Consider the following 72,089-nt stretch of genomic DNA (forward strand, 5'->3'; position numbering starts at 1 on the left):
ATTTTAGTTGATGATTGTCCAGGTCTTTCGTGTATGAGCCTGTTCGCTGGTTGATTTCTGGACTGATAAGTCGGGCTGGTGCTGGTTTATTGTGAGAGGAAAACACTCTATTATGGCTGATAAGCTCTGGCTGAAACCAACAAGCAAACGGACTGTGTAATGTTGTTTGTCCAGAATAATTAGGCATTCGCACCTGCAGTAGCATTTATAATGGGATCTTTTTGCTCAAAATAAATTATGCCTGTGTATCATATAATTTATCTATATTTATTATCTGCACTGGTCGTCTTTGGACTTGTTTGGTAGGATTTTTGCTCTAGGTTCACAAAGTTATTTTTTTAACTTATCTTACCAAACAGGTCCTAATGAAACAGCTTCTCCTTTAAAGTTAATTTTCAACTCCTCTCACAGGCACAGTTTCTCGTGTGAAGCTGGGTGAAGTTGAAAATACTAACAGTTCTCTCTATTATCTTCCCTGAGAAGTTGTTTATCAAACGTTTTTTGAAACAGCTTTAGCTTCCCTAGTTTTGTCTACTTTTATGTAACCGAGCTGGAAAAAACTACCCCACTAGTAAATTGAGTTGTACCAAACATGCCCTATGTATTTTGGTCTCTCCCATGGATGTATAGAGATTACTAATAGATAGTGGTAATGCGGAATCAAGGTAGATAGATAATATAGATCTATCTTCTTTTTCACTAATTATTAATGTGATAATATATTGGTCGTCTCAGTATTTCGCATAGACTCATATTTTCCTTCCCGATGCATTCAAAAATCATATTACTTTAAGCCTAAATTTTGATATTGATGAATTGGACTATAAATGTACTGGTTATTTAGATATTTGGCAACCTAATAATTAATTAATATTTGAATGAGACCAAATATTTCACTAATTCTTACTTTTGTATTTAGCTTTTATTAGTTGCACACATGTACTTTATTTTAAAATCTAAACTGGCTATTTATTTAAAATATGGACCTTTTCATTAATCCACATCATAGTTCATTAAAATCAATAGTGCATATTGTTTCAACAAAAAATCAATAGTGCATACTCTTTTTTTTCTGATTGATCTCGTAATATGTGATCCAGTGGTGGCTTCATCTAACACTACCGTAACACTCTCATTTTAAAATATATAAAGCGTATCAAAATTTAAAAACTCAAACTTTGCACATTTTGATTGGCAATTACTAAAAATAGTTTACGTGCTTGGTGCACAAAATTAAAGCATTCAACGATATATTGTAAGAGTATTTGATGTATGCTTCTAAAGACTTTTAAAAATCCATTGTCAGCAAAACATTGTAAAAAAGACTTTTAAAAATTTCAATACACCTTAATAAAAGGACAATAAAAGAAGCACAGAACCACGGAACAGGATCGGACGAACACCATCCGAACAAACTCAACAAATACGTAAACTCCATATTCATTTATACACATCTAAATAAGATGGGGAGAGCATGAGCAATTTAAACATGTAAAAATATCGGAGCCAGATTCGGTGACTTTGCTTAGACCACATTTGGGATAGCTTCTCCGACGGTTTAAGGAGTTGCTTTTGCCAAATGGGTTAAAATAGAACAACTCTTCAAGTGGAGCTCCTTAAACCTTTCACGGCTGGTGGGTGTCGATGGGGCTGAAAATATTAGCGTCTCCTAGCTCTCTCTATTATCTAATATGAAAAGCTGTTTTTGTTAAGCTCAACCGGAGAGCTACTCGTGAAGTTGAATAAAAAAAAACTACTCCAACAGTAAAGCAGACTTGTATCAAATGGAACCTTAGGCAATTCATGGCGTGGCCATGTGTGTGCAACATCAATGCTCTTATGATATCTGAAACAAGGTTTATGTTCCGGCTATAAGAGTTTGAGGAAGGATGCAACTATTCCTATCCATGCACAACTTAGCAATTATATATAGTCAGCTATAGTCTCATTTATCTCCGCTATTGAAGAGGCCCTCCGCTAAATGCCATAGCTGGAGATTTAAGACACTACTTTGAAACTTTGCAAAACAACTAATTTGGAAAATACCCTGTAAAATAATTTGGAAATTGTTGATACATATTGGATGTCTTGCTGTAAAATACCTGATTTATATATGGAAAGGCATGCATGGAGTACATCATAGAGGATGGTGTAAAAATCGATCTCCTATAATATCCTATATAGTACATCTCCTAATAATCAATCGGACTAGGATTTGCTGGGCCAATAATTAAGAACTAACAGCTTCATAATTAAGGTTTATCTATATCTAAAGCAAATCCAAAGATTCAAACCTCCTGTATTTTAAGGAATGGATTTTAACCGCTGCTCCAAGAGCAACCGCTTCATCTGGTTTGACCCTTATGTTTGGCTCCTTCCCATAAAAGTATTCCCTGACAAGTCATTGAATCTTTGGGATCATGGTGCTTCCACCAACAAGAATAACCTCATCTATCTCGCTCCTCTCAAGCTCAGAGTCTGCCATGGCCGAGTCCACCAAGGCAATGGCTCTCCAGAACAGATCACCACCCAATTTCTCAAAAGTTCTCCGTGATAGCGACTCCGAGAAATCCATGCCGCCTCCGAGTAGAGATTCGATGCTCACTTGGGCATGATCTTGACTGCTCAATGCCTTCTTTGCACGCTCACACGCCACGCCCAGTTTCCTGAGAGCAGCCCTGTCCTGGCTGACATCCTTGCCGTGCTTCATCTTGATCACGTCGACGAAGTGGTCCACGACCCTGCGATCGAAGTCATCTCCTCCGAGAAAAGGATCGTCCCGATAACAGTGGCGAATCTAGACTAAACTGCTGCCGGGGTCGCACAGATTCATGAACTCAATTTGATGGGGTCATAGCTGGCCGGAATACGCGGGGTTCCACTGATTCGTACAAAGTTATCGGGGTCGCATGACCCCGACACATGCACTGTGGCTTAACCAAGGACATCAAAATAACCGTCATCCCTAAGCGTCACGACGCTGCCTTCAGCTGTGCCGCCGCCGACGTGGAGGACAAGAGCGTTGCCGTCCTCCCGCAGCTTCTCACCAAGACCGTAGGCGACGGCTGCCGCGACGGGCTCCGTGACCGTGCCCAGGACGTCCAGCCCAAGGTTTTTTTTTTCCGGAAATTAAAATTTATCGGAAATTAAAATTTATCAGAGGTCATACATAATTTGGATAAGCATGATATATCGAAAATATCGGACCAAATTCAAAAAATTCAAAAATTTTCAAAAAAAATTGTAGAATTTGACTTAAAACTATTCCTAAGCTATTAAACATCACTTGTTCACAGATAAAAACAAGAATAAAACATTATGAGTGCATTAGATAGGTTCTACGCCGAACGTTGCTATGTCCCACATATTACAGTCCATTCTATAACATATATAATAAGGCCCACTACACTCAATAGCACAGTCCATTAGATCATATTACAGTTCATTAGATAGGTAAGTAGTCTCAAATTCATTACAAAATATAGGAGTGCACTAAAAGCTAACAGCGCATCCACTGAAGTGTGCCATGCACCATCCAGATCTTTTCCTTTGATAGTGAGCCTACACCTTAAAAAATATTGACATAGACAATTTTCAAACTCAATGAAATAAAATCACAATGACAATGCTGATGCTAGCATATAAAAGGTTCATCTGACCTTTTATAGGCCGTAGATGCTCTTGACAATCGACTTTCTTTTCCTAGTTGATCTTGGCCGTAGAGGGGTTGGTTCCCCGTAGGATACAAAATCAACTATCACCACATGTATACATTTTTATGTCACATGTGAGTTGATTTAGTCACCTGAACCACCTGGTACATCTGTACCAGCTGTAGTACCACCGCTTCCATCACCAACATCATTATCACCTTTGCCCAAAAAAAAGACAGACCAACATTTAAAATAATAACTACAGTCTATTGACAACAAATCCAAATTGCTGAAACTGATTTAAACTCATCATCACCTTCATCGTTCGAACTGCTGTCCCCTGACTCGGCATACACTGGGCTACCATGTTCTTCTAAAGAAGTGTCATAGTCATCTGCAATACATTCATCATCTTCATCCAATTGCATCTTCCTTTTCTTTTTCTTGCCCAATTGCATCTTCTGCTTAAATGCAGCTACCTCTTCATCGTCCATGTGTAAACTTTCAATGACGAAGTTGCTAGGTGTTGACCAATCATCATCGCTATCATCATATTCATCAAGAATTGGTGTAGACTCACTCATAGAATTGTTCAGCCACTCCATGATTGGGTTGCCTTCATCATAAAGAGCAAGATCCATCATCATGCTACATGGATCAGGATCTTTTTCTTGAAAGTTCTGAAAGTCAGCTTCGAATTGTTGGATGCACAGCTTCAGATTATAATGCACGTACACTAATTTCTCCAGCTTGTCATAGCCTAAACGATTTCTTACTTTTGTATGCACCAAAGCAAACGTGCTCCAGTTTCTTTCACACCCACTTGATGATACGCATGGCGAGACAATGCGCCTTGCAATCCTTTGTAATTCTGGATACTGTCCTCCATAAGAACCCCACCATTCAGCTACAATTAATTAAAAAAATTAACTTGCAGCAACTTACAAGAACATGATCACTATCATGCAATTTATTTCAGAGATATTAGTTGCACACAAGAGTAACAGCAGATCAGTACCTGCACTGGTTCTGCCATTTAGTGCTGACCACCGAGCTTCTGGAGTTCCAAATAACCCTCTCTTTTTAATGAACCGAGAAAATTGATCAATCACAGCAGCTGCTTCTGAAGTTGACTTTGCAAGCTTCTTGATTGCCATGGTTACAGCAAATTGGGAACTTGACTTTTTTGCAAGGTTTGACCTATACAATTCTGAAGGATCAAGTGCAGCAGCTACAAAGGTAAAGAAATCACTAATATTAGAAAGATAAGAACTGAAAGTGACATTACAAATTTAGAATGGATGCAAAGAAACATTGATTGAACAAGTTTTAGATCAGTCCATAGTGTTACCTGCATGAATAATTGTTCCATTGAGAATATATCGAAGCCTTTTACTGATCACTTCAGCTACCTTCTTATGAAAATTTCCTTTACCATGTTTTATTTGTTTTATTTTACCAGTTATCTCATTATACGCCTGTATCATCTTTGGAAGGAAGCCAGATATAGTACCATTCTTTTGTTGATCAGCATAGAGAAGAACACAAAAAAGTGGTCCAACAACTTTTAAGACCAATTCCATCTTTTCCCACCACACCCTATTTGTCAAGCAATCATATGCAAATTCATAGTCTGGATCATTTCTCCATTCACTGTTTTTCCACTCAGGAGAGACCATCCATGCCTTGAACTCATCCTACCTATCAAAAAAAACTTTGTAAGCACAAGAACACCGTGCCAAATCTAGTGGCATTCCACCGAACCAGCTCTCCACCAATCTTCTGTCTCATCATAGCATGAAGTCTGTTATGGTTATAGAAAAAATTACATATGCGCTTTGCACTCTTCACTACATGGTCAACCTCATCAAATCACCCTATGTCCTTGCATCAAATTTATAGTATGTGCAGCACATGGCTGCCATGTAATGTGTTTATGCTTAGCAACAAGCATTTTGCATGCTTTCTTGTAATTGGAACCATTATCTGTCACAATCTGAACAATATACTTGGGACCAATCTCTTCCTCAACGACCTTACTAATACAATCATAAATGAATTCTGCATTTTGGACCTCACCAGTTGCATTCACAATCTTGTGAAAGAACATGCGACCATTGCAAAAGATCATAAAGTTAATAATACACATCATATTGTTGCTTGTCCATGAATCACACATGAGGGTGACTCCAAATCGATCCCAATCTTCCCTAAAAGACTTCATGTGAGCTTTCAAGTCATTAAAGTTCTGTTCTAGCAATGGACCATCTATATCTTTTCCTTTTGGGATAGGCACATCACCAAGTTGTTGAGTCAATTTAATTGCTAATCGAAAGTAGGGGCAGTCAGCTTTCCTTCTAGGAACATCATTGGCATGGAACCACTTAGACCAAGTTTTCGCAAGCCTAAGCACGGAATCCCCACTAAGCATAGTGTCAATTCGAGGCTGTAAGGGCGCCTTACTACGTGCCAAGTCTATGTCAAAGGGAGCTTTTGAAGAACTTGGGTTCTGGTAGAAACTGTGAAGCGAACTTTGTCTAGTGGAGGCAGCAGCCCCACTGCCACTGCTACTTGCCTTGCCTAAGGTAGCGGACTTACTCCCACTGCTACTTGCTTTGCCTAGATTTGAAAGCCCAGTACTAGTGGCACTTCCCTTATGAAACAGAGGGCTGCCACTTGACCCACTTGGACTAGCAGTCCGACAAATACCACTACCACTTGCCCTATTCTTAGGAGTTGAGCCAATATCCATAAGTGAGTTTTGCATTGCCATCTCATACTGTGCCTCTTCGTCAAGGCTAGCTAAAGTTGTTCTATAATCATGTTCCATGAGTGCCTTCTCAATATAGAGACGACTTTCCTTAACATCTCTCTTCTTTTTCTTCGCTAATGTTACTTGATCCAGCAATATTGTCTTAACATTAGGTGGCACATGGGAACATGACTTCTTATTACCAGATATTGCACACAAATGCTCCGTTAAGCGGGTCTTCCCTCCACTTTTCTGGCCTGCAGAATAGTAGCCACACTTCCAGCCATTTGTACCCGACTGTGTCCCATGGCTCCATGTATCTTCAATTGGTCCTTTCAATTTTATCCACCTCCCTAAAAAACAGTGTGATCCATCGTTAGAACAGAACAATTCATGGATGAAACATGAAACAAAAAAAGGGTATTTGGCTACACAAACATACCTCCAGTAGTAACCACATATGTGTCAGCCACACTGGATGGCTCGCCGCTGCTGCCAGGTACTTTCCCCTTGCCACTGCTATGGCATTCCATCTCTCCTAGAATTTGTCTGCCAATTAGGATTGAAACATGCTGTATCAAAATTCCTAAAATAAATTTCATTTTATACAAGAGTAATTATTCTGTACAAAATTGCAGGTTGATACACGCTTCCAGTTAAGTGTACTATTCTCTAATCCACCAAGTTGAACAAATCAAAGAAATTATTTTGTACTCAAACAACATCCTAGAATGATTCAGCACTAATTATTCAGCTGGCAAAGCACCACTGCACTTTTCTACCATCTACCATCTATTGCTGGCAAGAAAGTTAAATCCTTGAGTAGAAAAGAGAAAACACACCAAACTCTAGACTCTGGAGTGCTGAACTGCTGAAGGCGTGAAGCTCACCAGCAGGTCCCCTGTCGCGACGGGCGCTCGAGGAGTAGTTCGCGGTGGTGGCGCTGCCGCATGCCAGCACGCGTACCTGTCGTTCATCGACTCCATGCGGCACCACGGGGTGGATTCGTGGCCTCGTGGGTCTAGGCTATGGCAGCGGTGGCGCCATGAGCGCGGCTGTGTGGCTGTGCCTGCGTGAGGGGAACAAATGGGATTACGATTGGATTTCTAGGGTTTGGGGGGATTTTGTGGGCTGGGAGGCGCTGTTGGACTGTCGTGCGGGAAGTTTGGGCCCATCTGCGCGGGAAGAGGAAAAAGCCAGAAAATTGGCCGATTACCTATTTCTATTGGGCCCCATCGACAGAGATGATATTCCGGAAAAATCCATGACTTTCGGTCGATAAAAATTTCCTTGGTCCAGCCCAGCCATCCTGCCGGCGTCCCTGGCCTCCAGCGTCGACGCGTAGTCGTCGGAGTGCTGCGGAACGGCGATGAGGGCATCGCTTACCCTCCTGATGCCGAGGTGGTCCTAGGCCTTCTTCCTCAGGTCGTCGACGACCATGGTTGCGATCTCCTGGACATGTGGAGCTCCTTGGCTGACGCACCGTCGTCGTTTTTGGAGTTCAATTGGATGACCGGCCCGATGCCATATCTTGTTGGACCAATCTTGTATGGTACACTTTGGGTGAGTCTCTACACGGTGTCCTCCTCGTACCTTCGGCCGAGCATGCGCTTGAAACCAGAGATGGCGGCCTCGGGGTGGGTGTCGGCGTGGTTCTTGGCGGCCTCGCCGACGAGGACGCTGTCGTCATTCGGGAAGGCGACCCAGGATGGGATACAGACGCGAAACATGGTCTCGGTCTCACCGGGGCCACCGCGGGTGTAGCCGGCGACGCAAGAGTTTGTGTTGCCCAGGTCGATGGCGATCGCTTCAGGGTCATACCTATACCACTTTGCGGTGCTGTGCGTATTCGCGTGGTGATCATGGGAAACATCTAGCACTGACGCCGTAGGAAGCAGGCAAGCAGTAGCAGCAGCATGTCAACCCTAACGCCGACACCGCAATGGCCTGCCATTGCCGCAAACAGAGATGCAACGTACCACTAATACCTTAGGAAGGCACCATGGAGAGGAGACGTGTTGGAACCGATGGTGACCATCGAATTCTTGATATTAGAACTGGCTTGCAGTCGGTCCGGCTCGTTACCATGAGCCTACGCTCCCACAGGTCATAGGTCCACCGGAGCTGACAACATATAAGGCCATGGGCCTTACTCAACCCAAAAACTAGCCTAATAGGTGGGGGCTTCTCCTGCCTCATATGTTGTGCTCCCCACCATCGCTACATGATGTGAGACTAAATCCTAACAATCTCCTCCTTAGTCACACATCGGGGTGCCCCCGCCATGATGTAACGCTTGAGATTTTTTTATCGGGTTTAGCTTTTTTGACCTTGGATACCAGCTCTAATACCAATTGTTGGAACCGGTGGTGACCACCGAGTTCCCATAGGTCCCAGGTCCACCGGAGCTGACAACCAAGAGCTAGCTTGATAGGTGGGGTCTTCTCCTACCTTATATGTTGTGCTCCCCCACCATCGCTACATGATGTGGGACTAAACCCTAACAATCTCCCACTTAGTCACACATCGGGGTGCCCCCGCCATGATGTGACGCTCAAGATTTTTATTATTGGGTTTAGCTTTTTCTGACCTCGGGTACCAGCTCTGATACCAATTGTTGGAACCAGTGGTGACTACCGAGTTCTCGATCTTAGAGCTGGCTTGTAGCCGGCCCAGCTCATTACCATGAGTCTGCACTCCCACAGGTTCTAGGTCCACCGGAGCTAACAACATATAGGACCATGTACCTTACTCAATCCAAAAGACTAGCCTGATAGGACTAAACCCCAATAATCTCCCTCTTAGTCACACATCGGGATGCCCCTGCCATGATGTGACGCTTAAGATTTTTTTATCGGGTTTAGCTTTTTCTGACCTTAGGTACTGGCTTTGATACCAATTGTTGGAACCGGTGGTGACCATCGAGTTCCCGATCTTAGAGCTGACTTGCTGCCGGCCCGGCTCGTTACCATGAGCCTACGCTCCCATAGGTCCCAGGTCCACTGGAGCTAACAACATATAAGTCCATGGGCCTTACTCAACCCAAAAGACTAGCTTGATAGGTGGAGGCTTCTCCTGCCTTATATGTTGTGCTCCCCCACTATCGCTACATGATGTGGGACTAAACCCCAACAATCTCCCCCTTAGTCACACATCGGGGTGCCCCCGCCATAATGTGACGCTCGAGATTTTTTTTATCGGGTTTAGCTTTTTCTGACCTCAGGTATCGGCTCTTATACCAATTGTTGGAACCAGTAGTGACCACCGAGTTCTCGATCTTGGAGCTAGCTTGCAGCCGGCCCAGCTCATTGCCACGAGCTTGCGCTCCCATAGGTCCCAGGTACACCAGAGCTGACAACATATAAGGCCATGTGCCTTACTCAACCTAAAAGACTTGCCTGATAGGTGGGGGCTTCTCCTGCTATGGCAGAACCGCCTAAAATAACACACCTTCGGAGGTGCTCGTCTTCCACTAGACACTAAGCACCCCAAAAGCGAGATACTTCGATTAGTTCCGTTGAGCACACCCCAAGGGAGAACTCGAATAATCTATATTTTTCCTCCAGGATCCAATAATGAGAACAAGTTTACAATACTTAGTCCATTTTATACAACCAGAGTTCTTAGAAATACATTAGTACAGTACCAAGTTCAGAGTGCGAAAATTAAAAAGCGGAATTAAAATAAACATCTAACGGAGAATACAAGGATCCGTTTGTGCCCACCAGAAGAATCCTCCACACAGCAGCTACTCTTCAAGCTGCACCTGCAACAGGGGTAAATAAACCCTGAGTACATAATGTACTCGCAAGACTTATCCGACTAGTGGGAATAATTTCCCGACTCCAAAGGATATGATAAGCTTTATGGTTTGCTGGGTTTTCTTTTTGCGAAAAGCAATACTAGTAGTGAATCCTTATGTATGTTCCTTATTAGCAGTCATGATTATTTCATTATCTAACCATTCTAGGTAAGCGTCTGTTCTACTTTTAAGCAAGAGTTGAGCAATCAGATCAATTTCACCATCTTTTCATCTTCCAGTTATTACTACGGTGCTAGATTGTAGACAAGTCATACCAGATTACCCTGTGCACCTAGTGCGCGTCTTGGCAGGGTGCGGTTGTCGTGGCCGAGGGACCCTCGTCCAAGCACAGGGGACAAGCGAGTGCGTCAGCGATAGGCCACGGCCCGCGCGCTGCAGCGCCATTAATGGTCTAGCGACAGCGTGCATGGCCACGTGTGGAAGGCATCCACCCGGCTAGGGAGAGGCAGCGCATCATAACACAGGCATGCAGACGTGACGCGACGGCAGCGGTAGTGACACGGCATGGTACAACGACCAAACGGTAGTGGATCGGCCAGGGCATCGGGCCCACGACAGCAACGACACCGTGCGGCCAGGCCAACCGGCCCCTAGCGACCTGCCGAGTGTGGCGGTGCGCATGTGCGTGCGTGCGTTGGACGAGCTGATGCTGCAACGCTGTGCCCCCAAGGCACGGTGACTGCACCCACATGAGGAAACCGACCGAGAGCATGATGTGCATGGTTTTTAAAGCGCTCTAAAAATCTAAACCGTTGATCGAATCCCCAAACCACCTTTGCTATTGTTTACACCAAAATTTGGGAGAAGAACGCAGAAATTTGAAGGCTTCCAAGATTATGCCAATCAAGGAATCAATTGCATAAGGATCGATATCGGCTGATTCATATACGACTCTGGAATCGGATCTCTTTAGATGACGTCAGCAGATAACGATGATGAGCTACGGTTGGCGCAAGGAAACTACATATCAAACTCTACAAAAAGGGAAAGATTAGGGTCCAAGTTATCTTAAATTAGGAATGTTTTCTTCTATGCCAAAGATTGTAACGAGTCGTGCTCGAGTAGGATTTATATTTAGGCTCCGGATATAAATATTGGACCCCAGCTATTGTAAGAGGATACACAATCAATCAAATACAAGTTACTTACTATTTCGGCTCTGGCCACCCCTTAGGAGTAGGAGTAGAGTAGATCTTGGCGAGTTCTTCAGCGAGCAGGGCTGCATCGGTCCGGTCAACCTTCGGCTTGTCTATAAGTACCATCATGGCTTATATTTCCTTTCGTACGGCTGCATCAATCCGGTCGACCTCCACTGTGACTCTGGTATAAGCTAGTTATCAATTCTTGTCTAGTTCAAGTACGGCTGCATCGATACAGTTGACCTCCACTGCTCGAACTAGATTAAGGTCAAGTTATCGGCTCTATCTAAGGGTGGCGTCCTTCGGATAGATTCATTAAGTTATCGATATTGCTTATTGCTTTCATTATTTATTTAATTACAGCAATATCACTTCGTCCGATTGAGATTGATCTAGATTGGCCTTATATCCTGTTTAACCCATCATTTGTTAATCTAAACTGATCTAATCTGCACCTTAAACGATGAGTTATGTTTTATCGGCTGCTTTATGTCAATCTTGATTATGCATAGTGTACGGTTAAGGCATGTCTGGTCCTGAATAGATCTATTGGCTAACGAAAACCATTCTGTGGTCCGTTATCACGGCCTGTGTGATTCTGCCTCACACCCCACTGTTAGCATCGTGGAGTGGGGATCATTATTTGGTAGATCTGTTTCTGATAGGGCATGACCTTAATTGTGCGCTATGCCTGAATCGGTTATTTTAGCTGATATCGAGTGTTTTCACATATGCAGTTCACGTCATGAGACCGTTGAAGTAAAGATAGGTTGAAAGATGTGTTAGCCCCATGATCTTATTATTGTATTACGGCCTGCATGATTCTGCCTCATGCCCCACTGGTCATAGCGATAGTTGAGATCTAATATGTTCATAGATTTATCTCTATTAAATGGTTAAATGATGATGGGCTGAATTTTCATATAAAAAGGGATTCGGTTACTTGCAGTCATTGGCTTAGCATAAACTGATTAGTGTTGACATCCTATTGCCATTGACTAACATTTGTCTAAATAACGATATTCATCCTGAATGATAACCGATTTTTCTTCCATAACTCCATGAGCTTTAACTGATTTACTCTTATGAGTATACTGGAATCGGCTATTTAGTCGATCTCCTTCCATATCGGCTCTCAGAGCCGCACATTCGGGACTGTCTGGCAACACCGGCATGTTCCGCCTTAAATTATTGATTAGCTTTCTCTCATTGTCAATTGTAGGGTCAAATTGACTGGCACGTCTCGAGAGGAGTGCACAGGATCGATAATCTATGCATTGAAGCTAGGCGGATCTCTAGCTCCATCGAGCGGACCCTTCTGGCTTGGTCGTGTGTCCCGGCACGGGACGAAAATTTCGTGCCGATAGCTATACCTAAGAGGGTATATTAGGCTACTAAAACAAGCCATAATACCACACCACTCCTTAACCCAATTTCTCAGCACAAATTGCCAAACATAGCTTTGTCAATAAATTTTCAGACTTAAGAAACTGACCAAGTCTTATGTGGGATTTGCTTCAAATTCGATTTCTAAGCTATTAGAAATGTTAGCTAGTGATATCATTTTTCGACTGCAGGTATTTCATCGTCATCTACTAAGTTTGTACTTCAAACTTTATTCAAACATCACATACATGTTCTATAGCATTTTTGCTTAATAAAAATTGATTTTAAACCCTAAGTGATATAACATGACTATGGAATTAACTTTCGTTTCGCACTTCCGTTGATCGTTTTGAGTTACGGAAATTGATCTACACTCTATATTACATGCATTAACACATAAACATGATGCTCATGATATGTTTTAGCAAATGATTTACAGTGTAACACCGAGGGTGTTACACCTGCCTTATATGTTGTGCATCCCCACCATCGCTACACGATATGAGACTAAACCCCAACAAGACGCAGGCACTTTGTTGTTCATATATGTAGACAGATTGTGGCGGCTATACGTAGGTGTCGAGTTTGAGGTTGATTCGATTTGGATAATCCGATCGATGGACTCGTCACTCGTGTGGCTCTTTATCGGATCTGGCTAGGCGCCCAAGGAAAATCAAGCTGCTGATTATTTATCATTTCAAATTATCATTCTCTTGAAAAAGTCATTCTAGTATGCCCTGGGACAAATCATCATACGTTGCAAGATTATTTTAGAATGTTTATAGCACCAAATATGCATACATTTCTATAGTATTTCTTAGTATATTTGACTTTTACATATATATACAAATACTATATATGAAAGTGCTACTATACAAAACTATTTAGGAGTTAAACTCCGTTTAAACGCCGTCTAAACGACCTCAGCGCTAAACAAAAGGTGACCGCCCATTTAGCGTCTGAAAGTCACACGATGGCGAGCCATCCTGCATTCCAATTATAAAAGCACAAAAAATGAATAAACGAAAACATAAATCTTAATAATTGCTAATAGGTTGAGGACTTGCATGTCAACGAGCACCGAGAAAACCGAATAAAAGTCAGCACCAAAGGTTTGGCCTAGTCCTGAGCAAATTCAGCTCGGTCTGCAGGTCATAGGAATGTTTGGTCTAAGGACAAGGTTGATGAGATTTGTGCATCTATGGGTATGGGTTTCTAGATATGGTTATCCATGTTCTATGTTTAGTTGAATGGATGGAGCGAGCCATTTTTCTATTTATTTAGATCGATATCTGTTGGATAGGGCAAGATGGGGCAAGCCATTTTTCAAGGATAGCCATGCTGATTGTCATACGGACCCACTTGTCATTTATTTAATTTTTGCTAAAATGTAGTCATGCGAGATCTTATTTTGTAGATTTCATTAAAACAGATACAAGAATATATTCATATCAAAATAGATAAATGGTCTACTAGATAAAACCGTTCGAAAGTTGCATACAACCATTAATTATGGCGTCATTTAGCAAGAGACGTCATTTAAAGTGGATGGGAAAAAAGTTCTATGCGGCGGTGCCGCGAATCGTCATCCACTCCTCATCTAGATTCGCATGGGATTAATGGGTCAGGTTTAGATGGGCCAGCACCATGATACCAAAGCAATAAGCTCGGTGTCGTACGCCACCTCCTGTAAGACGGTGCCACATAATTTTTTTCTCCCAAGTGGATGAGCTTGCCCACGAGTTTTTTTTGGTGGCAGCTTCATCCAGTATAATCAGGAAATATATTTTTCTTTGTGCAGCTTCATCCATCATAATCAGGGAATATTGCATACACCTGGTCACCCTATCCATATTGTCGAATATGCATATGGGTCAGCTTAGCGCGGCAGCTTACATATAACGATAAAAATGCTTAGGAGCAGGCGTGTGTTCGTCCGGACGCCACTTTCAGGGCCTGCGTGGCCCAACAAGCCTGCTTCCTTGCGTCTCCTCATCTCTCTCTCTCAAAATATCTCCTACTTCCGTGCTCGCCTATCGCGTGTGGCTAAGCGTGCGCTCGCTGCTCAGTTGCTGCCTTCTTCCCCGCCGTGCACCGCATCTTGCGCCGCGCGGCTCCGCCATCCAGCCCCGTGCTCCAATCCCACGTTGCGCCCCCTTCATCATCGCGCCGTGCTCCATCCCCCACTGCGCCCACTCTAGCTCGTTGCGCGCCGCGCCCCCGCTGCTGTGCGCCCATGTCCCGTCCCCCACGCGCGCCGAGGTGCTGCTGAGGTGCCGCCGCCACTGCCGTTCCCCACAAGAAGGTCGTGGCTGCTGTCGATGTCGTGGCCGGCGTGATGTACGACCTCGGCAAGGAGATGTTGCGATGAAAGCGTATGTTTCAAGTGTTTGAAAGCATATGTTTCAAGTGTTTCAGACGTTTCAGAGGTATGTTGCAATTGTTTCATATGGATCTTGTAAAAGTAGATTGGGGATGTTGCACATGTTGCAAGTGTTTCAGAGCCTGTTGCAAGTGTTTCAGAGGTCTTGTTTAAAGTGTTTCATCTGTTCTAGATGTATGTTGCAAGCGTTCTAATCTGGATGTTGCATATGTTTTACACATATGTTGCAACAATATGTTCCAAATGTTTCAGCTGTTTCAGTCTTATGTTGTAATAAGTGTTTTCATGTTGCAAGTGTTTTTATTTGATGTTACATATGTCTCACACGTATATTGCAAGTGTATGTTCTAGATGTTTCATCTATTTCATACGGATGTTGCATTCAAGCATTTCATGTTGCACGTGTTTCATGTTGTTCGGAGAGTCCAGGGGTGTGGGGAGTGATGGTGGCATGGCACAGGCGCTAGGTAATGATGGGGCGCGATGAGCTGGGGGCCGACGGACGGAGCGCGCTGGGGGCCGACGGTCTCGAATTGTGGTGGATAAGGCAGGCTACGCGTGTAAGGCGAGTCATGTGGACACTTCGGTGCTGCAATAGGATGTGTACACATGCAAGGCAAGAATAAAATCAGCGCTCGCGCTGGACGTCCGGGCGCTAGTCGCTCCGTATATATAATTCAAAATGGGATGATGTTTGCACGAATAACTATTACACAGTGTTCGCCTAAACGGATTAAACGGCCAGTAAACGGTAAACGGTGGTAAACTGTTTTGTTTAGGGAGTAAACGAAAATTAAACGGTAAAAAAACAGGAAAAACGGTCTAAACGGCCTAAACGGAACGGAGATAAACAGCATTAAACGGGCTAAACAGCTGTTTAAATGGCTGTTTAGGCGAACACGAGGTAAATCTAGTTCAGTTTTGTATGGATAAATTTGTATACTTAGGTTTATTATATTTATAAATGTGTACGCTTGATATGTTACATGCATAAATATCTATATTTTGTTCTTTTCACATGCATAAATATATATACATACCAAAATAATTGATTTTTACTCGGATAAATATGTATAAATGCTAGAATACTTGATTTTTTACATGCACATATATAATTATATGTTTTTTTTTAAAATACAAAACCGTTTAGACCGTTTAACTTTGTTTAAATACCGTGTAAACAGCCTAAACGCTAAATGAAGAGCGACCGTGTAAAGACCGTTTACCGTTTAGGAAAACATTGCTATTACATGATACTTCATTCCAAATTACAAGATGTTTTAGCTTTTTCAAAGCTATGCACTTAGGTATACACCATTTCTAGATACATAATAAAAACAATGCATCTAAAAAAGTCAATATATCTTATAATTTAGAACGGATGAAATAATGATGAATTGACAGCATAACTGATTGGCCTTATACAGACAGCGGATATTCAATGTGAGATGTAGGAAGAGCTATCTCAGTTTAAACCCAAGGAAACAAGGATGTAGAACAAACTTCTTGTCCCGCAGCATCACAGAAAAATAGCCATTGCTGGTGCAAATGTCAAGGACTCAAAAGTATTTCAAATGAACAAATCATATAATACACTGATATGTGCTAAAGGCTTATTCACTTGGTTTTTACAAATGGATTCTACCAAGCAGACAATGATCCAGAACTGTATGAACCAAAAGTAGGAGAGAAGGAAACAAAAACTTGTTACAAAATGGAAGAAAACTTATTACAGAGGGCAAGTACCGTGCCAAAATTGCAAAACACTTCATGTAGACCTATGTGTCGACAAGTTTGATGAATGATGACAATCTATGAGGTAGCTCGCTTGACGAGCAAATGGTCACCTTGCATCCATCAATGGCGTGACTGGTGAAACCTAGGTCGGTTAGTGAACGTGCGACCATTGGTTCTAACAAAATGCGTGATGGCAATACAAAGACCAGCCCACATAAGTGACAGCAACAAACGGCGAACATCATTCCGGGCTGCAAAAATAATGTAGCAGTCAGCTGTGCACATTAACTAACAAATTTCACCAGCATGTACAGTTAATTTAGTTCACACACTTTAAAAATAGTCAAAATCAAGGATGCATATAATAAAGCCAAAAGAATCTCATATTCGTCCTTAGAATGATGGCGCAGTCTAAATTCACTCTCGACTCCCAAATTGTTTACTTGACATTCTCCAAATCACGTCTCAAGGCAGACTTCATGGCCATCATTGTGTGGTCTGGTCTCTGGTAAACACGTCATTAATTTTCCCATGCTACTTGGCACAACATGACCAGACACACCCATTAAGTTGAATCATGGCACAACTCTTCATTAACCCAAGAAAAAGATAAGAGAAGGAATAAATATTTGTGCAAGTGGAATTTTGTCCCATCAATTGCTTTTTTATTTTAATACTCAATGCCTCAATGTACAATCTTCTTTATTTGTCCAAACAAAATAACAAGGCAGCATATCGCATTAAAGCTCTTCTAAGGATGAGACTAAATGGAAGACCTTTAAGAAATTGTTCCTTTATTTGAATGGTGAATTATGTTGGATAGAAAAACAGACAGCAAATGCTTCTGCCTGCCAAATTCTGGGGGGGGGGGGGGGGGGGGGGGGGGGGGGCATTAATTGGCATAAATGAATAACAGAACACCCCCCAAGTGTCTGTTTCAGAAAATTCAGAATTCTTACCTTGGCTTAGTGACATCAACATGAACATTAGCGCTCCCATAACCAACGCAAAAGCAAGGCGGAAGGACTGAAAGAAAAACTGCATAAGTTAGTTCACAATGTAATAGCTCCAAACATAAAAGGCAACTCCAAGCTATAGCTAATTGTACCCACCGCATAACTCTCCAGAAGTCCTGCTTTGCTTGGCACTGCCATGTCTCGACTAACAGATGTCATGTAATGTCCTTGAAGAAGATCCATAGCATCCTACATAAGGGAATAAATAAATATCGAGGCACTGTCTATAAAGCACACAGGGCAGATGTTTCAATGAAAGGTAAACTGGAACTTAGAAGAAAGAGAGTTGAGCCTCGCATGAAGTCAGTTAGAGTGGAGAGTGGAGACATTAGCAACAAGTTTTATAGAGGATGGCAGGATGCATTGATCATAATTGGCATACGATCCTCTTACACCCTTACCACTCAAATCAATTATACAGTGCCATGTAAGCTACCATTTTCATCGTAAATTTCAGCACTTTCTTGCTTAGGCTTACCCCCACTGCAAGAATCGCACTGGTACTAATATATGGTTAACATAATATAGTACTAGGCTAAGTTATGGAAATGCGACATTTGGGGCACCATCAAAACTATCAACTGTTTACCTGCTTAGTCCCATCAACAAAGTTATTCAAGTAGTATCTTGCAAGTGCATTCCTCAAATCGTTCAGAATTCCTTGTGCAGTTCGCTTCCCATACCTAATAGACAAAAACAAATTTAAAGTATGAAAAAGTATCCTAGAATAAATAACATTCCACAATTTGTCTTCATTTCAAAGCACCCAACTATAAACAGAATGAATATAAATTAACGAGCAGTAATCTGGAGACTGACAGAAACAAAAGTGCACTACTTAGTATGCATTTGGTCAGCCTAATTGTTAATGTGGGCATGTGGGCATGTGGTACCATCCTATGTCCTGTTGCACTAAAATTTTCTGGATAGATGGAGACTTTTCACCAGATGACTAATAAAAATTTACTGTTGCCCATTATTTAGGTGATACTGGTATAGGGATTCACTGCAACAATGGTTACAAGTTACAACAGTTCTTAGTTAATAGTAAAAAAATGGAATTCAACCCCTTCATGATACAATTAGAAGTAGTTTCTCTTCTTGGCTTCTTGCTAACAAGAAAACGAAAGAAATGGAAATAGAGTAAAAGAACTCAAAAATAAGAAACATGATTTTTCTCCTAAATAAATTACCGAACAAAATCTCCCTTCAGAGCAGGAGTTCCAGAGTACTGAATGCTTATTGCATCTCCATGACTAGCCCACACTGAAAAACGGCTCATTTTACTACACCAACATGTTTATATGGCATGGAAAATAGAACCAAGAATCTGAATTAATTTAAATGGTAAACATGATACTCACAAATTTTGTAGTTTGTATCAAAGGCTGTATGTTTGCTTATTGTATCACCAGCACCAAGAACTCCTATACGTTTAAGTTGGCTTTCCAGAATTTTTCCCCCAATCATACTCTGGTTAGGAATGTCAAGAGTTCAGATATAGAAGTGAAAGTTGAACAGGAAGAGAACTTATAAAACATAAACAAATAGCTATAGTAATAGTCTGTCATAGAAATATCAACAAGAGCACAATGATTGTTTTAGAACAATCTGAAACCAATTAAGTGTGCAACTTAAATGATACAATCAATACAGAGCATGCAGTCCTAAAAGTACATCATATTCCATACACAGTAAATCAGTTTGGATATGGTTCATAAATCAAAAGAGACGGTTTTGCGATTTCTACATCTATCTGATAATACACTAATGGTATAATAAACCATGAAGAATGCCTTTAGACAAACAATAAATCATGTCTTACGTTGGTTTGGAAAATGAAAAGGAAACTGCTAGGTAACTGGATGACTAAAACAGTATTGTATAAACATATTATTTTATAAACAAAAAATGTTGACGTGTGTGTCAATGTGATAAAGTTTATTAGTAAGTACCTGAGTCAAATTGGTGCGATCCAAACAATCTATACAATTTGTTCTTACAGTGCTAGTCTGCTCCTAACTCCGCCTATGGTGGGACGCCTTTGGTGTCCCAGCATAGCAGGTCCTAAGTCCTGGTAAAGGAGGAGGGTTGTGTTAGGCGCGACGAGCCAATGTAAAAACTTAGCCACTTTAATGGAGATGAAACCCAAAAAAATCCCGTTGGAGCGTAACCCTCTTAGCGACACGCCATGTCGAAACCCGGGTATGGTGTTAAATGAGCAAGGGCCTGGTCGTCATCCCCGTGACATGCCGTGTCGCGATATGGATACGGTGTCAAGTGAGCAAGGATCGGGTCATTGCATCCTTAGTGGCGCGCCACATCGGCGCCCGGGTGTGGTGCAAAATGAGCAAAGGTCTTCACACCTACCTCGACGAGTGCGAAGGGTAAGAAAGCTAGCCGAGCCAACTAGCATCCGTTTAGATAGCTCGAATGTAGGGTCCCTTATAGGTAAGTTAAGAGAGTTAGTGAACACAACGGTTAGAAGGTGTGTAAATATCTCATGCGTCCAAGAGACTAAATGGAAGGGGCAGAAGGCGAAGAATAATTTTTTTTATTTTTAACACTTTTTGTAAACTAATTTTAAAGCTAACACTATTTTTTTTTCTTCTAAAACTAACACTTTTGCCCGCACCTATTTCCCTAGCGCGGCGAAACACCTGAGCTGAGCCATGCATGGTGGCGCGGCGAGGGGGATGACGTGGCGACGACCGGGGCGCTGACCGGTGACGTGACAGGTTCTGCCGCGCCACCGATCTTGGCGCGGCAGTGCCGCGCCATCCCTCATGGCGCGACAATCCTAGGTAAATATCGCCCGCGAGCCGCCCTCCCTCTGTCTGCCTGCCCGAAGCCGCGCCTGCCTGCCCGCCCGCCCGCCACGCCTGCCGCCCGCCGCGCCCGCCCGCCGCGCCACGAACGCCAGCGCGCCACCCCCTCTGGCCGCCCGCCGCGCCCTCTGGCCACGCACATAGGTATTTATAAAATTCAGCTAGCTTTTGTAAAATTCATATAGGTATTTGTTAGGAATATCAACAGTCTCGTATGCAATGAAGTCTCATATGCAATGAATTCTGCGTGTATGTTTCGTTAAATTTCTTTTGTAAAATATATTCATCACCTTTCGTTTTAGAGTTGGCAAAGAAGCTTCTAGTATATATATTATTATCGTGGGCTATGGTTATCTTTCTATATTATCTGTATCAGTTTTTATTTTAAAGTTAGCAAAGAAGCTTTTAGCATATTCATCGGCATGAAACCATAGTTTTGTTTTCCTAAATTATCCATAGATACGTTCACCCGCCCATAGATACATTCATCCGTTTTCGTATAGCAGTTAGTAACGGAACCTCTAGCATACTCATTAGCGCGGTGCCGTGAATAGTCTCCCGTATTATCCGTATTTGTTTTCATTCTAAAGTTGGCAAATAAGCTTTTAGCGTACTCGCTAGCGCGAAGACGTGGCTTTAATTTGTCTTTTCAAGTTGGGCGTAAATACTTAAATGTGGGGAGCGAGTGGGGAAAGGCCGTCGCTTCTGGTGGATGGAAACGGGCTATCATGAGATGAAAAAAGGAAAGCTATATAGCAAATGCAGTTATGGCATCTCTTCATTTATAGATTGTGTAAATTATATACTGTAAATCAACAGTGCAATGAAAAAGAAAGGAAAGTTATATAGCAAATGCAGTTATGGCATTTTCTAGTTGTCTTGTGTCTGAACAACTATACATAGAAGTTACTTATTTTTCTAGTGAAGTTGTTTAATATGTCTATTAATGTTACTTTGAATATATACATGTGCTTTCATATTATGTTCGTATTGCATAACAAGTAGTTCAAATTTTGCAATGCTATATAATATTAATTTAAATATTATTAATTTGAATACTCTAACCATTTGTTTATCAATTTGTAATAGGATGACCCCTCCCACGCAGCAATAGTTGTACCCCCTTCTTGAGGTGGAGTACGACGACCCGCACCGAGCACACTTCTTGACTGACACTGACGCAGAGGTGCCCTTGCCTCCTTTGAGGCCCTGCACGCATACCAGGGCGCACCAGTGGGACGAGCGTTACGCACCGTACATACGGTGTGCCGGCTTCCTCGAGCTTATCCGTGTTGTCAACTATGGTCTTCCGCTCCTTGACCCAGCACTACTTACTGTAGCTATAGACAGGTACGAGTACCTTCATTGTACGTAAACATTCTTCTAACAAATTTGAGGTAACTAATAGCCATTCTATTCTTATAACAGGTGCAGGCCTGAGACCCACACATTTCACCTACCTTGTGGCGAGATGACCTTGACCATACAGGACGTGAAGGCTATCTTTGGCCTTCGGTTGGGGGGATTTCCAGTGATAGGTATAGTTGACAACGATCACTGGAGGGAGCTGGTGGCTTAGTTCACTAGCTTTCTTCCACCGGACGATGAGGTTTCCAAGAAAAATAAGTGAGCAATTTAAGCCTATTTAATACTTGCATTGCTTTTCTGCAGCCATTGGATCTCATTTTCTTTGGTGAATTTCAGGAAAAGTTCCGGTGTTTCGTCGTCGTGGATCATAGAGCGCTTTGATTACTTGGACCCATAGGCTGATGAGGCTCATATCGATAGGTTCGCTAGAGTGTGGCTCTAGCACTTCCTTGGTGCTTTCCTATTCCCAAACGCCTTGGGCAACACCATTAACTAGATCTTTCTTGACATACTACGCCAGCCGTGGGATAACATAGCAGCGTACAGCTAGGGCAACACAGTCCTGGTATGGACGTATCGATAGCTATGCATTGCCTACCGTCGCACCTCAGGGTATGCGAACCTTGGGGGTTGCTCCTACCTACTCCAGGTTTGGTGTTGGGAATGATGGCCCATTGGGAGGCCCCTTGTTACTAGTTTCCCTATAAGTACTTTGGTTCACTATATTCTTTAAGGCAGTTACATATGATGGAATTATTAATGGCCAATTCATTATCGTGTTAAATGCAACATTGGAACGGGCAGGATACACTCCCTACAACTCTATATATCTGGACACAAGCAGAGTTAGTTAGAGGGAATGCGAGGTGCAAGTACAGGGAGTACACGGACTATCTCGACGTCCTGACACAGCACCAGGTTATGCCCTCTTTACTATCATACATGTGTTTTATTCGATGTACACTATATCACAACCTAACTCAATTACGAAATGTTCAGGTGCATTGGTGTCCTTGGGATGCTCCGGAGCTCTAGGACTATCTGAGTCCTGTCACTAGGGATGAGTCAAACGAGTATCGCTACAACGTCCCTCTTATTTTCTTCCACGTGGTCGAGATTCACTTGCCCACCAGGGTTTGCAGGCAGTTTGGAAGAATGACAGGCTATCCACCACCGCTTTACTCCACCAACCAAGAATTGCACGGGTGCGTTATCGATTAATAACAAAGCTATAATTTAGAGGTGTGTATGGTACAACTAATAATCGTTTTGTTGCAAGTATGACCGTAGGAAGAGATACAAGACCAAGGATTGGCGCGTGACACACACTGCATACATCCAGTTTGGCAGACCAGGGACCGGTAGCCGGTTGATGCGGGTCCCCCACACGACCTGCACACCTTCAATGAGTACCTATAGTGGCTTCATAGGTCTACGAGGACACATATCAAGCCCCCATACACTGAGGAGGCGATTGACGAGGACGAAGAGAAAGATGTGATCGAAGATGTGTATGACATTGCCACTAGGGATGATACACAACTACAGAGAGCCCTGCTTCAAAGATACATGGTAAGATATTCGAATGGTACAATTTGTTATCCATTTGGTATTAAGTATGTGTACTAAAACTGTCCAACCGTGTTTCTGTACCCAGGCGACACAATTGTCAAGGCTGTCCAACGAAGCAGCGTTTCGGCTTTACGAGTCTAGAGGGCAGGGGCCAGGCGTTCTCGAGGCTTTTGTAGAGGTAAACATAAACTTGTCCGTTCCAAAAATATTCTTTAGTGTATATGCGTTTGGGAAATGCACTAACTTTAATGTCTATTTATGTAGAAGGTGAAGTGGAGCTGTAGGAAGCTAGCTCAGAAGTTGAGCTGCATGGACACTCCTTGGGTGGAACTCGATTACCTAGCATGGTCGGGTGGCACGTCTTCTGGCTCTTTGAGGACACCAGCCAGCTCTTCTCAACCGGTGACAGGTGCCGCTTCCGCTGTGCGTACACCACCACATTATAGCGCTGGGAAGGACCCTGTAAACGAGGACGATGATGACGACGACGACGACCCCCCAGGCTTCTGCATACAGCACCACCAGTGGGACCCTTGGCAGCAGGACGAGATCGGCATGTCTTAGCTAGGTGGTGCCCCGCTTGGTACCCAAGGAGCCTCACAGGTAGTAACAAAGGTAGTTTCTTTAAATACGTAGGCTCCATAAACTAACGATCATAAAAATTATAAGTAATCGTGCATATCATATACTTGCAGGGTACGAGCCGTACGCACTGGCAATGCGACCACACTGATGTTGGCTACACTCCCAATGTGTTGCCTACAAATCCGAAGAGACAGAAACGTCCGAGGGATCCTTACACTCCTGGGACTTAGTTGGTTATGTCGAATGAATATTGTCGTCTGAAACTTGCAGACTTAGTTGGTTATGTCGAACTTATGTCGAACCAATGAAAATGTTATGTGGCAACTTGTCAACTTGCGCACGGACTCCATTTATTTGCTTCATATTTGTTTCAATGCGTCGCGGCACTTGTAGTTGTTCAGCTCCAGTTCAATTGCAATTGAGGCTGGTCGGCTTCTATCTGTGTCCAGGTCCTGTCGTGCCGTGGGCCTTGGCGCGTTAGTGCCACACCGTGGGCTATGGCGCATCAATGCTGCACCAAGATCGGTGGCATGGCAGACCCTACCACATCATCAGTCAGTGCCCTAGTCATCGCCACATCATCCCTCTCGACGCGCCACCATACATGGCGCAGCACAGGCATTTCACTATGCTAGGGAAATAGGCACGGACAAAAGTGTTAGTTTTGGGGAAAAAATAAAACTGTGTTAGATTTAAAATTAGTTTACAAAAAGTGTTAAAAATAAAAAAAATCACGAAGGAGGTGGACAATACCGGCTTCAAGCTCTAGTACATAGGGACAACTTTAAATAAAAATAGAGTAGGAGTTTTGATTGATAAGAGCCTCAAGGATGGTATGGTGGAGGTGAGAAGGCAAGGGGATAGGATCATCTTAGTTAAACTTGTCATTAGTGATATGGTCTTAAACGTAATTAGTGCATATGCCCCCCAAGTAGGCCATGATGAGAGTGCTAAGCGGCTTTTCTAATAAGACTCAGATCACTTGGTTAGAGCTGTCCCTAGTAGCGAGAAGCTCTTTATAGGAGGTGATCTTAATGGCCATGTAGGTACATCAAGTGCAGATTTCGAGGCGGTTCATGGGGGTTTCAAATATGGTAGTAGGAACCAGGAGGGAGAGGAAGTCTTAGACTTCACCATAGCTTTTGATCTGATGATAGCTAACTCTTTCTTTCATAACAGACAGTCCCATTTAGTGACCTTTAGTAGTGGCCAGTACTCTAGTCAAATCGACTTTATCCTTACAAGAAGGAGGGATAAACGAACATGCGTGGACTGTAAGGTGATACCTGGAGAATGTGTGGTCACTCAACACAAGCTAGTGGTGGCTGACTTCTGCTTTCTAGTGCAAGCTCATGGAAACAAACAAGCTAGGGTTGCTAGAATGAAGTGGTGGAAATTTGAAGGGGAGGCATCAAAGGTCTTTAAGGTAAATGTCATTAAAGAGGGCCCTTGGAATGATGAAGGCGATGCAAACAACATGTGGGAGAAGATGACAACATGCGTTTGGAAGGTTGCTTCAGAGGTGCTTCGAGTGACCAAAGGGAGCGAATGCGACTCGAAAGACACTTGGTGGTGGAATAAAGATGTGCAAAAGGCTATCAAGGAAAAGAAGGAGTGCTATAAGTGCTTGTATCATGACAGGTGTGCAAACAACATAGAGAAGTACAAGGTGGCAAAGAAGACTGAAAAACGAGCGATGAGTGAGGCAAAGGGGTGGGCCTATGAGGACCTTTACTGATGTTTGAGTACGAAGGAAAGAGAGAAGGGCATTTATAGGATGGCTAGAGCTTGTGATAGGAAGACAAGGGACTTCAACCAAGTCAAGTGCATAAAGGATGAGAGGGAGCAACTCTTGGTGAAGGAGGATGAGATCAAACATAGATGGCAAGAGTATTTTGATAAATTATTCAATGGTGAGAATGAGAACACCACCGTTCAGCTGGATGACTCGTTTGATGACACTAACAGGTGCATTGTGCGGAGGATTCAAGAATCGGAGGTCAGAGAAGCCTTGAAAAGGATGAAGGGGGGAAAAGCGATGGGCCCTTATGGTATCCCAATCAAGGTGTGGAGATGTCTCGGGGATATAGCTATAGTATGGCTAACCAAGTTGTTCAACAATATCTTTAGATCAAACAAGATGCCTGAGGAGTGAAGAAGCATATTGGTACCAATCTACAACAACAAGGGAGATATCTAAAGTTATACTAATTATTGGGGAATTAAGTTGATGAGCCACACTGTAACACCCTAAAATTTGTATGATTTTAAAATAGGAGGAAATGATTTAATTACGCATTTTATGAGCATGTAACATAGAAAAATAATAAATTTTATCAAATTAAAATCAAATATAAGGTTTACCTACATGTCTATGCATTCATGCTGTTGCATATTATTTTTGAATTGTGTGGTTTAAAATCAAACTTCAAATTGATTTGAATTTGGAGTTCAAAATTTGTTTGAAAAAATAGAAAATAAAAAGAGAAATGATTTTTTCTCCTCCACTTGTTCACGGCCTGTTGGCCCAGGCGCTGGCCCAGTTCCGCCCGTGCGGCTCCCGCTTCCCCGTAGGCCTAGCCGCTCCTGCTCTTGGGCCGCTTTGCTTCTCCGCAGTCGCAGCGCTCTCGCGCGGCCCAGCCGATGGCCCAGCATAGCCACCCATGTTTTACTCCCTCGCCTGTCTCACTGACGCACCAGGCTCGCTTGTCAGGCGCATCTCCTTCCTTCGGCTTGTGTCTGAGCCAGACACCATCACTGCCGCAGCTGCTGAATCCGTGCCGCCTACGCCACGTCTGGCTTGACCCGCACGTCGAGGCCCTCATAAGTAACGACCCTGCACCTGCCGCCCCCATCTAGCAATCCATAGCACCTCCATGCCCTAGTGCCACAAGGAACCCTAGCTTCGTAGCCATCCCGAGCCACCGAGAAGAAGCCAAAGTCGCCGTGCCGTTTGGTTGGTCCTCCGTCATGGTAAGCACAACTCAGAGCTTCACGTGAAGTTCTTGAACCGGTTTAGCCCTGTATCCCTCTCTTTCTCCCTCTGTTATGGATTTCCCCGTGCTGCAGTCGCTTCATAGCCGCCATAACTCGCTGCTCATAGCCTCTGCTCATTTTTAGTTGCAATTGATCGCCCAGATGAGTTCGCCGTGCCTCCCTCTTGCTCCCCGTCCTTTTCCCATGTCATATGGGGGTCGGATTTGCCCAAACTAACAACGCTAGCGAGCTCCTCACCGCCGTTCATGATAGACCGCCGCGTCATCCCTGTTCTCAGCCGGCGTCACCCTATTTACCTTCTCCGTTTTAATCCTGACCGTACGGTGAAGATCCAATGGCCGATAGAGCCCGATACCCCTTCGCCTGGCTTATTTGCTAAAGAGTCCCTTGGGTTTTGATTATAGAACCCATAGTCCAAAGCGCAATCACAGAATTCACCTTCTTCTTTTAAAAGCGTAATTTCTTTCGGTTTAGATCCAAAATATGTTTTAATCTATTTATAGTTTTGCCACTAGTTTCTATAGGCCATAACTTTCACGTTTTAGCTCCGATTTGATCCGTTCAACTTGCGTTAGGTTCGTAATTCCATAATCTACATGTTCATAGTACTGTTAAGTATGTTTTCAACTTTTAAAATTCAAGGTTAGATTTAATCTATTACTTTACTAAAGGAAATCTTGTATAAATCATAACTTCTTCGTTTTAGCTCTGATTTTTGTGAACTTCGCATCTGTATGTTCATAGTGAGACGTAGATTCATTTTACAAACTTTTCATCTTGGTTTTATGCTAATTGGTGTATTGTTCTAATCTATAGCTTTTGTTTGCTATGCATGATTGCTTCTGGATGCTTGTATGTTGCTGTGATTATCGAGTATCGACGGTGAGCAATTCGTGGATGAGCAAGAGTATTACTTTGACGAGCAGGATCAGCAGGAGCATTTTGTTCAAGGCAAGTATAGCATGGGATTATCCTTGTTTCCTATTCACTTTAATACATTTAATTCATGTTGCATGTGTCACCTTGATAGGGATTCCCTAGAATTGGACTTATACCTTGTCTCCTATGGGATATGCATTGGGTAGCTTTGCTAGTGCTCAATTAAACCATGATCTTGTAACTTGACTAATGATATATGCAATAAACATTAAAATATGACTTTTTAGCAACTTGGAAATAGGGGGCTGGAGTATTTAGCTACTTTCTAAATGCTTTAGATTTCTCTTCCTAAGGACTTATCTATAAGTGATCACCCGGGACTTATAGTACAGCTGTGAGGGCTACATGGCTCTGTCTTTAGCTCAGTATGAGGATCTTTTCTAGCTTGTTAGTGGTTACCTTTATTGGCATAAGAATGGCTTGCCGAATCGGGTATAGTGCGGCCTTTATCCCCATGAGTATAGGCTGCGCGTCAATGTGCCATCGGGAAGGGGGCTCTACATCTGTTTGCCAAGTGAATTTAATGGCCCTGACTTGTTACACGAACCTTTGAAAGGCTTCATAGTGAACCTTGCCGACCTTCCTTGGTAATGGGTTAAGAGGCTCATGACATCGGGCGAAAGGGTAAATCACGACTCACAGTAAAAGTGTATAACCTCTACAGAGTGTAAAACTGGTATATCAGCCGTGCTCACGGTCACGAGCAGCCTTGGAACCCTTATGGAATAGATGATCACAAAGAATTATTGATTTATGCTATTCATTATTCATGTTTATGTTGATCATGTGTTCTACTTTTGGATTGAAACAACTTGTGCTACTCTTATGCTAAAATTGTGACAATTAAAAAGCTGAATGTTGTTAAACCTGTGTCAAGCCTTATGAACCCCATGTTACACTTGTTGAGTACAACACATACTTACGCTTGTTTATTTTTATTATTTGGATAAAAATCTCAGATGGGTAACAGATGGCTATGGTAATGACGACATTCTTGAGGATTACTAGACTTGTGGTCGACCAATTGACGTCCCTATGATATGGAGCTTCCGCGAGAGATCTGTTCTTTAAACTTTTGCTACATTTATGTGAGGACTCTGTCTTATTATTCGTGATGTCATAAACACTTGTAATGATACTATTCATAATTTGTCGGCTTATGTGTGTGATTGATCTCTGGGCGCATATAAGATTTTGCATCCTATTTTATCCTTAAAATCGAGTGTGATAGATTGGTATTAAAGCCGTATTGACTGTAAAACGCAAGCCTAGTTAGCAATGGTTGTTTTAGCCTCTTTTGCTTCACTCACTTCATGCTTCCCATCTCACTCTTGTTATTTGTTAAATTTTATGCTTCTTTTGCCTCACCCTGTTATGATTTTTTTTGCTTCTATTCTAACTAAATCTAATTCTGTAGATGTCTAGTGCCAATAAGACCGCTCGCATCAGCATCGGAGGCTACTACCCGCCTCGTGGCTTGTATGAGTCCATGGAGCCATGTGAGGAGGAGTCCCAGGAGCAAGAAGTTGACTCGCCAGCACCTACACCTACGCCTAAGCCATTCCAGGAAGAGCCCGAAGAAGAACCCAAAGAAGTGGAGGTCATTGTATTGTCTAATGATGATGAGGAGGACGCCGTTCAAGAGGATGAGCCGATCCCTCCCCTAGGATGGACTACAAAGATCTGGTACAAACCAGGGTGCGAATCCTCCATCTCACACCACCGACTTATGGGGATTCTTTAGACATACTATGTTGATTAGGACGCAGCTGTGGAGTATGTCTACACTGAGCATACGCATCCTCTAGAGGACACTTATTGGAAGACCAGGGTGTGCATCTCTATCAGGGATGAACAAAAGGAAGCATACCAGCTAGACTCAAACTATGCGCATCACGCTCACTGTGCCACCATGTGAAAGCTCTAGTTTGGTTTTGGTGAATTGATGAAACCCTAAGTGCTAACCTAGTTTATCAAGTGATCATGAGATAGGTAGCACATTCCAAGTGGTGAAGTAAATGAAGATCATGACATGAAGATGGCGATGCCATGGTGATGATCAAGTGCTTGGACTTGAAAAGAAGAAAGAGAAAAACAAAAGGCTCAAGGCAAATGTATAAATGGTAGGAGCCATTTTGTTTTGGTGATCGAGACACTTAGTGAGTGTGATCACATTTAGGATCGACAGCCATACTATTAAGAGGGGTGAAACTCGTATCGAAATGCGATTATCAAAGTGCCACTAGATGCTCTAATTCATTGCATATGCATTTAGGATCTAGGGGAGTGCTAACACCCTTGAAAATGTTTGTAAAAATATGCTAACACATATGCACAAGGTGATACACTTGGTGGTTGGCACATTTGAGCAAGGGTAGGAAACTCCACCATTGAAGTGCGAACAGTCCGATGGTGCCACCGGCGCCCTAGACAGAAAAGATGGAGGTCACTGTAAGTGACCAAACGCTGGTCTCGGTTGGACCGACACGTCCGGTCAGTGGCAGTAGAGGGCGTGCGTTTCGGTCTCATGACCGAACGCTAGGTCGCTCAGCGACCGGACGCTGGAAGGCTGTGTCCGGTCCAGCTGACTTGGCAGCGCACAGGGGAGTCACCGTGAGACCGGGTGCTGGGTGAGTTCGGTCGAGCATGACTGGACATGTTCAGTCGTCAAAAATCGTCTCTAGATGCTTACTAGAAATGATCGGACGCTGGGGTTCAGTGTCCGGTCACTTTGAGCTGCTGACCATTGAGATTGGGTGATCGACATTTGAAGAGAGGGGACACGTGGCACGCATCGTGTGACCGGACGCTAAGGTCCAGCGTCCGGTCAATATGACCGGAGCGTCCGGCCACCCCGTGTTGTGCCCAGTGACGGAGTACAATGGCTCTATTTCGTGGGGGCTTCTATTTAAGCCCCATGGCCGGCTCAAGCTCACTCTCTTGGCCATTTTGCATTGATATAGCTACCTTGTGAGCTTAGCCAAAGCCCTCCCACTCATCTCTATCATTGATTCATCATCTTTGTGAGATTGGGAGAGAATCCAAGTGCATTGCTTGAGTGTTTGCTCTAGAGGCACTTGGTGTTCGTGTTTTGCTGCGGGATTCGCTTGTTACTCTTGGTGGTTGCCGCCACCTAGATGGCTTGGAGCAACAAGGATCGTTGAGCAAAGGTTGGTGATTGTCTCCGGCTCTGATCGTGGTGATTGTGAGGGGTTCTTGACCTTTCCCCAGTGGAGAGCCAAAAGGTACTCTAGTGGATTGCCCATGGATTGTGTGATCCTCATCTTGTGTTGGTTGTGCAGCACCCTATTGAGGGTTTGGCGTGTGATGCCAATTAGCGCGTGAACCTCCAAGTGAGTGAATCGCCACAACGAGGAGTAGCTTGACGGCAAGCAAGTGAACCTCGATAAAAAATCATTGTGATCATCCTTTGATTTTGAGGTGATTGGTCTTCATTGATATTGATTATTGTGATTGATTGGTTCACTCCTTGACATGGCGGTATAACTATCTTGCTTACTCTCTTTACATTACCACAAACTAGTTGTCAAGCTCTTTAGTGTAGCTAGTTGTGAGAGCTTATTAGTTTGGTTAGTGTAGCTCTTTAGTCAGCCTTTGAGAGCACACTAACTTAGCGTAGTGACATAGCTTTTGTGTGGATAGAAACTATATCAACTAGAATTGTGGTAGGTGGCTTGCATTTTTAGTAGGCTAGCGCAACACTTGCTTTGCCTCATAATTGTCTAACCGGTTTGCTAAGTGTTGTTGTAGAAATTTTTATTAGGCTATTCACCCCCCCTCTAGCCATTAGGACCTTTCATGTGGTATCAGAGCCAAGGTCACCGTGATTTGGGGCTTAACAACCTTCGGTGTAAAAATGACTCAAATCAACAACACCAAGAAGCCACCCCAATTTGATAGCTCAAATTATCCCAATTGGAAAGCTAAGATGACAACTTATATCAAGCCAATCAATAGGAAGGTTTGGAAGGTGGTGGAGACCAAAATTGAGATTGAGGATGAAGAGGCTGCCACCACCGCTGAAGAGATGCTACTCCAAAATAATAACATTGCTCTTAGTGCCATCCATGATGCTTTGAATGAGAGAACATTTGAGCAAATCAAGAACATTGAAAGAGCTCATGAGGCATGGAAGAAATTGGAGGAATCATTTGAGGGCACGCAAGCCATGAAGGGTGCAAAGGCATACATTCTCAAAGAGAAGTTTGCAAGCTTCAAGATGAAGGAGGATGAGAGTATGCCAGAGATGTTCCATAGGCTTCAAGTGCTTGTTAATGATCTCAAAGCACTTGGAGAAGAGGTGAAGGACAAGGACTTCTCCCACAAGTTCTTGAAATGCTTGCCTTCAAGATTTGGCACATTGGTCACTATTCTAGTAAGGAGTGGTTTGGACACCATGACACCAAACCAAGTGTTGGGAGATATAATGACCGATGATACATATAGAGATGATGATGAGAAGGAAGAAAAGAAGGAGAAGAAAGATGAGAAGAAAGATGAGAAGAAGAAGAGTGTGGCATTCAAGGCCACATCATCCAAGGGCAAGGCTAAGCAAGAAACATCAAGTGAAGATGATGGTTCATAGGATGATGATGATGATGAGAAGATGGCTCTCTTTGTCAAGAAATTTGGCAAGTTCATGATGAAGAAAGGGTACCATGCTAGAAGAAAGAAATCTTCATCCAAGAACAAGGAAGAGTCAAGAAGGTGCTTCAAATGTGGAAGCAAAGATCATCTTGTTGCTCAATGTCCATACAATAGCGACAATGATGATGACAACAAGAGGAACAAGAAGAAGGACAAGAAGGAAAAGAAAGAGAAGAAGGACAAGATGACCTTCAAGAAGAAGAATGGTGGTTCATATGTGGTCACTTGGGATAATGATGCTTTCTCAAGTGATGATGATGATAGTGATGATGACAAGACCACCAAGAAGAAGCCACTTGCAAGCATTGCAATCAATGAGAAACCTTCTCTCTTCGACACTCCATCATGCTTCATGGCTAAGGCCACTAAGGTACAAACTCTGATGTGGAAGTGATGATGAACATGATAATGAAAGTGATAGTGATGATGATGAACCTACTAAGGATGAACTATTTAACATGCTAGAAGATGCTAGAGAACACTTTGATATCAAGAGAAGGGAATGCAAAAGCTTGTGTAAGGAACTAAAAGCCCTTAAGCAAGCCTTTGATGAGCTCAATGCATCTCATAAGAGGCTAGAGGAAGCCCATGAGAAGCTTGGCAAGGCTCACAAAAATATTGAAAAGGCTCATTCCTCTTTGCTTGATGAGCAAAATAAAAAGAAGCATGTTGAAACTTGCAATGTAGGCTTAACTTGTGATATTATTGATGAATCATTATCTATGGCTATCATTGTTCCTCCCGCTAACCCTTCTTGTAGTACTTCTACTTCCACCTCATCTAGTAGTGATGGTCTCACTTGTGATGCCTCACTAATGGTTGAGAATGAGAACCTCAAGAAGGAGGTCAATAAGCTCACTCACACCTTGGCTAAGGCCTATGGTGGTGAGGACTGCTTGCTTATGTGCTTGGGTAGCCAAAGAGCTTCTCTCTACAAAGAGGAATTGGGCTATACCCCCAAGAAAGGTAAGGCGGCCTTTGCTCCTTACAAGACTAGTTTTGTGAAGAATAATAATCGGTTTTGCACTAGTTACAAGCAAGCTGGTCATAAAGAGCATGAGTGCAAGAACAAGAGCAAAAATGCCAATGTATCCTCAATTAAGATTAATTCTTTCTATGTGCTTACTAAGGGTACAGATGGTGTGAAGGCTAAGTTCATTGGTAAACTATGGATGGGCTCAAAGAAGAAAGCCATTTGGGTACCAAAGAGCTTAGTAACTAACCTTCAAGGACCCAAGCAAGTTTGGGTACCTAAAAAGAATTGATCTTATTTTATAGGTCAATTACAAAGCTGGAGGAAGGCATTGGGTTCTTGATAGTGGGTGCACTCAACACATGACCGGTGATGCAAGAATGTTCAACTCAATCAACACCAATGGCAATGATGGTTATGATAGTATCACATTTGGTGACAATGGCAAAGGAAAGGTCAAAGGGCTTGGTAAGATTGCAATATCTAATGACATGAGCATTTTAAATGTGTTGCTAGTAGAGAGCTTGAACTTCAACTTGCTATCCGTGGCTCAATTATGTGATCTTGGATTCAAATGCATATTTGGGGTAGATGTTGTAGAGATCATAAGTGTAGATGGCTCTAACTTGATCTTCAAAGGCTTTAGATATGAGAATCTATACTTGGTTGATTTCAATGCTAGTGAAGCTAAATTATCTACATGCTTGTTCACTAAGTCTAGCATGGGTTGGTTATGATATAGAAGGCTTGGTCATGTTGGAATGAAACAATTGAATAGATTGGTTAAGCATGACTTCGTTAGAGGCTTGAAAGATATTGTGTTTGAGAAGGATAAACTTTGTAGCTCTTGTCAAGCCGGCAAACAAGTTGGAAACACCCATCCTAAGAAAAGCATGATGAGCACTAGTAAAGCATTTGAGTTATTGCACATGGATTTGTTTGGGCCAACACAATATACTAGCATTGGTGGTAACAAATATGGTTTTGTGATAGTGGATGATTACACTAGATACACATGGGTATTCTTTCTAGTGGACAAAAGTGATGTGTTTGTAACATTCAAATCATTTGTCAAGGGTATTCACAATGAATTTGAAACAACCATCAAGAGAGTAAGAAGTGACAATGATAGTGAGTTTAAGAACACTAGAATTGATGAGTTATGTGATGAATTTGGAATTAGACATCAATTCTCGGCCAAGTACACTCCACAATCAAATGGCCTTGTTGAGAGGAAGAATAGAACACTCATTGATATGGCAAGGTCTATGCTTAGTGAGTACAATGTGAGTCAATCCTTTTGGGCCGAAGCTATCAACATGGCTTGCTATTATAGCAACCGCCTCTATTGTCACCTATTGAAAGAGAAGACATCATATGAGCTCTTGAATGGTAGAAAGCCCAACATTGCATATTTTTGGGTCTTTGGTTGCAAATGTTATATCTTGAAGAAAGGCACTAGATTGGGCAAGTTTAACAAGAAATGTGATGAAGGATTTCTACTTGGTTATTCCACTACAAGCAAAGCATATAGAGTTTGAAATTTGGATAGTAGTACTCTTGAGGAAGTTCATGATGTTGAATTTGATGAAACCAAGGGTTCACAAGTAGAGAATGAGAACTTGGAAGATGTTAGAGGCATTCAACTTTCAAATGCCATGAAGAACATGGATGTTGGTGAATTGAGGCCTAGGCAAGTGAATGATGATGAAGATGATCAAGTGCAAGTGCTCTCGAACTCAAATATGCAAGATGATACAAATCAAGCTAGTACAAGTGGCTCTCATGATAATGAAGAAGATCAAGTGGCTAGTACATCATCTCAACCCAATGATCAAGCAAGTGCAAGCAATCAAGTTCCAATCCTCCAACCAACTAATATTGCAAGGGATCATCCATTGGACACTATCATTGGAGATATTTCTAGAGGTGTACAAACAAGATCAAGATTAGCTTCATTTTGTGAGCATTTCTCATTTGTGTCATCCATTGAACCAAAGAAGATAGATGAAGCATTGAAGGATGTTGATTGGGTAAATGCTATGCATGAAGAATTGAATAACTTTGCAAGAAATCAAGTATGAAAATTAGTAGAGAGACCAAAGGAACACAATGTAATTGAAACCAAATGGGTCTTTAGAAACAAGCAATATCAAGATGGGATAGTAGTAAGGAACAAAGCAAGATTGGTAGCACAAGGTTATACACAAGTTGAAGGTCTTGACTTTGGAAAAACATATGCCCCAGTTGCTAGATTGGAAGCAATTAGGATCTTGCTAGCCTATGCTTGTGCCAAAAACATCAAACTCTATCAAATGGATGTTAAGAGTGCATTTCTCAATGGTTAAATCAATGAAAAAGTATATGTTGAGCAACCTCTCGGTTTTGAAGATGATAAGAAGCCCAACCATGTGTACAAGTTGAAGAAGGCATTGTATGGCTTGAAGCAAGCACCTAGAGCATGGTATGAGAGATTGAGGGACTTCCTACTCTCTAAAGGGTTCATGATGGGCAAGGTTGACACCACTCTTTTCAAGAAGATTGGAAAAGATCTATTTGTATTGCAAATCTATGTTGATGACATCATATTTGGATCAACCAATCAAGACTTTTGTGATGAGTTTGGAAAGATGATGGCTAATGAGTTTGAGATGTCCATGATTGGAGAGTTAAGTTACTTCCTTGGTCTTCAAATCAAGCAATTGAAGAATGGTACATTTGTAAGTCAAGGCAAGTATATCAAGGACATGATCAAGAAGTTTGGCATGAGTGATAGTAAAGCCATTAGCACACCAATGGGAACAAATGGCAACTTGGATAGTGATGCAAGTGGTAATATGGTGGATCAAAAATTGTATCGGTCTATGATTGGAAGCCTACTCTATTTGACCGCATCAAGGCCGGATGTTATGTTTAGTGTATGCATGTGTGCAAGATTTCAAGCCTCACCAAGAGAAAGTCATTTGAAGGCTACAAAGAGAATATTGAGGTACTTGAAGCATACACCAAATGTTGGTTTGTGGTATCCCAAAGGAGCAAAGTTTGAGCTAGTTGGTTACTCTGACTCGAATTATGTGGGATGCAAGGTTGAAAGGAAGAGCACCTTGGGCACATGTCAATTGTTGAGAAGATCACTTGTTTCATGGTCATCAATGAAGCAAAATAGTGTTGCATTATCAACCGTCGAAGCCGAATACATATCCGCCGGTAGTTATTGTGCACAAATACTTTGGATGAAGGTCACTTTGAGTGACTTTGGAATCAAGTTTAAGAAAGTGCCATTGCTATGTGATAATGAGAGTGCAATCAAGTTGACAAACAATCCAGTTCAACATGCAAGAACAAAGCACATTGATGTCCGCCACCATTTCATAAGAGATCACCAACAAAAAGGGGACATTTGTATTGAGAGTGTAGGCACCGAAGATCAACTTGCCGATATATTCACCAAGCCATTAGATGAGAAGAGGTTTTGCAAGCTAAGGAATGAGTTGAACATATTGGATTTCTCAAATTTGTGTTGATGCACCCCCCCCCCATTTATATGACATGCCTCTCCTTCGAGCAATCCAAGGTAAAAGTTGATTGACATGGCATATATCCTTGCTAAGGACATTGTTTAGTGCATCTAGACATATTCCACATTTAATAAGCTCATTCATGAAAATCAAATGAATTTGATGATTATATGGTATCACTATTGCTTCTATGCTTATTTTGATCTAGTGGTAGCATATGACATGATTGTGGGCTTGTAAACCTAGTGTTTGATCTAGAAAATGAGCTCTAAGTGTTTAACTCAACATGGTACAAGATAACCCTTATTTGGAGGTGTAAAGAAGCTAAACGGAGTTAAATATCTTTGGCAAATGATCTAGATTGAACCAAATTTGGGAAAATTATCCTCACTCCATTGATTGACATTGATAATCTCAACATATCTACATTTTAAACATTTGTGGTCATTGATGACAAAGGGGGAGAAATAGTGCACAAAGATAGTAAAAACACAACAGAGGGGAGAGAAATAAAGATATAAGTGATAGGGGGAGAATTTGACATAAGGGAGAGATATGACAAAGGAAATGATTCAATTTAAATTTTGAGCACACAAGTATGGGGAGCAAGCTCATGAACTTGTATGGTGCATTTGAATGTGCATTTCATTTGTTTGCTTGCATGGCAAAAGTTTTAAATTTCAATATCCATACTTGTGTGGTGTATGCTAGGTGTAGGTTTGAATGATGAAATAAAAATCTAGCATGCATAGGTTATCTAGTGATTTCATTTCTAAGTGTTTCCAAGTGGTAACGAGCTAACCATGGTGCTAAGGATGGTATAATGTTGCACTCCGATTGGTATCACGCTTCAAAGGTCCATCTTTTATACCTTAGCATCATTTGGTAGACATTGTCTCCTATATTTCCTATCTAAGCATATGTGCAAGCTTCAATCCAAACTCTTAGCACATATGTAGGGGGAGCAATTGCTACCATTTGGGGTTCATGAAACTTGTTCATATCCTTTTACAAATGGTAAAAATGCTTGGGAAAGCAATATGAATTCAATTGAATTTCAATTCATATCTTTGTGTAAGGGTTGTTATCAATTACCAAAAAGGGGGAGATTGAAAGCTCTAGTTTGGTTTTGGTGAATTGATGAAACCCTAAGTGCTAACCTAGTTTATCAAGTGATCATGAGACAGGTAGCACATTCCAAGTGGTGAAGCAAATGAAGATCATGACATGAAGATAGCGATGCCATGGTGATGATCAAGTGCTTGGACTTGAAAAGAAGAAAGAGAAAAATAAAAGGCTCAAGGCAAAGGTATAAATGGTAGGAGTCATTTTGTTTTGGTGATCGAGACACTTAGTGAGTGTGATCACATTTAGGATCGATAGTCGTACTATTAAGAGGGGTGAAACTCGTATCGAAATGCTGTTATCAAAGTGCCACTAGATGCTCTAACTCATTGCATATGCATTTAGGATCTAGTGGAGTGCTAACACCCTTGAAAATGTTTGTGAAAATATGCTAACACATGTGCACAAGGTGATACACTTGGTGGTTGGCACATTTGAGCAAGGGTAGGAAAGTCCACCGGCGGAATGCAGATAGTCCGATGGTGCCACCGGTGCCCTAGACAGAAAAGACGGAGGTCATTGTAAGTGATCGAACGCTGGTCTCGGTTGGACCGGCACATCCGGTCAGTGGCAGCAGAGGGCATGTGTTTTGGTCTCATGACCGGATGCTGGGTCGCTCAGCGACCGGACGCTAGAAGGCTGTGTTCGGTCCAGCTGATGTGGCAGTGCACAGGGGAGTCGCCGTGTGACTGAACGCTGGGTGAGTCCGGTCTAGCATGACTGGACGCATCCGGTCGTCAAAAATCATCTCTGGATGCTTACTGAAAATGACCGGACGCTGGGGTTCAGCGTCCGGTCACTTTGAGCTGCTGCGTCCGGTCGTCACTTGATCGTTGAGATCGGGCGATCAACATTTGAAGAGAGGGGACACGTGGCACGCATCGCGTGACCAGATGCTAAGGTCTAGCGTCTGGTCAATATGACTGGAGCATCCGGTCACCCCGCGTTATGCCCAGTGAAGGGGTACAATGACTCTATTTCATGGGGGCTTCTATTTAAGCCCCATGGCCAGCTCAAGCTCACTCTCTTGGCCATTTTGCATTGACATAGCAACCTTGTGAGCTTAGTCAAAACCCTCCCACTCATCTCCATCATTGATTCATCATCTTTGTGAGATTGGGAGAGAATCCAAGTGCATTGCTTGAGTGTTTGCATCTCGAGGCACTTGGTGTTCGTGTTTCGCTGCGGGATTCGCTTGTTACTCTTGGTGGTTGCCGCCACCTAGATGGCTTGGAGCAACGAGAATCATCGAGCGGAGGTTGGTGATTGTCTCCGGCTCCGATCATGGTGATTGTGAGGGGTTCTTGACCTTTCCCCGGCGGAGAGCCAAAAGGTACTCTAGTGGATTGCTCATGGCTTGTGTGATCCTCATCTTGTGTTGGTTGTGCGACACCCTTTTGAGGCTTTGGCGTGTGATGCCAATTAGCGCGTGAACCTCCAAGTGAGTGAATCGCCACAACAAAGAGTAGCTTGACGGCAAGCAAGTGAACCTCGGTAAAAATCATTGTGTTCATCCTTTGATTCCGAGGTGATTGGTCTTCATTGATATTGATTATTGTGATTGATTGGTTCACTCCTCGACACGGCGGTATAACTATCTTGCTTACTCTATTTACATTACCACAAATTAGTTATCAAGCTCTTTAGTGTAGCTAGTTGTGAGAGCTTGTTAGTTTGGTTAGTGTGGCTCTTTAGTCAGCCTTTGAGAGCACACTAACTTAGTGTAGTGACATAGCTATTGTGTGGATAGAAACTATATCAACTAGAATTGTGGTAGGTGACTTGCATTTTTAGTAGGCTAGCGTAACACTTGCTTTCCCTCATAATTGTCTAACCGGTTTACTAAGTGTTGTTGTAGAAATTTTTATTAGGCTATTCACCCCCCCTCTAGCTATTAGGATCTTTCACCATGGAAGATGGCATAGAAGATACAGCCGCTGCAGCCGTCATGGGTCTCCGTGGTCGTCGCTTTGAGGATATGAAGGAGGATCAATATCGATTCCTCCCTCACCAACACCCTGAATTGGAGTGGGCAATGATGGACCCTCAGGGCATGGATCCAACTACCCAAGTGATGATACACTTTGGTTCTGAGTCAGTAGCGAAGATTCGACTACTGGAAGATCAGTTGAAGGCACAGTAGAAGACCCTTAAGAGATACCAACAAGTGATAGATGAATAAATGGTGTGCCTCAACCTGCCAAGGATGTATGAGGATCTTCCCCATGAATTTCTCCCATAGGTGTTGGAGTTCCTTTTTATGTGATAAGACGTTAGTAGAACGGGTCAAGTTGAGTCAAGTCAAGTCTAAAAGTGCGGTGTGAACATTGGTGTGCTAGTTGATTTGTTATTATATTTATGCGTGAGTTGGATTTTTATAATGAGTGCTGGAACTTTATGGGCATGTCCGCAAGTTCCATAGTTAAGAATATTAAAGTTTGAGTCAATAAATAAATAGTTGGGTTTGGTACCTCATGTTCTCTCGGATCTATTTTTCAGAGCAGCCCGGCCTTATCTCAATGCCAATCTAAATCTAGTTGACCAAAAATTATGAAATTTTTATGGGAACAACTAGACTTAAGTATCTTTCCAATTCCTCTAGAATTACCCCTATATCGGATCTGGTTTGAGAGATATAACAGTTTTAAGTTGAAATTTCTTTGCAGTCTGGAATCTGGAACAGTTCGGTTGTGTTCTGTTTTTGAGTAACCTAATGATAGAATCTAGGCATGTGTTCTGAATAAAAGTTGTATATAATTTCTTAAGCTTTCCAACCGTGTAAAGTATGTCTCTTTTGAATATCTGGAACTCGAGATATGACGGTTTTACCGAGCTGCTGATGTTGGGACTCATCCAGAAAATTTTCAGAATGTATTCTATATCTCTATAAGTGTCTATAACTTGAAAATCTCTAAATTTTAAATGTTTGTGTTGGATGTCAGATGTTTGGAAGAGGAAGAGGCCGAGGTCGTGGAGGTGTTCCCCCACATCCACCACCACCACCGCCACCTACTATTGAGCAGGTTCTGGCAGTGCAGACACAGCTTATGCAAGCTCTAGTGCAGAATCAGCAGAATCAACCAATTGGTGGAGCACCGCGTGACAAGCATGGTGAATTCTTGAAGGGCCGCCCCCGGTGTTTTCTCATGCCACTGATCCACTGGAAATAGATGATTGGCTTCATGTAGTGGAAAAGCAACTCAACATAGCACAGTGTGATGACCAGCAGAAGGTGTTGTATGCATCAGGACAACTTCAGGGAGAAGCCCAAGACTGGTGGGAGGCATTCAAGTATGGACGTACCGTTAATGCTCCTCCTGTCACCTGGCAGGAATTTAGAGAGAATTTCAGATCCTACCACATACCTGAAGAATTGATAGAGCTCAAGAAGGAGGAATTCAGAGCTCTAAAGCAGGGATCTATGTCCGTAGCTGAGTATCGTGACAAGTTTGCTCAGTTGTCATGTTACGCTCCAAATGAGTTGGCTAATGATGCTGATAAGCAACACCGCTTTCTCAAGGGCCTGTATAACATCCATAAGCAGTATCTCTTTGCCTTGGTAATAGATGAGGTTACCAGGAACATACAAGGGGATATCTCTTGGTGTATGTTGTTCGCTGATGATGTAGTGTTAGTGTACGAAAGCCAGGCAGGAGTAAATAGGAAACTAGAGTTATGGCGGCAGACCCTTGAGTCTAAAGGTTTTAGATTAAGTAGAACTAAAACCGAATACATGAGATGCGACTTTGGTGGAGTTGTACAGGAGGAGGGAGATGTGAGTTTGAAAGGTCAAGTAGTGCCTAAGAAGGATACCTTTCGGTATCTAGGATCGATGCTATAGAGGGATAGAGATATTGATATGAACATTAGCCATAGAATCAAAGCAGGGTGGATCAAGTGGCGACAAGCTTCTGGCATTCTCTGTGACAAGAGGGTACCACAAAAGCTAAAAGGCAAGTTCTATAGAATGACGATTAGACCGGCTATGTTGTATGGAGCAAAATGTTGGCCTACAAAGATTTGATATGTTTAACAACTGAGTGTTGCAGAAATACATATGTTGAGATGGATTTACGGTCACACAAGAATGGACCGAGTTCAGAACGATGATATACATGATCGCCTAGACGTAGGACCAATTGAAGAAAAGCTTGTCCAACATCGGTTGAGGTGGTTTGGCCATGTCCAAAGGAGACCTCCAGAGGCACCAGTGCAGTATGGAGTCCTAAGCCAAGCTAATAATATGAGGAGAGATAGAGGAAGACCAAAATTGATATGGGGGGAGACAATAAAAAAGATTTGAAAGCTTGGGATAAACCTAGAGATCTATGTTTGAATATGAGTGCTTGGAAAGCAGCTATTGAAGTGCCTGAACCGTGACTTGGGGCTCTTGGTGGGTTTTAACTCTAGCCTACCCCAACTTACTTGAGACTGAAAGGCTATGTTATTGTTGTTGTTGTAGTGCCAGTCTGCTCTTCAAGTTTCTCGTGTTTATCATTTATAAGGAAGTACCTATCACATAACCATATTAGCAAGACCATGCAAACAAAATGACAACATCCAGAGATGTAAGAGGCTTTGGAAACCAGGTATAAAGGAACATATTACTAAGATACATAGAAGAACTGACTAGACAAGAAGATAACAAACCAATAAGAGTATGACTAGTGACTGAATGCACTGCATTCTCCCCACTTAGCCAGAAATTCCGAATATGAAAAACAAAAATCTGCACAGTAGGTTCTTAATGCATCTGTACTACCCCCTAAAGGCTCCAGCCAGATTCCAATTGGTAATGTGCAAGATTAGATAGGTTTGACTTTGTGTAGAAAAGCTCATTCTGCATCAGGCTGGATCAGCGTAAATTCTATACACCAACAGATTAAAGAACTAATGATTCACTCAAGTGCGACTCCTATGCAGTTGTTTTTTTTTCTCGAACACACAAGAGAGCTGCGTATCTTTTATATTAGGGAGAAAAGGGGTATGAGAAACCCCAAACAACAAAGAAACCACCTCAACACACCCCGACACACAGCCACAAGAAGCCCACAAACACTCACAAACAAACTTGGTTTTTGCATGCAGATTTGATGCGATTGGTGGTTTTGTGTTGACCAAAACACAATTGGTGATTGATTCGGCCCCGATATAACAAGGTTTGTTTGACAAACGCCAAGAATGTACACAAATGATAAAGGGCATGACATTGAATATATTGTATCAGCTAGCAGCATACTTATGTTTCTGAAGATAGTCCTTGATCTGATCATACAGCCGAGAAAGGCGCTCAAAGTGAATATGACCACAAACTCGGTGGAAGTCGAAGTGCACATATTTGCAAGACATAGGCATTCACATATGCTTAGCTACAATACAACATGATAGAAGCTGTGAGTAGTCAATAGTGGAGAAAGAAATTGTTACCTTAGATCTTCACTGAGAATAGGTTCAATAGATTTTGCATATCTTTCATGGAGGCGGCCCTCACCGTCACCCTGAAAGATAGAACAAAGCCAATAAACAAGTAAACTACTCTATGCAACATAAGCAGGAAGGAAACACTGTATTACATTTCAACAAAACAAAAATGCACACTTGGGAAGAAAAGCATGCAAGTATGCACAATGCATATGAGTTTCGCTCAAAAAAAACAATGCATATGAGCATATCAGACATCAATCCTAATATTAAGAATTTGAATTCGACTTTGAAAAATAGTCATCTTAAAGAGGAGCATATCACAAACACCAACGAGAGAATTTAATTTGAAGAACAGTTAAATTTTATTCAGTAAATTATAATATTGTTATTTTTCTGACTAACGTTGATAATAGCAATATTATAATGTTTATTCATAAGGTTTTCCATGCATTAATTCTATTTCTGCCCAACGGTGATGTAGAATTAGTGTATAAGAAAGTTATATGTTTTAATTTTGAACAACGTTAAATTAAGACAAGCAATTATTATGTCAATTTTCTCACTCTCTAACGGTGTTTTTCAGGACTCAACCCAATGGCTTTTATCTCACACATACCGCCTCTTGAAGGGGGCAACTATAGGGTATGGCGAGAGAAGTATGAACTAGCACTTACGCTGTCTAAAAATGACCTAGCGCTTACCTCCCCGTGTCCTACTGAGCCAGTGGACCTGGTGAGGGAAGAAAATGAGTCTGATGCTGATTTCATTGCTCGGCAGCGAGATCATGCATACGTGCTTGATGGTGGCTAAGTCCACTATTTCAGATGCGATAAGAGGGTCTATCCCAGATTGTGATACTGCCATAGAGTATCTTAAGAATGTGGAGAGTCAGTTTACTAGCTCTTCAAAGTCTTATGCTAGTACTTTGATCAAAAAATTGTTCAATGAGAAATACACTGGTGGCGGTATCAGAGAGCACATACTGAAGATGAGCAACATGGCTTCGAAGCTGAAGCCAATGGATTTGGGGCTCAAGGATGATTTCCTTATTCATTTGGTTTTTGCTTCCTTGCCCAAAGAATATGAAACTTTTGTTGTGAACTACAACATGCAGCCCGATAAGTGGGATATAGAGAAGTTCATTGCAATATGTGTTCAAGAAGAGGAGAGGTTGAAAAGCTCATAGGGTGACTGTGCTAACCTTGTGAAGGACAACAAGAAGAATTTCAATAAGAATGCCAAACCTCAAGGGAAATCCCCTCAGACTGAGCACCATCAGAAGAAATAATGTCCAAGTTGAAAAAGATCAGTGTAAATGGTGCAAGCAGCGTGGACATTACTAGAGGGACTGTCCAGACTTCCTAAAAAGCCTTCTGAAGAGAGGTGAGGATTTCATTACATTCATAGATGAATCCTTGTATTTAAGTTATGCAAAATCTACTTGGTGGATTGATTCAGGTGCAACTGTTCATGTTGCAAATTCATTACAGGGATTCCGTACGAGGAGAACCCTGCAAACAGGAGAAAGAAGAATTAAAGTTACAAATAGAGTTGAAGCTGAAGTTGAAGCCATTAGAGATCTTTCTCTAGAATTAGATGATGGTTTTAGACTTCAGCTTTCAGATATTCTTTATGTACCCTCTTTGCGTAGAAACTTGATAAGTGTTTCAAGATTAGATGATGATGGATATGATTGCCATTTTGGTATTGGCAAATGTCGGATTGTAATTAATAATAAGTGTGTTGGTCTTGCCTTCCGACAAGACAAGCTTTATTTACTATCACTTTCTAAGAATGTTAATGATATGAGCACTGAGAATGAGAATGCTTCCTCGTCTATGAATGCAACAAATAAGCGAAAGAGAGTGCATGATGTATCTTTGAAATTTTGGCACTGTTGTTTAGGCCATATTTCAAGGGGGAGAATAGAGCGATTGATTAAGAAATCAATTCTTCCGCCTTTAGAATTTTTAGATTTAGAACAATGCATTGATTGCATAAAAGGAAAACGCGTTAAGAAAATAAAGAAAGATGCCAAACAAAGCGTAGGAATTTTAGAAATAATTCACACAGACATCTATGGTCCTTTTCCTGTGAAAAATATGGATGGTTATGATTCATTTATAACATTCACAGATAATTATTCTCATTTTGGCTATATTTATCCAATTAAGGAAAGATCGGAAGCATTGGATAAATTTAAGATATTCAAGGCTGAAGTAGAAAATCAGCACAACTTAAAGATTAAGGTAGTAAGGTTCGATCATGGGGGAGTACTACGGTCGACACACCCCATATGGCCAAGTTCCTGGACCTTTTGCAAGGTTCTTACAGGAAAATGACATAGTAGCCCAGTATTCTACACCGGGTGAGCCTCAGCAGAATAGAGTAGTTGAAAGATACAACCGTACCTTAATGGATATGGTGAGAAGCATGATAAGTTACTCTTCTTTACCAATAAGTTTATGGATGGAGGCGTTGAAAACTGCCATTCATATTCTTAATCGAGTGCCAAGTAAGTCGGTGCCCAAGACACCGTATGAGTTGTGGACAGGAAAGGAACCCTCACTGAACTATTTTCGTGTGTGGGGTTGTCTAGCTGAGGCTAAAGTCTTTAACCCAAACATAGGGAAGCTATACTCCAAGACAATCAGTTGTCATTTCATTGGCTATCTAGAAAAGTCAAAAGATTATCGCTTCTATTGTCCTGATAGACAAACGAAGTTTGTAGAAACAAGACACGCTGTGTTCTTGGAGGATGATATGATCAGGGGGAGCATGGTAGCGCAAGAAATTAATTTTGAAGAGAAGCGGGTATACGTGCCCACTCTGATGGTTCAGAAGCCATTCTTCACGCTAGCTGTTGTTGTTGTACCAACAGTGCAAGACACTGTAGTAATGGCATCTGTTGTTAGTTCTCCTGTGGCAACAATGAATGAACATGAGGAGCCTGTCCTTCAGGATCCCATAGAACCCGTTGTCACACACGAGGAAGAGCAACAACAGCCTCATATAGAACAAGCGTCATCTAATGAGGCCCCTAGAAGGTCTCAAAGAGTCAGGAGATCAGCCATTCCTGATGACTACGAAGTTTATGAATGTGAGGAATTTCAAATGGAGGGTGATCCCACCTCATTTGAAGAAGCCATGAGAAGCGCTCACTCATCAAAGTGGTTTGAAGCCATGGAAGATGAAATGAAATCAATAAAAACCAATGGTGTTTGGGACTTAGAAATAATTCTTAAAGGAGCTAAGACAGTAGGCTATAAATGGGTCTACAAAACCAAACATGACTCCAAAGGGAATATAGAAAGATTCAAAGCACGACTTGTGGCGAAAGGCTGCACGCAAAGAGAAGGTATAGATTATAATGAGACATTTTCTCCAATCTCATGTAAGGACAGTACAGTGGTGAAGGTAGATGCAACACTCTACCGGAGCATCGTCGACGGTCTGCGGTACCTAGTCCAACGAGGCCGGACATTGCGTTTGCCGTGGGCTACGTCAGCCGCTTCATGGAGGATCCCCGAGAGGATCACTGGGCCGCAGTGAAGTGGCTGCTGCGCTACGTCAAGGGGACGGTGGATCAGGTGATTGTCTTCCCCAAGACCGGCGGAAGTGGGCTACAGCTCACTATATTCAGCGATGCAGACATGGTGGGGGACATCAATGGACGGTGGAGCACCTCTAGCGTGCTCGTCTTCCTCGGGTCGGCTCCAATCTCATGGCTGTCGCTGAAACGGAAGGTGGTGGCGCTGTCCATGTGCGAGGCAGAGTACGTGGCGACGGCCATAGCGGCGTGCCAAGCTGTGTGGCTGCGCCGGCTGCTGTGCGAGCTGGCCAGTGTGGAAGCTCACCCACCAGCACTGATGGTGGACAATCAGCCCGTCATCACCCACGTGAAGAATCCGGTTCTCCACGACCGGAGCAAGCACATCGACGTCAAGTTCTACTTCCTCAGGGACTGTGTCGATGGAGGACAGATCGTCATCGAGTTCGTCGAAACTGGTCTGCATCTCGCGAACGTCCTCACCAAGACGCTCGGCCGTCTTCGGTTCACGGAGTATAAGAAGATGATCAGCATGGTGGAGGTTCTAGGGTTAGCAGTAGAATTAGAAAAAGAATTGTAAAGTAATCTGCTGCTCTCCCTCTATACGGACGGCAGGGGCAGGCGTCGAAAGGGCTCCCCTGCCGCATTGTAGCCATAGCAGGGCAGACGCCAAAGTAAGCCCTGTTGTCATATTTAGTCACTGTAGCAGCATGGCAGCCTGGCATGTCTGTGTATTAGGATTAGATGGGTAGAGTTGTAGTTTAGTTTTGTCATCTTCTCTGCAGAGTTCCGACTAACGCTGATGCTTGTACTGTCACTCTGTTCTCCCTTCCTCATCTACCAGGATGGGAATTCAGATAAGACCAGCATATCAGTTCTAGATCACGTGACACATACGTTTGGGAATGGAAGTTTCCAGGGCCACACTGCAACTCAAAGAGGCATCTCCTCGTGATGGGTTATCTTGCGCTGGCACTTGTCTGGCCCGAGCAAAGTATTTAAGCTCAAGATGGAAGTTCTGATAGGTTCAGCACATACATCTGTCTGCTCAAATTCGATTCTGATCTCGAGTGGTGCTAAGAAACTTAGAACATAGCGATGGCAGCTTGGCAATTTTCTCCGACCAGTAGTGTACTTGTCACTAAATAACAGTATAACACTGATGTTATATCATCATGAAGAGGGAATAAGGTCTTTTCTGTCTGAAGTTTCTTTTATGAACTCTGAAGCATTGCCTCATTGTCTGAATCTGAACGAAATGCCAATCGGTTGCATCGTGCATGTTTACATGTGTGGTCTTTGTGAAAAGCTAGGAAATCTGAGCCTGTTTGGATCCCTGGAATTAAATTCATTCTAATAATTATAATTTAAGCATAGATTAATTAAGCTAATATAGTTGTATATGGAGTATATTTGTATATTTATTTTTAGGCATACTAGGGACATACTTATATGTTGTATTTCTATTATAGGGAAATGAGTTGAAGAGTGTGCTATAAGTTGGAGAATAGAATTATAATAGAGTGGTCTATAGAATTCATTTCCATCTCCTACCCTATGAATTTATGATAGGCTTATTTGTGAGCTTAGAAAAATTATGTAATTTTAAATTCTAAGTTAAATAGCCTAAACCATTACGTATATTTCAATTCCTTCCAAACGAAGGAATCCAAACGACCTCTTAGCGCCAGTAAACCTGTATGTAAGAGAAAAGGACTTGAGAGAAGACAGAATAAATCATTCCGTACTTTTATGATCGGTCACTCCAGCCAGCCAGCACAGAGTAATGGGTGTTTCAGAAAGCAGTACTGGCTTGCATGACCTATAGGTTATGAATGGGAATTTGAGCAATAATGCAGCTCGAAGTGGTCTCTTTGTACTGGGCAGTGGGCACAGATGAGCCATTGCTTCAGTATTCTGATATTCAATTTAAATTTTGAGCACACAAGTATGGGGAGCAAGCTCATGAACTTGTATGGTGCATTTGAATGTGCATTTCATTTGTTTGCTTGCATGGCAAAAGTTTTAAATTTCAATATCCATACTTGTGTGGTGTATGCTAGGTGTAGGTTTGAATGATGAAATAAAAATCTAGCATGCATAGGTTATCTAGTGATTTCATTTCTAAGTGTTTCCAAGTGGGTAACGAGCTAACCATGGTGCTAAGGATGGTATAATGTTGCACTCCGATTGGTATCACGCTTCAAAGGTCCATCTTTTATACCTTAGCATCATTTGGTAGACATTGTCTCCTATATTTCCTATCTAAGCATATGTGCAAGCTTCAATCCAAACTCTTAGCACATATGTAGGGGGAGCAATTGCTACCATTTGGGGTTCATGAAACTTGTTCATATCCTTTTACAAATGGTAAAATGCTTGGGAAAGCAATATGAATTCAATTGAATTTCAATTCATATCTTTGTGTAAGGGTTGTTATCAATTACCAAAAAGGGGGAGATTGAAAGCTCTAGTTTGGTTTTGGTGAATTGATGAAACCCTAAGTGCTAACCTAGTTTATCAAGTGATCATGAGACAGGTAGCACATTCCAAGTGGTGAAGCAAATGAAGATCATGACATGAAGATAGCGATGCCATGGTGATGATCAAGTGCTTGGACTTGAAAAGAAGAAAGAGAAAAATAAAAGGCTCAAGGCAAAGGTATAAATGGTAGGAGTCATTTTGTTTTGGTGATCGAGACACTTAGTGAGTGTGATCACATTTAGGATCGATAGTCGTACTATTAAGAGGGGTGAAACTCGTATCGAAATGCTGTTATCAAAGTGCCACTAGATGCTCTAACTCATTGCATATGCATTTAGGATCTAGTGGAGTGCTAACACCCTTGAAAATGTTTGTGAAAATATGCTAACACATGTGCACAAGGTGATACACTTGGTGGTTGGCACATTTGAGCAAGGGTAGGAAAGTCCACCGGCGGAATGCAGATAGTCCGATGGTGCCACCGGTGCCCTAGACAGAAAAGACGGAGGTCATTGTAAGTGATCGAACGCTGGTCTCGGTTGGACCGGCACATCCGGTCAGTGGCAGCAGAGGGCATGTGTTTTGGTCTCATGACCGGATGCTGGGTCGCTCAGCGACCGGACGCTAGAAGGCTGTGTTCGGTCCAGCTGATGTGGCAGTGCACAGGGGAGTCGCCGTGTGACTGAACGCTGGGTGAGTCCGGTCTAGCATGACTGGACGCATCCGGTCGTCAAAAATCATCTCTGGATGCTTACTGAAAATGACCGGACGCTGGGGTTCAGCGTCCGGTCACTTTGAGCTGCTGCGTCCGGTCGTCACTTGATCGTTGAGATCGGGCGATCAACATTTGAAGAGAGGGGACACGTGGCACGCATCGCGTGACCAGATGCTAAGGTCTAGCGTCTGGTCAATATGACTGGAGCATCCGGTCACCCCGCGTTATGCCCAGTGAAGGGGTACAATGACTCTATTTCATGGGGGCTTCTATTTAAGCCCCATGGCCAGCTCAAGCTCACTCTCTTGGCCATTTTGCATTGACATAGCAACCTTGTGAGCTTAGTCAAAACCCTCCCACTCATCTCCATCATTGATTCATCATCTTTGTGAGATTGGGAGAGAATCCAAGTGCATTGCTTGAGTGTTTGCATCTCGAGGCACTTGGTGTTCGTGTTTCGCTGCGGGATTCGCTTGTTACTCTTGGTGGTTGCCGCCACCTAGATGGCTTGGAGCAACGAGAATCATCGAGCGGAGGTTGGTGATTGTCTCCGGCTCCGATCATGGTGATTGTGAGGGGTTCTTGACCTTTCCCCGGCGGAGAGCCAAAAGGTACTCTAGTGGATTGCTCATGGCTTGTGTGATCCTCATCTTGTGTTGGTTGTGCGACACCCTTTTGAGGCTTTGGCGTGTGATGCCAATTAGCGCGTGAACCTCCAAGTGAGTGAATCGCCACAACAAAGAGTAGCTTGACGGCAAGCAAGTGAACCTCGGTAAAAATCATTGTGTTCATCCTTTGATTCCGAGGTGATTGGTCTTCATTGATATTGATTATTGTGATTGATTGGTTCACTCCTCGACACGGCGGTATAACTATCTTGCTTACTCTATTTACATTACCACAAATTAGTTATCAAGCTCTTTAGTGTAGCTAGTTGTGAGAGCTTGTTAGTTTGGTTAGTGTGGCTCTTTAGTCAGCCTTTGAGAGCACACTAACTTAGTGTAGTGACATAGCTATTGTGTGGATAGAAACTATATCAACTAGAATTGTGGTAGGTGACTTGCATTTTTAGTAGGCTAGCGTAACACTTGCTTTCCCTCATAATTGTCTAACCGGTTTACTAAGTGTTGTTGTAGAAATTTTTATTAGGCTATTCACCCCCCCTCTAGCTATTAGGATCTTTCACCATGGAAGATGGCATAGAAGATACAGCCGCTGCAGCCGTCATGGGTCTCCGTGGTCGTCGCTTTGAGGATATGAAGGAGGATCAATATCGATTCCTCCCTCACCAACACCCTGAATTGGAGTGGGCAATGATGGACCCTCAGGGCATGGATCCAACTACCCAAGTGATGATACACTTTGGTTCTGAGTCAGTAGCGAAGATTCGACTACTGGAAGATCAGTTGAAGGCACAGTAGAAGACCCTTAAGAGATACCAACAAGTGATAGATGAATAAATGGTGTGCCTCAACCTGCCAAGGATGTATGAGGATCTTCCCCATGAATTTCTCCCATAGGTGTTGGAGTTCCTTTTTATGTGATAAGACGTTAGTAGAACGGGTCAAGTTGAGTCAAGTCAAGTCTAAAAGTGCGGTGTGAACATTGGTGTGCTAGTTGATTTGTTATTATATTTATGCGTGAGTTGGATTTTTATAATGAGTGCTGGAACTTTATGGGCATGTCCGCAAGTTCCATAGTTAAGAATATTAAAGTTTGAGTCAATAAATAAATAGTTGGGTTTGGTACCTCATGTTCTCTCGGATCTATTTTTCAGAGCAGCCCGGCCTTATCTCAATGCCAATCTAAATCTAGTTGACCAAAAATTATGAAATTTTTATGGGAACAACTAGACTTAAGTATCTTTCCAATTCCTCTAGAATTACCCCTATATCGGATCTGGTTTGAGAGATATAACAGTTTTAAGTTGAAATTTCTTTGCAGTCTGGAATCTGGAACAGTTCGGTTGTGTTCTGTTTTTGAGTAACCTAATGATAGAATCTAGGCATGTGTTCTGAATAAAAGTTGTATATAATTTCTTAAGCTTTCCAACCGTGTAAAGTATGTCTCTTTTGAATATCTGGAACTCGAGATATGACGGTTTTACCGAGCTGCTGATGTTGGGACTCATCCAGAAAATTTTCAGAATGTATTCTATATCTCTATAAGTGTCTATAACTTGAAAATCTCTAAATTTTAAATGTTTGTGTTGGATGTCAGATGTTTGGAAGAGGAAGAGGCCGAGGTCGTGGAGGTGTTCCCCCACATCCACCACCACCACCGCCACCTACTATTGAGCAGGTTCTGGCAGTGCAGACACAGCTTATGCAAGCTCTAGTGCAGAATCAGCAGAATCAACCAATTGGTGGAGCACCGCGTGACAAGCATGGTGAATTCTTGAAGGGCCGCCCCCGGTGTTTTCTCATGCCACTGATCCACTGGAAATAGATGATTGGCTTCATGTAGTGGAAAAGCAACTCAACATAGCACAGTGTGATGACCAGCAGAAGGTGTTGTATGCATCAGGACAACTTCAGGGAGAAGCCCAAGACTGGTGGGAGGCATTCAAGTATGGACGTACCGTTAATGCTCCTCCTGTCACCTGGCAGGAATTTAGAGAGAATTTCAGATCCTACCACATACCTGAAGAATTGATAGAGCTCAAGAAGGAGGAATTCAGAGCTCTAAAGCAGGGATCTATGTCCGTAGCTGAGTATCGTGACAAGTTTGCTCAGTTGTCATGTTACGCTCCAAATGAGTTGGCTAATGATGCTGATAAGCAACACCGCTTTCTCAAGGGCCTGTATAACATCCATAAGCAGTATCTCTTTGCCTTGGTAATAGATGAGGTTACCAGGAACATACAAGGGGATATCTCTTGGTGTATGTTGTTCGCTGATGATGTAGTGTTAGTGTACGAAAGCCAGGCAGGAGTAAATAGGAAACTAGAGTTATGGCGGCAGACCCTTGAGTCTAAAGGTTTTAGATTAAGTAGAACTAAAACCGAATACATGAGATGCGACTTTGGTGGAGTTGTACAGGAGGAGGGAGATGTGAGTTTGAAAGGTCAAGTAGTGCCTAAGAAGGATACCTTTCGGTATCTAGGATCGATGCTATAGAGGGATAGAGATATTGATATGAACATTAGCCATAGAATCAAAGCAGGGTGGATCAAGTGGCGACAAGCTTCTGGCATTCTCTGTGACAAGAGGGTACCACAAAAGCTAAAAGGCAAGTTCTATAGAATGACGATTAGACCGGCTATGTTGTATGGAGCAAAATGTTGGCCTACAAAGATTTGATATGTTTAACAACTGAGTGTTGCAGAAATACATATGTTGAGATGGATTTACGGTCACACAAGAATGGACCGAGTTCAGAACGATGATATACATGATCGCCTAGACGTAGGACCAATTGAAGAAAAGCTTGTCCAACATCGGTTGAGGTGGTTTGGCCATGTCCAAAGGAGACCTCCAGAGGCACCAGTGCAGTATGGAGTCCTAAGCCAAGCTAATAATATGAGGAGAGATAGAGGAAGACCAAAATTGATATGGGGGGAGACAATAAAAAAGATTTGAAAGCTTGGGATAAACCTAGAGATCTATGTTTGAATATGAGTGCTTGGAAAGCAGCTATTGAAGTGCCTGAACCGTGACTTGGGGCTCTTGGTGGGTTTTAACTCTAGCCTACCCCAACTTACTTGAGACTGAAAGGCTATGTTATTGTTGTTGTTGTAGTGCCAGTCTGCTCTTCAAGTTTCTCGTGTTTATCATTTATAAGGAAGTACCTATCACATAACCATATTAGCAAGACCATGCAAACAAAATGACAACATCCAGAGATGTAAGAGGCTTTGGAAACCAGGTATAAAGGAACATATTACTAAGATACATAGAAGAACTGACTAGACAAGAAGATAACAAACCAATAAGAGTATGACTAGTGACTGAATGCACTGCATTCTCCCCACTTAGCCAGAAATTCCGAATATGAAAAACAAAAATCTGCACAGTAGGTTCTTAATGCATCTGTACTACCCCCTAAAGGCTCCAGCCAGATTCCAATTGGTAATGTGCAAGATTAGATAGGTTTGACTTTGTGTAGAAAAGCTCATTCTGCATCAGGCTGGATCAGCGTAAATTCTATACACCAACAGATTAAAGAACTAATGATTCACTCAAGTGCGACTCCTATGCAGTTGTTTTTTTTTCTCGAACACACAAGAGAGCTGCGTATCTTTTATATTAGGGAGAAAAGGGGTATGAGAAACCCCAAACAACAAAGAAACCACCTCAACACACCCCGACACACAGCCACAAGAAGCCCACAAACACTCACAAACAAACTTGGTTTTTGCATGCAGATTTGATGCGATTGGTGGTTTTGTGTTGACCAAAACACAATTGGTGATTGATTCGGCCCCGATATAACAAGGTTTGTTTGACAAACGCCAAGAATGTACACAAATGATAAAGGGCATGACATTGAATATATTGTATCAGCTAGCAGCATACTTATGTTTCTGAAGATAGTCCTTGATCTGATCATACAGCCGAGAAAGGCGCTCAAAGTGAATATGACCACAAACTCGGTGGAAGTCGAAGTGCACATATTTGCAAGACATAGGCATTCACATATGCTTAGCTACAATACAACATGATAGAAGCTGTGAGTAGTCAATAGTGGAGAAAGAAATTGTTACCTTAGATCTTCACTGAGAATAGGTTCAATAGATTTTGCATATCTTTCATGGAGGCGGCCCTCACCGTCACCCTGAAAGATAGAACAAAGCCAATAAACAAGTAAACTACTCTATGCAACATAAGCAGGAAGGAAACACTGTATTACATTTCAACAAAACAAAAATGCACACTTGGGAAGAAAAGCATGCAAGTATGCACAATGCATATGAGTTTCGCTCAAAAAAAACAATGCATATGAGCATATCAGACATCAATCCTAATATTAAGAATTTGAATTCGACTTTGAAAAATAGTCATCTTAAAGAGGAGCATATCACAAACACCAACGAGAGAATTTAATTTGAAGAACAGTTAAATTTTATTCAGTAAATTATAATATTGTTATTTTTCTGACTAACGTTGATAATAGCAATATTATAATGTTTATTCATAAGGTTTTCCATGCATTAATTCTATTTCTGCCCAACGGTGATGTAGAATTAGTGTATAAGAAAGTTATATGTTTTAATTTTGAACAACGTTAAATTAAGACAAGCAATTATTATGTCAATTTTCTCACTCTCTAACGGTGTTTTTCAGGACTCAACCCAATGGCTTTTATCTCACACATACCGCCTCTTGAAGGGGGCAACTATAGGGTATGGCGAGAGAAGTATGAACTAGCACTTACGCTGTCTAAAAATGACCTAGCGCTTACCTCCCCGTGTCCTACTGAGCCAGTGGACCTGGTGAGGGAAGAAAATGAGTCTGATGCTGATTTCATTGCTCGGCAGCGAGATCATGCATACGTGCTTGATGGTGGCTAAGTCCACTATTTCAGATGCGATAAGAGGGTCTATCCCAGATTGTGATACTGCCATAGAGTATCTTAAGAATGTGGAGAGTCAGTTTACTAGCTCTTCAAAGTCTTATGCTAGTACTTTGATCAAAAAATTGTTCAATGAGAAATACACTGGTGGCGGTATCAGAGAGCACATACTGAAGATGAGCAACATGGCTTCGAAGCTGAAGCCAATGGATTTGGGGCTCAAGGATGATTTCCTTATTCATTTGGTTTTTGCTTCCTTGCCCAAAGAATATGAAACTTTTGTTGTGAACTACAACATGCAGCCCGATAAGTGGGATATAGAGAAGTTCATTGCAATATGTGTTCAAGAAGAGGAGAGGTTGAAAAGCTCATAGGGTGACTGTGCTAACCTTGTGAAGGACAACAAGAAGAATTTCAATAAGAATGCCAAACCTCAAGGGAAATCCCCTCAGACTGAGCACCATCAGAAGAAATAATGTCCAAGTTGAAAAAGATCAGTGTAAATGGTGCAAGCAGCGTGGACATTACTAGAGGGACTGTCCAGACTTCCTAAAAAGCCTTCTGAAGAGAGGTGAGGATTTCATTACATTCATAGATGAATCCTTGTATTTAAGTTATGCAAAATCTACTTGGTGGATTGATTCAGGTGCAACTGTTCATGTTGCAAATTCATTACAGGGATTCCGTACGAGGAGAACCCTGCAAACAGGAGAAAGAAGAATTAAAGTTACAAATAGAGTTGAAGCTGAAGTTGAAGCCATTAGAGATCTTTCTCTAGAATTAGATGATGGTTTTAGACTTCAGCTTTCAGATATTCTTTATGTACCCTCTTTGCGTAGAAACTTGATAAGTGTTTCAAGATTAGATGATGATGGATATGATTGCCATTTTGGTATTGGCAAATGTCGGATTGTAATTAATAATAAGTGTGTTGGTCTTGCCTTCCGACAAGACAAGCTTTATTTACTATCACTTTCTAAGAATGTTAATGATATGAGCACTGAGAATGAGAATGCTTCCTCGTCTATGAATGCAACAAATAAGCGAAAGAGAGTGCATGATGTATCTTTGAAATTTTGGCACTGTTGTTTAGGCCATATTTCAAGGGGGAGAATAGAGCGATTGATTAAGAAATCAATTCTTCCGCCTTTAGAATTTTTAGATTTAGAACAATGCATTGATTGCATAAAAGGAAAACGCGTTAAGAAAATAAAGAAAGATGCCAAACAAAGCGTAGGAATTTTAGAAATAATTCACACAGACATCTATGGTCCTTTTCCTGTGAAAAATATGGATGGTTATGATTCATTTATAACATTCACAGATAATTATTCTCATTTTGGCTATATTTATCCAATTAAGGAAAGATCGGAAGCATTGGATAAATTTAAGATATTCAAGGCTGAAGTAGAAAATCAGCACAACTTAAAGATTAAGGTAGTAAGGTTCGATCATGGGGGAGTACTACGGTCGACACACCCCATATGGCCAAGTTCCTGGACCTTTTGCAAGGTTCTTACAGGAAAATGACATAGTAGCCCAGTATTCTACACCGGGTGAGCCTCAGCAGAATAGAGTAGTTGAAAGATACAACCGTACCTTAATGGATATGGTGAGAAGCATGATAAGTTACTCTTCTTTACCAATAAGTTTATGGATGGAGGCGTTGAAAACTGCCATTCATATTCTTAATCGAGTGCCAAGTAAGTCGGTGCCCAAGACACCGTATGAGTTGTGGACAGGAAAGGAACCCTCACTGAACTATTTTCGTGTGTGGGGTTGTCTAGCTGAGGCTAAAGTCTTTAACCCAAACATAGGGAAGCTATACTCCAAGACAATCAGTTGTCATTTCATTGGCTATCTAGAAAAGTCAAAAGATTATCGCTTCTATTGTCCTGATAGACAAACGAAGTTTGTAGAAACAAGACACGCTGTGTTCTTGGAGGATGATATGATCAGGGGGAGCATGGTAGCGCAAGAAATTAATTTTGAAGAGAAGCGGGTATACGTGCCCACTCTGATGGTTCAGAAGCCATTCTTCACGCTAGCTGTTGTTGTTGTACCAACAGTGCAAGACACTGTAGTAATGGCATCTGTTGTTAGTTCTCCTGTGGCAACAATGAATGAACATGAGGAGCCTGTCCTTCAGGATCCCATAGAACCCGTTGTCACACACGAGGAAGAGCAACAACAGCCTCATATAGAACAAGCGTCATCTAATGAGGCCCCTAGAAGGTCTCAAAGAGTCAGGAGATCAGCCATTCCTGATGACTACGAAGTTTATGAATGTGAGGAATTTCAAATGGAGGGTGATCCCACCTCATTTGAAGAAGCCATGAGAAGCGCTCACTCATCAAAGTGGTTTGAAGCCATGGAAGATGAAATGAAATCAATAAAAACCAATGGTGTTTGGGACTTAGAAATAATTCTTAAAGGAGCTAAGACAGTAGGCTATAAATGGGTCTACAAAACCAAACATGACTCCAAAGGGAATATAGAAAGATTCAAAGCACGACTTGTGGCGAAAGGCTGCACGCAAAGAGAAGGTATAGATTATAATGAGACATTTTCTCCAATCTCATGTAAGGACAGTACAGTGGTGAAGGTAGATGCAACACTCTACCGGAGCATCGTCGACGGTCTGCGGTACCTAGTCCAACGAGGCCGGACATTGCGTTTGCCGTGGGCTACGTCAGCCGCTTCATGGAGGATCCCCGAGAGGATCACTGGGCCGCAGTGAAGTGGCTGCTGCGCTACGTCAAGGGGACGGTGGATCAGGTGATTGTCTTCCCCAAGACCGGCGGAAGTGGGCTACAGCTCACTATATTCAGCGATGCAGACATGGTGGGGGACATCAATGGACGGTGGAGCACCTCTAGCGTGCTCGTCTTCCTCGGGTCGGCTCCAATCTCATGGCTGTCGCTGAAACGGAAGGTGGTGGCGCTGTCCATGTGCGAGGCAGAGTACGTGGCGACGGCCATAGCGGCGTGCCAAGCTGTGTGGCTGCGCCGGCTGCTGTGCGAGCTGGCCAGTGTGGAAGCTCACCCACCAGCACTGATGGTGGACAATCAGCCCGTCATCACCCACGTGAAGAATCCGGTTCTCCACGACCGGAGCAAGCACATCGACGTCAAGTTCTACTTCCTCAGGGACTGTGTCGATGGAGGACAGATCGTCATCGAGTTCGTCGAAACTGGTCTGCATCTCGCGAACGTCCTCACCAAGACGCTCGGCCGTCTTCGGTTCACGGAGTATAAGAAGATGATCAGCATGGTGGAGGTTCTAGGGTTAGCAGTAGAATTAGAAAAAGAATTGTAAAGTAATCTGCTGCTCTCCCTCTATACGGACGGCAGGGGCAGGCGTCGAAAGGGCTCCCCTGCCGCATTGTAGCCATAGCAGGGCAGACGCCAAAGTAAGCCCTGTTGTCATATTTAGTCACTGTAGCAGCATGGCAGCCTGGCATGTCTGTGTATTAGGATTAGATGGGTAGAGTTGTAGTTTAGTTTTGTCATCTTCTCTGCAGAGTTCCGACTAACGCTGATGCTTGTACTGTCACTCTGTTCTCCCTTCCTCATCTACCAGGATGGGAATTCAGATAAGACCAGCATATCAGTTCTAGATCACGTGACACATACGTTTGGGAATGGAAGTTTCCAGGGCCACACTGCAACTCAAAGAGGCATCTCCTCGTGATGGGTTATCTTGCGCTGGCACTTGTCTGGCCCGAGCAAAGTATTTAAGCTCAAGATGGAAGTTCTGATAGGTTCAGCACATACATCTGTCTGCTCAAATTCGATTCTGATCTCGAGTGGTGCTAAGAAACTTAGAACATAGCGATGGCAGCTTGGCAATTTTCTCCGACCAGTAGTGTACTTGTCACTAAATAACAGTATAACACTGATGTTATATCATCATGAAGAGGGAATAAGGTCTTTTCTGTCTGAAGTTTCTTTTATGAACTCTGAAGCATTGCCTCATTGTCTGAATCTGAACGAAATGCCAATCGGTTGCATCGTGCATGTTTACATGTGTGGTCTTTGTGAAAAGCTAGGAAATCTGAGCCTGTTTGGATCCCTGGAATTAAATTCATTCTAATAATTATAATTTAAGCATAGATTAATTAAGCTAATATAGTTGTATATGGAGTATATTTGTATATTTATTTTTAGGCATACTAGGGACATACTTATATGTTGTATTTCTATTATAGGGAAATGAGTTGAAGAGTGTGCTATAAGTTGGAGAATAGAATTATAATAGAGTGGTCTATAGAATTCATTTCCATCTCCTACCCTATGAATTTATGATAGGCTTATTTGTGAGCTTAGAAAAATTATGTAATTTTAAATTCTAAGTTAAATAGCCTAAACCATTACGTATATTTCAATTCCTTCCAAACGAAGGAATCCAAACGACCTCTTAGCGCCAGTAAACCTGTATGTAAGAGAAAAGGACTTGAGAGAAGACAGAATAAATCATTCCGTACTTTTATGATCGGTCACTCCAGCCAGCCAGCACAGAGTAATGGGTGTTTCAGAAAGCAGTACTGGCTTGCATGACCTATAGGTTATGAATGGGAATTTGAGCAATAATGCAGCTCGAAGTGGTCTCTTTGTACTGGGCAGTGGGCACAGATGAGCCATTGCTTCAGTATTCTGATACAGAAGTTGACTTGTCCTCCATCCTCATGGTGGTGATCACGCATGCAGTGGCATTTGTCTGCCCGACGCTAACCATACAGCTCAGGATTGAAATTCAGATGTGGTCAGCAAACCAATAAATTTGCCCGAATCAGACCGGAAACGTTTCGTGTACAGCTATTTCAGAACGACTCAAGTACAATCGTGTATCTAATTGCTTCTTAACATTGGTTGGTCTAAAACTTAGCTGAAACTGGCTGATTTTGTTTTGAGAGAAATACTATTTGACTGGTTTGATAAACAGTAAATTAAGAGGGGAGCAACCCGCTGGCTGCTCTTTCCAGACCAGTGAACGGCCCCAAAGATACACGATTTTCTCCGACCGGCAGTGTACTTGTCAAAGACAATAATGCAGTGTGTTGGAATATGGAGCTCTGAAGCACCGACAGGGAATAAAGGATATGACAGACACAACAAAGAGCAGTAGTTCTCCCTATTCGTAGCTGAAAAGGCAGAAATCAAAGGTAGTGACCCGTTTCATCCTATATTGCTTTAACTCTGAACTTTTCTTTAAGAAAAATGTCTAAACCTTGCAAATCAAAATTGGCAATTGGCGGGTGGCTGGCCTGTTCACATTGTTTCTTGGCAAGTAAGAAGAAAACAAAAAATTGCCTGGATTGCGCGAACCTGTAAACGAAGAAGGATGGAGAAGGCAGAATAAACCAACATGGTGAGTTACAGGCAATTCAGCATAGGAAAATCATACTGTGTAAGTGTGTATAAAGATTAAAAAAAAATGAAAGCATTGGAACATGGGGCCAAAAATCTTATTTCCAAAAAAAAATTGAAACAAGAAAGATCAATGTGAGTGGATCAATCCATATTCATGAAGGGGAAACATGCAGGAGGTACAGCAGTAAGGCCAGCGCAAGGAGTGGACCATATTCATGAAGAGGAAACATGCAGGAGGTGCAGTAAGGCCAGCACAAAGCAGATCTACTTGAACTTTCAGGCACTTGATAAATTAGGCATCAAAGAGATTAATGTACAAAGGAAAGCACCAGCATCTTTCATTGACTCACAGAAGTAACCATAAGAAAGATACAGAAGTTAGTAAAGACGTGAAGATCGAATCTCAAAATACCATGACCATGATACAGCAAGAAATGATAAGCTCATAGAAAATGCAAAATATGCAAGCAAGTAGTTCGGGGTGCTATTTTCAGGAAACACTGGGTCAGTCATCTAGTACACAACAACAATGGAAATGAAATGGCTTTTGATTTCATCTCCATGCTTCGATCCGCTCAACCTTGGAGTTTATCCGGCTCACGATGCTCGCACCTCTTGATTTCTCAGCTGCAGGTGCGGTGCGTGTACCAGACTGGCCCTGGCCTTTGCCCTTTCTAGTCCTCCTCCGATTCAGGCTTCGGCTCCCCTTGCCTTGAAGAGAATGTGTAGCTGTCGTGCTGGAAGCATCAGCAATAGCAACTGGGCCAGCAGTTGCAGGTTGTGAGCCACTAGTGGAGTCCTCCACACTCGTTACTACTTCACTTGTCTGGGCAGTGAAAGCAGCAGTGACTCCTAAAGTGGTATTAGTTTCATTAGACTTATCATCAGTGCTGTGGGCAGGACTGTTCAGAAGGGGCTCTTCCTTGGCAAAAGAAGGGCGCCTAGATCCTTCCTCAAGGAGAGAATCAAGTGTCACGCTGGGTTTCTGATGCCCATTTTCATCAGATGGGTCCTTCTGGGGCAGCAAAACATCCTCTGGAGTGGACTCCTCTCTATCCTTGAGAGTCTTTTGTACCAGCATCTTGAGAAAATTCATCACTTGGACTGCATACATAAGTGCAGTCAAAGGATCTGCCATCTGCATTGTAAGTGTGCTACAGTTAGCATGCCTAGCCATTTCATTGCTCGGGGTGAGGTATATTGCTAGTTTGTTAATTGCTATTATATTAACACAATGCAATACCTGAGTCATATTTGGTGCAAAAACCATAGCAATATTGCGATCATTCATCTTGTTTATCTGTTCTTCTTGGACTACATCAGCCATCAGATTAACAGCCCAGTCAAGCAAAGCTGCTTCAGCTGGTGGAAGGCATTTCGCTACCCGAGCACAGTCCTCTTCAGATTGGCATTGCATCACCTGTTCAGGTGGGATAGAGTCCAGAACCCCCCTCGGCATTTCTCTAAACCAGGCCTGAAAAGAGATGAAATGTTAAATTGGATGAGAAGTTGAGAACATGCTTTTGTCTTGCCGAGTAAAGTGACTAGCTCGTGAGCATAATAAACAGTTAATGTCAAATAAGTTGACCAAACTCCTTGCCTTCTCCAAAAGCAAGATCATACTACAAAGGAATATTGCTAAATGGCACGATCACAGATCCACAATCACAACTTTGTATGCATTGGGAAGAAAAGGTAATATCATTGCACAAGAAAAAGAGATGGTCAAGAAAGTGAAGTTTGGATTCTCTGGCAGGCATTGACTTGAAATTCCACCATGATCCTTAATAACTCTCTACTTACTAGACAGGTGATTAAGAAACAGATGCTGCCAATAGAATGATTATGACTCTATAAGTAACATGAAAAAGAAATTAGCTTACTTTGATTAGACCTGCCAAACAGTGGACATCAATGCCATCCGGAACAATTCCACTATTTAATTGGTCTCTCACAAACTCCTCCTGGCTATTCTCTGCATTTATGCGGAAGATACCTTCTGCCTGAAATACAAAATAAGGAAACACTTATTTGATCAGAACAAAGCTTCCAAACACTGAGGGCAACAGACTAAAGAATCATAGGAGATCCTAAAACACGCACCTGAAGACCACCCTGTTCATAAAGGCGTCTCTGCATCATCAAGAGGATTGTTGGGACACTGTTTCCTCTGGAATCATAGGAACACTGCATTGATTCTGTTGAAACTCCGAAGACACTTGCACTGCATATCAGGTTTTAATCAGCCAATGAACAGGATTAGCAAAAGTAAACTTGCAATGGAAGTAACAATTTATGTTTTCAGAAAATGCATATTAGCACTGAAAAACGAGCAAAATAGATGTGACTTGCAAGGTTCAGGATATGTCCACATGAACACGAGCACCATCCTTGATGCCAAGGCATCTTTTAAATAATCAAATTGTAAATGTTTATGGTGGCAATAATATTTCCAATTATCAAGTGATTTTTATCCTAAACGCTAAACGGTAAACAGTCGGTCACCTACCGTTTAGCCCATTATTCGGGCGAAACGGGTGTTTAAACGGGAAAAACGGCCATTTAAACGGTCAAAACAACCGATTAAACGAAAACGGTGTACCACCGTGTAGCGTTTAAACGGTGTGTAAACGGGCTAAACGGCCGTTTAGGCGAACAGTGTATACTAGCAATCCCTGAGTTTGAAGATTAGGTGTTAGGTGTTTGTGCCACTTTATCTTCTTTTGGAGCACTAGGCTCCCATCCTTCTATAAAGCAGAACTTTATTCTTTTTAGCTTAATGCTGAAAACCGACATCTTGGAACTCCCAATAAGAAACAAGATACAAGACACCTATGCACTTTTCTTATACTTTGTGCCCTGTTCCTATAATAAGTTAGATAGTATAGCAAAGCACAAAAAAAATAATATACCAAGTATTTGAAGCCAAGGTCTACTATACAAACAATAGATGAAGGATAACAAAAAAGTTAAAAACCAAAGTAATTTGCAAGTCTAGTGAAAAGAATAGTGAATTATCTAATCAAGACAAAATAGGCCATACATAAATCATGGAATCCCTGGCAACTTTTCGATCTCACTAATGACAGATGATGTAACAACCAACTTTATGTACCAAGTTCAGTCGAAATAATTCTTAGATGAGGTAAGCAAGTACAGCAAAATCCACTATCAGAAAAATGAGTTCGTCAGAAAAATGATTGACCAATTATTTAATGGAACATGGGGAAAACACGCAGAAATTATTTCTATGCACAGTTGTGGTCCAAAGCACATCCACTATCAGAAGACATGCCCATTTCATCAACCATAGTTCAAATCCTGCTAAGGCCGCCAACACAAAAACCAAGTTCATACTTTATAACATGATTCAAATGGAATTCAAACTCCACTTAAAGTTTTGCCTTTTTAAATAATATTTTTCAGATCAAAGCAGCATGGAGGCTGTAACACAAACAAAAGGGACCACCTTTTCAAGGATCAAAACTATAGTACGGAAACAACCATGCCATCAAAATGCTAGGGCCTGTTTAGATTTCAAAAAATTTTGCGCAGTACCCGTCACATCGAATCTTGCGGCACATGCATGGAGTACTAAATGTAGACGAAAAAAAACTAATTGCACAATTGGGTGAGAAATCGCGAGATGAAACTTTTGAACCTAATTAGTCCATAATTAGACACTAATTGCCAAATACAAACGAAAGTGCTACAGTAGCCAAAATCCAAAATTTTTTTTGGATCTAAACGGGGCCTAAAGAGTGGTGAACTATTAACGAACCCGTGTCAAGCAAACATCATTTACATTTTACAACTTTCTAACAGAACAGAATCTAATACTTATTGTCTTCAACTGTTCATATCAAAGCACCACATATATTTGGAATTTAAAGAAGGGGGGAAAATGCAAACACCCTCTAAAATTCAATTTGGAGCTAAAAAAGTTCCATGTTATTTGCATATAAAGTCAGATTTCTGGAAGCGTGAACTCAATACCAATTTGATGAGGACACAACGAGACATACCTCGCACTGGGAGCACGGCGGGGCACTTCGGGCTCGAATTCAACGGGCAGCCCCAGGAATCCATGGAACCTATCGAACGTGACGTGCGCGACGTGCTGCACGTCCGTGGGCAACCCAATCTCCATCCCGCAGCCGCCGTGTTCGCCTTCGCCGCCCACCGTCCTGCACCCGAGCAGCGACTTCCGCAGCAGCTCAAAGAGCAGCGCCAAGAACGACCACCGCTCCTCTTCCTCCTCCGCCGCCTCTTGCCCGCGCAGTTCAAGGAGTCGTCGGTTCCCTGCAGATCCCGCGGTGCGCTGCGGGCTGCCGCTTCCTGGGAGCACGTCGCTGTCGGCATTGGCTAAATAGCGCAGCGCTGAGGAGGAGGAGGCGGCGGCGGAGGCGCGGCTTGCGGTGGAAGCGAGGTTGGTCGGGCCCCGGAGGAGCGCCACCTCCGTCATTGCTTCCTCCTTTTTGAATTCTCACTGGAATTATGAGCTGTGATCTGGTGCGGTGTAGGACCGACCGATTTTGGGGGGCCGATTCAGGATGAGCTTTCTTGGGAATTTCGCTGATGGGAGGGGGGGGGGGGGGGGGGGGGGGGGGTGTGCGGCGGCAAATGCACCAAGAAATGATTGGGATTCTCGGTGGAGTTCTTGGTGCGCCCCTATGTAGGATTTCTTGATGCTTGCTTTCTTCCGGAGATTGGGATTGTTGGGGCAGGATGGGACTGGAAGGGGAGGAGGATTGGTTGTGGTGGTGCGCGTGGTCCAAATCCACGAACTCAAATCGCAACAAAAAAAAACAATTGCCGCGTCGAGAAATGGACAACAAAAGGGGATTTTTTTATAACTCCAGTAAGGAATCTTTAGGCAGAAAAAGACGCAATTTTTTGCAGGAGATGATGAACTCCCGTGGGCCGTTTGGTGGAGAATGGATAGGATTTTTGTGGAGGTGGAGTTGGATTGAAGGGAGGGCTTGAGCTGGAGCTGATGGCACCATCATTCGTCTCCTGCTCCTACTCCTCTCCTTCCCCTTTATGGACACATGGATGCGAGCTCATGCGCATGCTCTCCTCGCTTCTCGTTCACGCGTGCGTTTCTTCACTGTTTAAGCTACCCATCATCTCAGGCTCGGAGAAAGTCTAGCCTTTTGTAACTGTCTCGAATTGCCTACGTCACCGGAAGTTTATGTGATGGATTAACTGTAAAACATATCATGGCTTTCAGAGTACTTGAGTGTTTTAACTGCTGTTAGGTGTTCTTGTCTCTTTTTGGACCCTACAGGTTTCCAGCTTCTGCCTACTACCCCCATTTTTATTTATTTACAGGTTTTGCAGTACACCGTTGTTATTATATATATTTGTCTGGTTCGTTTGGACTTATTCAGAACTATTTTTTAGCCATAAGATCGTATTTTTCTTTTATAATATTTTAGCATAAGCGAACAGGCTGATTATATATATAAAGTAAACAAGAGGCTAACGGGGACTAGGAGGCGTAAATACTTCTACCAATATTATGAAGAAAATTTGTGCTCAAACTCAAACTAACGACTAAAAAAGAACCAAAATGAGGGTTCTCTCTTCCAAACGGTGTCAAAACTGTGAAGCGGAAGGTATTCATTGTAGGGTCCATTTTGCCTTTGTGGTTCATTTGCATCATACCAAAAGTCGTAATTTGGTCCAAAAAAAAGAAGTCGTAATTTGGTTCAACTAAAGAAAAATGTCCAATTTGGCAGCTACGGACAAAAGGTTAATGGTACAGCAAAAAATGGCTGATAAGAGTAATCAAATACCAGCTCCGTCATGTTTCAATCTGTACAAGAAACTTTTACTGACGTGTGTTAATTGACATGTCCTCAAAGTTGTCTACCATGAGGAACGCTGTACTATACCGGCAGAAACCTTTTGTCCCAGCGGCTCATCAACTTAATTACTACTATACTCCATAAAGCTGGAAATGCATTTTTTTGGACCATTATCCATTTGTTTGTGGTTTGTGCAAGGAGAAATATGTCACATCACATGCCATGCCATGCCATTCATCATCTTTCTTCAGGTGTCAGAGACAAGATCTGCTAGAGCATTACAGTAGAAATGAATTGGAATATATATACTCCAGACTCCGGTATAGGATTCCTCTGCTGATCACCGCTTGTTCGCTTGGCTTATAAGTCGTACTTTTTTAGTCAATGAATAGTATTTTTCTCTCACAACAAATTAGTCAACAGTATTTTTAGTCATGGCTTATCAGCCAAGCGAACAGGACACACATGATAGACATGTGCTCTTTTTTGTCAGTACTCAGTATTGGGCTCACAAGTCCAACTCAGAACTACTAGCATATATCTGGAGGAATTTAAGACCTAACGTACAGCCAACAAGAGCTGATGAATTATTAAACTTTAGGTATGCCAAATTATTTGACTAATTAGGTGCCAGCTAATATAATTTAAGTCCCCATGCATTTAATCCTTGCCAAGGCAATACACATGCGTGTCAATTAAGCTGAAACAACATTCTGTCGTATCCTACCGTAGTACTAGCTCCTTAGTAGGGCGGTTAGTGAGTAGTCAAACTCCAGAGCGAAAAGATATGGCAGCGAGTGCTACTACAGTAATGAAGAACTTGGTTATGATTAGTGATGAAGTTATAGCAAATTAGTAGAGAGAAAGGTGTGATTGTCTCATGGGTGTATGGACTTGGGCCATAGAGAATGCATGAATGATGAAATTTTGGACTTCATTACTAATTTATTTATATTTTGGAGGATTGGGGCATAGGAAACTTCTTCATATGTAGCTTTGCTCCTAACCCTACTTATGATGGCCCATATATGATATATTTATATAAGACAACTTCACTTAGAACTACTTATTATGCATCGTACATATATTAGTATATTTTTTTATATATATTTAATCAAACATAGAAGTTGAGCATTAGCGCCCCACCCGCCAGCTGCCACTACCATCAATGGAGCCAACTGGAGTGGGTCGCCGAGCGATGACGTATAGGAGGGAGTTGATGCTCTGGGTCTCCACCGCCTCTCGCTGCTAGTGCTGCTGCCTGGGCTCCGCTACTAAAAGCATCTAGCCCCTAGTTGGATTTCGGTGATTAATGACAATACGAGATTACTGTGACTAACGTGTGTTTTGCATATGCAATTAAGTTAGGTCATGGTAATGACAATTGATTGGGCAATCATGATGGTCATGCTCCTACGATGGAAATCGTTTTGGTTTTCAAATGATGGACGACAAGATTAAGGATGAACTAGTTCTAAGTGTCGTTTGATGTTGAGGAGACACTTAGAGTAGTTTAGGACTTTGTTTTTCCTTTGGCTGTACTATTAAGGGGGGTATGGACGAGTAACTTGACCTAGGTGAGTCTAGTCGGTTAGGTGTGGTGCACACTTATTAAAACTAGCACTATGTAGCTCCAAAATAGCCCTAAGATCAATTGAAGCGAACTTCATTAAAATATGATTGCGAGTTAGAAGTGAATGGAGGGTCAAATACTGACCGGACGCTGGTTCCGGTGTGACTGGACGCTGGCGTAGAGTTCGGTCAGTTCATTTGATCAAGGTGAAGTCGTCTGGATGCGATCGGACGCTAAGAGGTGAGTGACCGGATGCTGGGTGCCAGAGTCCGGTCAACTCCAGTAAGGTTCCAGAGAGGGAGAATCCTGATCGGAAGTGTCCGATTAGTGCTGATCGTACGCTGGTCAGGTTCCGGCTACTGACCGGACGCTGAGCAGCAAAGTGACCGGACGCTGGGTGCCAGAGTCCGGTCAACATCAGTAAGGTTTTAGAGGGCAGTTTTCGTGACTGGACGCGTCCGATCAGTGCTGACCGGACGCTGGCCAATGTCCAGTCACAACTTAAACTGCATAGAGGCGGGTGAACTGACCGGAGCGTCCGATCACCCCATAGAGGCACATAACGGTTCATTTTGAATGATGGGTTATAAATACTTCCTCTATTCACTCAAGGGATTACTTTTGCTCATTCCAACAGCTGAGAAACACCATTGAGAGAGCCAAGAAGAGCAAGGTCCTAGTGTGGTGATTGAGATTTGAGAATCCAAGAGAGAGGCCTCATTAGTGAAAGTAAGAGTAGCAAAGTGTGCATCCACCCTTCTTATTAGGCTTGTCGTGGTCAAGTGAGAGTCTGTGATTGTTACTCTTGGTGATCGCCATCACCTAGATGGCTTGGTCGTGATTGGGAGCTTCGTGATCATTCGGCGGAGCTTGTGGATGACCCAACTCAAGTTGTGAGCGGTTGTGGGTGATTCACCACGACGGAGTGTCAAAGAATTAACCCATAGAGAGCACTTGATCCTTACGTGGATCAAGGGGGAGCTACACCCTTGCGTGGGTGCTCCAACGAGGACTAGTGGGGAGTGATGACTCTCTGATACCTCGGTAAAACATCACCGCGTTCCTCCTTCTCTCTTTACTTTAAGCATTTACATTTGAGCAATTCAATTCTTGTCTTTACATACTTAGAATTGACATGCTAGAGTAGGATTGGAACTTAGGGTGCTAAACTTTTGTGCGGTAGAACATTAGAAACACTTTCTAGGCACAAGGGATGAAGTGGGCTAAGTGTAGGATTTAATTATTACAAAGAATTTTAGAATTAGCCCAATTCACCCCCCCCCCCCTCTTGGGCATCTTGATCCTTTTAATTGATATCGGAGCCTCGTGCTCATGTATTTAGATTTAACCGCCTAAAGAAAGATGTCTCACGGGGATTGACCTCCTTCTATCTTTGAGGGGAATGATTTTTCTTATTAGAAAATCTGCATGGAGGCGTATCTAGATATTGGAATACTTAAAGCCGCCTCACAAGGATTCCCAAAACCTCGGGATCCCACGTACCTTCAAAGCGATGAAGTGAACTATGAGAAATGGAATGCAAAGGCTCGAAACACCTTCTTTAGATGCCTTTGCAAAGATGTGTTTAACCAGGTGAGAAACCACAAGGACGCCCATGCACTATGGTCGGACATTTGTGCGCTCCATGAGAGAACTAAGAGCGAGCATGAGGAACGCTATCATCTTATAATGAAAAGCTTAATTCTTTTAAGATGCTTTCTAAAGAGAGTGCTAATGAAATGTACTCACGCTTGAATATTTTTGTAGAGGAAGTCAATGGGCTTGGACTCACTCAAATGCAACCATCCGATGATGTAAGAAAAATCTTGAGTGTCCTCCCATTGATAAATATGGGCATATTGTGACCGTGCTTCATCAAGGTGATCTTTCCACCGCTACACCGACTAAAATCTTGGGAAAGATCAATGCTCATGAGATGTACATGCACATAACACCACAAGATGGCTCATCCTCTACCAAGAAGAAAGACAAAGACTTAGCATTCAAGGCTAGCCAAGAGAAGGGCAAAGCAAGACTTGAGTATGAGAGCTCAAGTGATGATGAAGTTGATGATGCAAGTCTTGCTCTTATGGTGAGAAGAACCACCAAGATGCTAAAGAAGCTCAACAAGAGTGGCATCAAGTTCGATGGCAAGAAAAAGAAGCTCTTCACTAGCTCTAGAAGGAAACCAATCTTCGAGATGGATTGCTATAATTATGGAGAACTTGGTCATCTAGCACATCAATGCACCAAGCCCAAGAAAGACAAGTACAAGAACAAGTACAAGGGCAAGAAAGATGACTCAAGTAATAAAGAAGAAGAAGAGAAGAAGAGAAACAAGCCATACAAGAAGGATGGCAAGAAAAAGGACTTCCACAAGAAAAAGAAGAATGGCAAGGCATACATCGTTGGTGATTGGCTCACGGACATTGATTCATCTAGTTGCTCATCTGATGATGATAGTGACAACGAGAAGGTGGCCGCCATTGTGATTGACTCTTCATCATCTTCACCGACACCGCCGCTACCATCCTCTACACACCTATGCCTTATGGCCAAGGGTGATCGAAAGATATCAAATGATGATGATAGTAGTGGTGATGAACATGCTAGCAATGATGATGATGAATATGAATCACCTTCTTATGATGATCTTATTAAATTGCTAAATCAATACACTAAGATCATTAGAAAGACTAGAGCTAATAATGACAAGCTAGAAGCTAAGAATGATTCTCTTTTAGCTAAATGTGACATAGCGGAAAAGGCTAGTGTTGAGCTTAGAGAATCAAATGATGCTATGTCTTCCAAACTCAAGGAGCTCAAATCTTCTAAAAAGAGCTTAAAGATAAACATGATAAACTTGAGGGGATGCATAAAGAGCTCATCACTAGCCACAATATGCTAAAAGAAGAATATACAACTCTCAAGATAAATCATGATAATCTTGTTATTGCTCAAGAATTTTTATCCAATGAGCCACATGATGCTAGTAACGATGTTGTTAAGATTGATATAGCTACATCATGTGATGATTTAATTGTTGAGAGCATTGAGCAAGGATCTAGTAGCAAAGGCAAGCAAGTGGTTGAAACCAAAAACTATGATGAATATGTCAAACTCAAGCATGATAATGAAAAGCTCGAAAAAGATCTTGAAGAGCTCAAAACCACCAACACTAT

At 42.4% G+C, this 72,089-nt stretch overlaps 3 protein-coding genes and 2 pseudogenes across 5 annotated transcripts in view; 1 reads left to right on the forward strand and 4 right to left on the reverse strand.

Annotated features, from left to right (window-relative positions):
* Positions 1-304, forward strand: part of LOC136505464 (cytosolic sulfotransferase 18-like) — a 1,920-nt gene extending 1,616 nt beyond the window's left edge. For all 3 annotated transcript variants that reach the window (XM_066500621.1, XM_066500620.1, XM_066500623.1), the window contains exon 2: positions 1-304. This exon is cut by the window's left edge and continues 1,137 nt beyond it. In XM_066500621.1, coding sequence (XP_066356718.1) covers positions 1-7 — 7 coding nt within the window. In that variant the 3' untranslated portion in view covers positions 8-304.
* Positions 305-2,269: 1,965 nt separating this feature from the next.
* On the reverse strand, positions 2,270-3,823 carry LOC136503148 (heat shock 70 kDa protein BIP4-like; annotated as a pseudogene).
* Positions 3,824-3,919: 96 nt separating this feature from the next.
* Positions 3,920-8,443, reverse strand: LOC136503149 (uncharacterized; annotated as a pseudogene).
* Positions 8,444-16,993: 8,550 nt separating this feature from the next.
* Positions 16,994-45,223, reverse strand: LOC136503150 (phosphoinositide phosphatase SAC6-like). Its single transcript, XM_066498319.1, has 11 exons — positions 45,131-45,223; positions 43,890-43,960; positions 43,702-43,800; positions 42,928-42,974; positions 19,845-19,897; positions 19,254-19,362; positions 19,083-19,155; positions 18,479-18,572; positions 17,986-18,078; positions 17,833-17,899; positions 16,994-17,124 (listed from the first exon to the last, which is right to left on the reverse strand). Exons 1-11 carry the CDS (start codon positions 45,221-45,223, stop codon positions 16,994-16,996), a joined length of 930 nt encoding a protein of 309 aa, XP_066354416.1.
* A 16,600-nt stretch (positions 45,224-61,823) lies between these two features.
* LOC136504739 (rho GTPase-activating protein 5-like) lies at positions 61,824-66,109 on the reverse strand. Its single transcript, XM_066499725.1, has 5 exons — positions 65,547-66,109; positions 63,625-63,745; positions 63,405-63,524; positions 62,765-62,995; positions 61,824-62,659 (listed from the first exon to the last, which is right to left on the reverse strand). Exons 1-5 carry the CDS (start codon positions 65,984-65,986, stop codon positions 62,075-62,077), a joined length of 1,497 nt encoding a protein of 498 aa, XP_066355822.1. The 5' UTR covers positions 65,987-66,109; the 3' UTR covers positions 61,824-62,074.
* Positions 66,110-72,089: the final 5,980 nt, after the last annotated feature.

Source organism: Miscanthus floridulus, chromosome 14, assembly GCF_019320115.1.
Source record: "Miscanthus floridulus cultivar M001 chromosome 14, ASM1932011v1, whole genome shotgun sequence".
Taxonomy (NCBI): domain Eukaryota; kingdom Viridiplantae; phylum Streptophyta; class Magnoliopsida; order Poales; family Poaceae; genus Miscanthus; species Miscanthus floridulus.

What these genes read in the sequence shown, in the direction of transcription:
- LOC136504739 (XM_066499725.1), bottom strand. Translation starts at nt 65,986, where the DNA reads ATGACGGAGGTGGCGCTCCTCCGGGGCCCGACCAACCTCGCTTCCACC. An exon ending in CGCCGTGCTCCCAGTGCGAG is followed by an intron (nt 63,746 to 65,546) that starts GTATGTCTCGTT and finishes CCTGATATGCAG; the next exon opens with TGCAAGTGTCTTCGGAGTTT. An exon ending in GTTTGGCAGGTCTAATCAAA is followed by an intron (nt 62,996 to 63,404) that starts GTAAGCTAATTT and finishes ATCTCTTTTCAG; the next exon opens with GCCTGGTTTAGAGAAATGCC.
- LOC136503150 (XM_066498319.1), bottom strand. Translation starts at nt 45,223, where the DNA reads ATGTCCACGCTGCTTGCACCATTTACACTGATCTTTTTCAACTTGGAC. An exon ending in CTGAGGGGATTTCCCTTGAG is followed by an intron (nt 43,961 to 45,130) that starts GTTTGGCATTCT and finishes TCTATCTTTCAG; the next exon opens with GGTGACGGTGAGGGCCGCCT. An exon ending in ATCGCACCAATTTGACTCAG is followed by an intron (nt 19,363 to 19,844) that starts GTACTTACTAAT and finishes ATTCCTAACCAG; the next exon opens with AGTATGATTGGGGGAAAAAT.